A 72,089-nucleotide genomic window follows, 5' to 3' on the forward strand; every position below is an offset into this window, starting at 1 on the left:
GAACAGTCTGTTAGAAGTCTTTAAATCAAACTGAAATAAATAAAAGTTTGTCTTCACAACACACAACTTTTAAATTAGTCTTCACTGTGGGGGATTCTTCCTACGAGACTATGATTTTCTTGTTATAGCTTTCCAAAAACATGAAGAGACATTTTCATATACCATGAAGTAAGCTTTAAAATAAGTAATACTGTTGTATGAATTATCTGTGATCTGTGAATTATAGAAGCATTTAATCCCTTTCCATAAAAAATAAAAATAAAAAAATAAAAGCTACAGTCTTAATGAATGAAGACCTAGATGATAAATCTTAAGATAGGCCAGCAATACTCAAAACACATTATTTACTGACTGGCTGAGCCGAAGCATTATTCTCAAGAGAATGTTTTGCCCTTTTAGTAGAGTTAAATAAGTAGTGGAAATAATATTTAGAACAACCTTTTGCACAGCAGAGCAAGATGACTTTTGCTTGGTAACTATTTAACTAAGCCCAGCTGCTTCCGTCGCTTGGGAGCTGGGTTGCAGGAGGTAGCAGTAGCTTCTCTTTGAAGTAAGGCCAACAGGCCTCATCAGGGACATCTGTGGTACTCAACAAACCCTGAGAATGCTTTGGGCCAGCTTAAACTTTACCCTTATTATAAAGGACCTGAAATAGGAGCTATTTGGGGGTTCCCAGATTAGTTTCCATATTGATAATTAATCCACAAAGGTCAGGCGGGTGGTGTTGCTTGCAATGACCAGTTTTGCTCCATTTGTACCTTCCTGCCATTTTTTACCATATAGTTAGACTCGAAGAGCTCTGGTGCTTGCATCACCTTTCTGTTATTTATACGCAGCATAACTCCACCAGTGAAATCCTGGCCCCAGATGAGGTCCTCTGTGGCTGAGTTGTGACTGTGAAGCTGCCATTGCTGTTTGTTCTGCTGGGACCAAAACTGAAAATCTTTCAGAAAAGACGGACACTGTAACAGGCTCTGTGGCTGAATGTTAGGCAGGAAACCAAAGGATGAAAACAGGGTGCAAGAGAAAAGCTGAAGGCAATGCCCAGGTGGGTATGACAGAGAGAGAATGTAATGTAGCCTGTGGGTGGAGGACAGGTAGTTGATGAAGGACTGTAATATTTTAATAACTTGCTTCAGGCTGACAAAGTGATATTATTATTGTCTTTATTGAGGAAAAATATGAGTGAGTTTTGACTATAAGAAAGGGGTTTGGCTCTTGAACTGCAACTCTCCAGTGTTTGTGTGGGATGCATGTCCTGTGACAATGCTGTCCTTGCACGGGTCTGGTGGTAGCCTACATCCCAGCTGTGAGTGGAAGTGAGCTACCGCCAGCAGGATATCTCAGTGAAAGCACACAATTCTTTGAAGGAAGACTCTAGGTGTCCACCTGGAGAAGGTGTGCTGGTGACCCTGAGTGGAGCTGTTTCATGAAGCCTGAATACACTCAAGAGAAAGGAACGGTTTCAGACATGCTTCCCAAGTCTGTGCCTGAACAGTTATTCTTATTTCCTAGCTCTAGGCAGCTCAATATGTGGGTTTGATTGGTTTGCTGTTCTGACTCACCTAATTCTCCCTCTATAACGATTGCAGCCATCTAATTCTGATTTCTCAGCTAGGAGCTGGTTGCTAAATGCAAGGTACAGAAGTGCTTGACTCAGAGACACCTCCGTCCCGTACTGGATGTGGCCAATGGGAGGAGCAGTCCTAGCCTTCAATCCCTGTGGGGCAGGCCAATAGTTCAGCCATGCAATTCATTTCACAACTGTGTAAAGATCACCCCTGTGGGGCTTATTATAGACTAAAAGCAGAGATTAACCTTAAATTAGCTTGGCAAAATTTGACCATTTAAGCAGCAGTAGGTTTTTTATTGTATTTGGATTTTTGTATCAATCACACATTTCTATGGTTAACTTAGTTATAAAAGCTTTTCAAAAAAAAACCAAAGTCAGATAATCATATAATCATATACTGACTATGATCTGTATGTTTACTATAAATTTTGCAAACCGGAAGGATGAAGACATTTAAAATACTGTGACTAATCTGTTTTACTGAGGAATCCTCTACATTTATGGCATTTCTGCTGGGGATTCTACTGAGAACTTTCCAAGGTTTAACCCCAGTGTAGTATCAGTGAACTCTGGGCCAGCACCATCACACTCTCTGTCGTGGTGAGATTGAACCTTTGCTTTATTTATATTGCCTCTGATAGTGGAATGATGTTTTCCATTGTTAGTTTCTCCATAGAGGGAGAAATGAACCTCCCAGCCTATTTGCATCCACTAGCAATAAAGCCCCATTTTAATGAGAAAATGAATATTTGGACTTTACACTTTAGCCAGCAATGTATCATTTCTGGCAGCTGTGCTTTTTATTCACTCTTACTCTGACTGAAACAGCTTCAATGACAGCATCCAGGATCCTCCCCTTCTGTTCAGCTTTTCCATAGAAGGCAAAATGAAATAGATGTCTCTAAAAATAGGCCAGCACTATTTTGAGTCCTTTCTTTTTCATGGGATCATGCCAATAAACAAAAGAAAAAAACCTCATTGCTACCTTTATCCTTTATGAGCCAAAGCACTCTTTCAGGAATATCAACTATTTCTTCCTACCTGTTTCTTCAAATTCACATTCTTCCTCTTTCCTTTTTATTTATCCTTCTTAGCTTCTTTTATCACACAATAAAAAAATGTTAGCTCTGTTAGATTAGGTTTTTTTTAAAAACAAGAGAATGTTATTTAATGGTTCTACAAGGTTTTAAAGCTAATGGCCCAACTCACAGGTAGTAAAAGAACAGTGATTCATATCTTTCTTTGTAAGCAACATCACCCAAAGGGCATTATGCAACTCTGGTTTTGATAGGGTTTTTCTTTTTTTCCTCCGGCGTAATGACTCCAGAGAGACTGAACATAACAGTGATCAATTGGGCTGCTTTATTTTCCATTCCAGTTTTACACAACAAAGGGATCCGTTGATTTTATTTGTCATTTATTTATGCTTTAAGCAAGCCTGGTTTGGAAAATATTGGCCTGTCCAGTAGGCACTTCTGCTATTGGTGCCTCAGCATAAATATGTTGTTTCCCCTGTCTGAGATTATGAGGCAAGGTTGTCCGTGGTGTTACTGCTCTGAAATAAGCAACAATATTGAGAGCTGTAGCCTTTTCTGGTTAAAGCTAGTGAGAATTTTGTTGCTGGGTGCTGGCTATAATGGGATACAAATCAGGAGTTAACATGTTTGTTGACTTTGAGCCAAATCTAAACCGTGCTGTAATTCTGCACCAGTCCAAAACTGCAGTCTTGAAAAGCCCCAGTTACTTGTGTCTGCTTCCATGTTTGCCTGAAGAGCTCAGACATTTTTCCAGGTGGATGCAGCTGGATCTCTCAGCACCCACAAACAACCACAGTGTGGCTAGGTCTGTCTAATCAAGCCAGGGTGTGGGACCTGGGAAGTCCATGTCCAGCTCTTCCATCCTGTAGATGCTGTTGAGGTGAACTGAAGATCTCTGGGCACGATTCCTTGCCAAAATGAAGTGGTGGTTCCCCTTCCCTTTAAGACATAGCCAAAGAAGAGGGTGGTATGATGGTTTTCTGTCTAGTGGTGGTATTGTTAAATTATCTTTCCAGCAAATAGATGTCCCAGGTTTACACTCTTTCGTCTGAGCAGGAGATTTAAGCCCCTTTTTCAAATATTTCAGGTGAGTGCCCTAATCAGTGAGCTGGCAAACCAACAAAGAGGGCAGTAAAAGCATTATGCTTGAAAGAGGAAAACCTGCCTCTGATGCCTTCTTCCAGGACTGTAACATAAATAAGATGGTGTTTGAATAGCATGAATGCTATTTCTCTGCCCCTGCTCGAAAACAGGATGAGAAAACCTGGCTCAGTTACTCAAAAGAGAGCCAGTAGGTATCTGTTCTTGGAAAACTCCTCCAGGCTGGGTCTCCAAATGGACTGCAGCCTGTGAACGAGGAGCAAGGCATCCTTGCCCCATGGCGGGGCATGTGTGAGACTCTCCCCTTGTAACACAGGGCACAAGCCTCAGCAGTGGTTCCTGTGGGGTAGCTCAAGGCATCTTTCTGCTCTGGGACTCACAGGGTCTTCTCTAAGTCCCATTTCCATAGGGTCTCTGATCACATTGGGAGCCTAGGTACGATTCTCAGTTCTCCATTGATGGCAGAACACTAAAAACTAGGTGTCACAGTGACCAACAATGTAATAGCAGGGCAGAAGGGTGCCTGTAGCTCCCTCTCCAAATAGTTCCACCTACTCACATGTAGCTGCAGAGCCCCCCTCCCCATTGCAGCAACCACATCCTGTCCTACAAAATCCTAAAAGCCAAAACATCCTGACTGATTCTGGCCCTTTGTCCTCTCACACAAAATATACATGGATTTGATAAGCCTTTTGTTTTGTTAAAATTCTGCACATTAGTAGCACAGATCTTATTACCATGTATTGGTCACAATACCCTCTTTATAGCTACAAATACCTCTGGCATAAGTAGCTTCTAATTACCTTTATTCTCCATGGTGAATATGTGAAAGCAGTGACATGTACATTATTAGCATGCAACTGGAGAAGTTTGAAACCAATGTGCTGCTGATTTTTCCCCTCACTCCTTAGGAGGGGTCTTCTAGTTCATAGCAGTCACAAGGTGTGTATTAAATATCTAAAATGGGGACAATTATGAGTATTTTACCAATTATTAAAAAAAAACCCAAAAACAAACAAAAAACCAAAACAACAAACAACTTACTGTTCATTAGCTGAGAAATGAAGCTTTATGTTTCAAGAATGGTACAGTTCATTTAAGATACTGCTGACCCAGATTTGTATTTCTGTACTGAATTGCTTCAAGTGAGTAGTGCACAGTCTATTTATAGGATCATTATTAAATTGGCACTTGCATGGTTTAAATCCCTTTGCACTAGATTCACAAGGGAGACTCAGGCACTCTTGTCACCTAGTGGGTAGCAAGCTTGGGTTAATGTTCACAGAAGTGGTAGTCTGGGGTAGTTTTCCAAAAGGAGTAATGGAATTTGAGATGCAGATAGAGCTTGCTGTAAAATGGAAGCTCATCTGACCTATTTTGGACTGCTACTTTTGGATGAGATGAAATATATCCCTAAGTGCCTCTTTTCCACAATTCATCTTCCATGGCTGGCTTACTGAGGACTGTAGGCTTTCAACATCTGTAGTTAGTTCATGTAAACCCCACCCCAGGGTCCAAATAGGAGCTGGGAAGATCATCACTAAGTATTGTGGTAGTGTTGCAGTGCGGTGTCTCTGATTTGTTCAAGTTGGCAGTAGGCAGTTGTGCCAGGGCATGTTCCAGTGATCATTTCAGTATATGCAGTCTTCTGCCTTCTTTTAAATAATGTAATTGCTACAGCAGTCAGCACTGCAAACATCAAGGTGATCCTTCTGAAACGGTTCTGAAGCCCGCCTCCCTTGGAAATGATGGGAGCTAGGTGCTTAACTTCTCTGAAAAATTCCATGAGTAAAAGATATTTTTAAAAATCTAGCCAAGAGTGTTATTTTCAGACATAAGCTAGGCATCTTGAAAGTTTGCCAACTTGGACTTCGAAGGCAAGATCAAACAAAATCAGACAGCTGACATACATAGATTTGTCAAACTAATTTCGTGGGGCAGTAGTCATGAGCAGTGGAGTTAGGATGGAGTGTACTAGTCCTGGCTTGGTTTTGCTTCCATTCTTCCACCCACTCTACTTTTGGTTGTAAGCTGGCATGTTGTTTGAGGCAGTGGCTGTTTCATGTCCATGCAGTGTGGCATTTGGCATCATGGGGCTCCAGTCTTGATTAAAGTCTTCCCGCTGAATCATCACTTATGCAAGTAATGGTCATACATAAAATACCAGTGTCTGAACAACATATTTGCTATTCTAGCTTTGCCTGTCACTTCAAATGCACTTTTGCTCTTTGTCTTGCTACTCAATGTCACCTTTAGGTTTAAGTGCATTTTTCCTGCAGCTATGCAATGATTTCAATGCATTAACACATTTTCGATATGAAACAGCGCAAGATGCAGATTCAGAATATGTCCCTTAGAAGAAAGTACTGTATAGGTCAATATCATTTTGGAACCATTTTCAAGTGTGTATCTACATCCTTGAGGGAATGAATTAAAATAAATGTCCCCTAACTCTAATGGGACCCTAACTCTACCAAGAAGAGTAGGGTCAGCCTTAACTATCTTGTGCTCCAGTTGAATTTGATTGTGCTGGCTTATACAGTGGAGTAAACAAAAATGTTTTAATTTTTATTATTATTGTTGTTGTTATTATTCATGAAAGTGTTAGAGTTGACAATTCAAAGTAAAAATGCTGCTAAACACACTAACAGCGGACCGAAAGGTTGTTAACATAATGGACATGCACATTTAGACGCAGCCACTTTTTTGCCAAAATTAAATCCTTAGACGCTTTTGTAAGGATGAACAAAAATAGTAATAATAGTAGTATTATTATTCATAATTATTATAATAGCTACATTTTTCAATCATAAAATCCATTTCACCAACATAGAAGAGTTTGCAGAAATATATACATTCAAGGACGTGTTTTTTGAGAGCTAGGAATTTTGAATTGGAACACCTAAGGAAACAAATGTCAGGATAGATAGAAAAAAAACCCTAATCTGCTACAATTCAGCTGCTTCATCATTGGCAAATATGTATTCAGAGATGACAGACATTTGCTCCAACACTATTTTCTCTGACTGGCCAGGCTTTATTTAACATGTCCAAGCATTACTGACTTGGGTAAGGACCTTCTTCCCTGACCTGTGAAGTCTTCCAAGGCCTGAGGTGGGATATCTTTGACATAATTATAAGGGAGCTGGATATCTAATGCAGTTTAGATTCAGCAGAAGTCCAAGGGACAAAAATAGGGGAAACTAGATGCAATTCTTTACAGGAAAAATGCAATACCTCATATACAAGCATGTCCCAGTGCATTCTGAAATTTCAATTACTGAAATTCTGGTGTGAAATGTCTTTGTATTGCTGGGAATCCGAATCTTCTGTCCAACAGCAGTCTCAGAAGAGGGTGCGGAAACAAGCCCAGAGTCTTGTCTTTTCCCCTGGGTGCAGTAATGTTATTGCATGACAACATCTATTTTAAAAATACAGAGAAAAGGACCAAGTCAATACTCCAAAGTAATGTCCATGGGCATGGTTAGAACAACCCTCAAAGGTCAACTCTCTGGCCCACTCAGTTTGGCGCATCTGAAATCCCTTCTCGCACTGGATGTTGTTTCAGGAAATGACAGCAAAAGGCCAGAGTAGGGACTGGGTGAGGCTGTGGCCATTCCAGCAGGGTCTGCTGGCTAAAGCCAGAGCTGCCTGGCAGAGGCCAGATGTGCAGCTGACATGAGCGTCCAATTCAGCCTTCACTGCTGGAGCAATGCCAATGCTAGGCTTTCGGTTTGGGGATTTTTTTCTCTTGAAAAAATTACAATCATCATAAAGATAAAAAGGAGTGTTTGTGTGCCTTTGTGTATGTGTGTGAGTGCATGCAACTACCGAGACTGTTAGAAAGATTAGATACAGAATAAGTAAATGTTGGCCTTTTTAAAATTTCACACTTAATTTAAAGCTATAAATTTCCATTTAAAACATTTTGTTCACTATGTGAACCATAAACAATTTATACGATAATGGGTCCTCTGAAACCAAAACACTGTTCCCGTGAGTAGACCGGCATGGTGATTGTGTGATCTATGTGTATACAAAGTGGTTAACAAAATAAGCACACTTGGTTATCAAAATATTATGCAGAGTTATCTTCTGCAAAAGGCATTCCTATTTTTTTCTTGTTTTGTGTAATGACTTAATACCAAAATATTATTAGATACATCAAAAAACACCCACAGGTACATATTCTGCTAGTCAAGAGTGTGTTAAATGCATTGTGTTGTATTTATGAATAGGAATGATTTTACATAGTTGATGCTAAAAAGATGTTTTCTAAAATACTGTGTCACAAATGAAAAAATGAGGACACACATGATAATTGTAGCTGAATAATTACACTTGTGGCATAAACTTACAAAACCCAGAAAAGTCATAGATAGGACATGCTTTTCACTGCAGAATTTCCTGACTTGTTGGTTTCTATCTCATGCTTAATGCTATCTAAATGCTGTTTCAGCCTGTGAATTGAATTTTCTTTTGATTTGAGCAGATCATATATTCATTTGTTGACACTCTATCTTCATCAATCAATGCATTATGCCAGGCAGCTTCATCTCCTCCTGAAAGATAACCTTGGATTATGTCATGGCTCAATTCTGTACTGCCCCTACAGAGATAATGAATTCGCACATGTAAGAGGATCATTTACCAATGGGGGTGGGATGCTGTTTTGAGCATATCATTTCCATCTGCCACAGGATGATTCCATTTGCAAAAATCAGTCTCCTGGAGGAGGATTTCTTAGCTACAGTAAGCACGCTGTAGGCACAGTGTAGCAGAGTGTGTTGTCTGACAGGAGAGGAAGAAGGGATCACATTGCTGATGCTGTCCCCAGAAAGTCAATGCTGCAGGGATGGGTTTGCATCTCTTCACACTGAGGCTGGAGAAGGAAGCAAGGACGGGGTAAACAAGCCCTTCCTTCTCATAGCAAGGGATTGCAGCTCAGTGGGGCCAAGAGAAGGAACACACCCACATGTCGGGATGGTACGGTGCAAGCACAGGCATAGTTAAGCCACGTCTGAAAAGGTTCAACCCTAACCGTGACAAACTCTGTTAGATGCTGAAGCAGGCACTCCTGTGAGATGACCTCTCTTAAACAGCTTTAGGATTCAGCTTAATGGCTCCCAGAAAAGGATCGAGCCCGTATTTAATTAGTGTGAATAAAATTATGCATTTCATCAGCTGTAAACAACAGTAATCATACATATCACAGTGAAAAATTATGCACTTCAAGCAACTTTACTTGTGTGGAATGAAGTTTGGCAAGAGGGAGCACAGACAGATGCCTAAGAAAGTACTCTGCGGGGGCTCCCAGGGTGGACCAGGAACAGACGCATACCAGTTTGATCACTGCAAGCCTTAGATTGCCACAGGCATCAGTAAACAAGGTACAGTAGATCGTGCATATTACATCAGTTATCATATGTCAGCAAGATGAAATTGCGCACAAGGCAAAAGGAAGCACAGCGATAGCTGAGCAACTTAGGGGCTATGGGTATTTACATCCCCTGCCAAAACTTGCCAGAATTGCATCCCCTCCTGTTCCAGTGTTGTCCCCCGCCTTTAGTCATGAGAGGCAAAAGACAGTGGTGAGTTTGCAAGAGCAGGACAGTATCTTTTTGAGTAGCCTGGGAGCTATTGAGTGGAGTTGCCTGACTTCCAGAGTGGTTGTGTATGTATGTAGCTCAAAAGTCATGGCTTAAGTACAGTTTCAAGGAACTCGCCGAGTCCTGCCATTTCTATCTATTCTCAGTGCTCTGGAAAGAGCAAAGACTCATTCAGCATATTTGAAATCATGAACTTTATTTGCTGTAGAACTGGACCTCCACAGACCTATAGTCTGTTCCCTTGGTGCAACTGGCATCATACTGGCAGTTCCTCTGGCTCCTCTGCTCATGTTGATTATAACAGCAGATTCAGGTGCAGTCCTGGTCCTGCTGACATATACGTGTTCATGCAATGTGAGGAGGACAAGGTGTTTCTCTTTAATGCAAATTACTGATTACAGGCAGACATTTTGTTCAGTATGTTTTCATGTTCATTTTTACAGAAACATGTATATTTTTTTCCTCAAGGTCCACCTTTGCTGTCATATTTTGGTATATTGCATGTCACTGTTCAGTGTACATTGTGTCATAGTGTGATCGTATCTGCTGTCATAAAGGATAAGTTAATATGACAACTTGCGTCCTAATGCAGCTTGACAAGATGAAATTTGCAAAAAACAAACATGATTCCTGCCAATACCCACTGGTCATAATGACTTCAGGTGTACCTCCCTTAATTAATCACTTACTAATGACAGTTTCCTGGTTAGCTGCCAGAAACAGGGCACGGTATAGGTATTGTGTTCTATGTGGCATATTTCAGGCTGGCATACAGACTTACAGAGATATTACCTATATATACCATGCAGTTCTTAACAGGTTATTCTGATTATTTTTCCTGGTTCTTGCAGGTAGGCAAAAATATGAATTCACTGGAACAACTTTTTCTTTTTGAAACACATGAATCAATCTGAATTCTTTGAAACTGCATTATTGTAAAGACTGCTCATAAGTCTTGCAGATATAATTTTTTTAAAATATCTATATTTTATGAAAGATAGTTTAAATTTGCACCTGAGACCATTATAGTTTCTATGAAAAGAGAATGGATAACAAATTGAATGGATGGACTCTCATTAAGCATAAAATTACTCGACAAAAACCATTCTGAATCAATTAATCATAATGTAACAGGACTTTAATTTTCTGGCATTCTCAAAATCAAAAGTAAGTATTTGCATCATTTTTCATCATAACAAATGTGATTACTTTTGTTTACAGCTGATGAAATACATAATTTTAGTCACGGTGATTAAATACTGGCTCCACTTTTTTTTCTGGGAGCCATTAAATTGAATCCTAAGGCTGTCTAAAGAAGGTTGTCTCACAGCAGTGCCCTACCACCCTTTACTCTCCTCCCTACACACTTTCCATGAGCATGTGCAAAAACGATCAGAAAATCCAATTTATATGACATAGCACGATACTGTGAGACATACCTGTAGTTTAAAATAAGATTTGGTTCCAGGTGCATTTCAGGGAAATAGCATCATCCCTTCTATTTATCATGCTTCATCTGTGACTGTTATAAATGGACTTTTTATTTGAATATATTATTTTGTGAATCAGTGTGTTTTGGATTTTGTCCCCAAGTTGTTTGATTTAACATTATCCAAACAAGCCAAATTCTTGACACCTGGATCTGCCAGCTAACAGGTCAGCAGATTATTCAAGGACAGGCAGGTAGATTTCCCATGGAACATTAGTCATGGGATTGGAGGGGGCTGCCTTGACACCAACAAAAGCATTTTACTTACATTGATTTACCTAGCGAGGAATGTTAATTATTAGGATAGGTAGAAAGATGGTTCCTGTTTATTGTCCCATGGAAACAAATGTTTCCAAAGCCCATTTTGAAGATAATTTTCTTCATATTTTTTCAGATTCCAATTAAAGTAAAATTTTGAAATGTAAAATGGAGATAGGAAAGGGTTAAAGAAATAAAACACTAAAGCTAGCAATTAATTTCAAATTATATTTAAAAAAAAAAAGAAAAAAGAAAAAACAGTTCTGGTTTTGACCAGCCTAACTTACAGCAATTACTGTAATAAATAAAATGTAGTGAACAACACAACCCACCCCCTCATACCTGGCACACACACTGCCAAGGCAGCTTAAGGAAACATGAAATGCAGCTCTGAATTCTCTGACCAAAACATTATTCTAGTGCACTAAGCATTTAAAGCCCTCTAAGTTTGGAGAATTCGGGTTGTGAGGCAGTTTTAATGCAAACCACGCGTGGCTTCCCAAGTAAGTGGATCTCTGTATGCCAGCACAGTGATCTGTTTCATTAAAGAAGGCTACCCCTTTTTAGAAGTACAGCATTGTTTTAGAGAAACTTATAAGGACACCAGACCAGTTACATTATTCAGTGTTTGCATACCTCAGGGAATGCGACAGAAACATTATTTACTTACTTAAAGCAATCAGGAAAGGCTATTTTTCTCTTCTAGTATGGCTCATAAAATAATTCAATTTATATATTTAAATCAAATTAATTTTCTCTCTCGCTAACTTCTGTTGACCTATTATGGTGTAACTTGTTTGTTTTCATTTGTTTCCAAATTCTAATATTCCATTTCCCTTTTACTGTTAGTGTGTATGCATAAGGCCAATATTTGGTGCCTTTCAATAGCTCCTTAGTTTATCATAACAGGGGGTCTATTACATCATAGCCAATTTCACTGACTATATTCAATTTACAGAATATACAGGTCATCCAGGCTGGATTAGGCTGGGTTATGACTAACTAGATATATGAACACTTATTTCTCTTTGCCTCTGATGGCTGCTTTAACAGAAACCATATCAAGTCCTCACTAGCCAAATTATAGACTTGGACCTAACTAGACACCAAGATATGCTTTGTACCCCTTATGATACTGCTCTTTGGAGAAATATTTTAGTACCTTTGGAACTGTCCAAAGCAGCAAGAAGATAAAAACTAATGTCCTTTAAGCTTGAGAAAGTATGAAAGAGTGCTGATGTGTACAGTAGGTTAAAATTAACCCAGGTACTTACAATGCTCTTCCATCAGCACAAAGTTCTTGATTTAGAAGGCCTTGAGGTAGATGGTTAATCACTTGCTGAATCAGGGTCAGAATGCTTATGCAGAAACCTTTACTAATTTGGCAGAGCAAAAGTTCAGGGGAAATATGTCACTAGCCTTGAAATGTGTCTGAAACCTTTAACAAAATGAATAGGGTAATTCCTGTATCAGTGGGAGGTACCACATTTTTATGCCTGTGGCCCACAGGTTATCAGTGAGCTTTTAAAAACATTCACATGCTGCTCCTCCACCTTTAATTCTTCCAAAGCAGGACTGTTTGTGGGAGGATAATATAGGGAGCTTACCTGCAGGATAGGCAGGTGTGGATTTAAAAGGCGTAGAGTGATTAGCTGCTGTTCATCATTAGCTGCTTACTGCAGCTCTCAAGCAGTCTCCAGACTGCCAGGTTTGGGGGGAAGGGGGAGCTAGGGGATTAAAAAGCCTTCTCACCATCGTTGCTGTAGATCCCAAGACCTACTGTGTCAGGGCTGTCCTGGGCAGTCTTAGTCTTCTGGGTGGTTGGCCCCAACTGAGTATCCTCCATAGCCGGTTAGGTGCCAGCAGAGCCTTCATCCAAGGCATCAGTTTCCACTCTGAAGGAAGCAGCTTGGCCTCTCCTTGGGGCACGAGCCAGCCCAGGTGTGGGGTGACTGATAGGCTTTTGTTTCCATGAGAGCTCACAAGGAGCCAGCAGCAATGGTAGGGGAGAGGGAAAGGCTCTCACCCCAGGCAGCCTGGGCTTTCCCACTTGGCCAAGAGCTCTCTTCCTGCGTGGGGAAGCCCATCAAGCTGATGGACCATGGCAGGTTATCCAAGAGCTTGCTTTCAAGGAACAGTAAATTTAAAGGAATGTGGGTTTTCTGAATGAACAGTTGTATATATCAGTGCAGCACTTCTCGGCAGGTAAGTGACACAGTAAGTGAGAGAAACGTGCTAGAACGTGTCAGAAAGAAAGACCCGGTATACACACGTCTCCTACTAGCTCCCATTACCAGTCAAGAGGTCACAGTGCTGCTCCACATCATCTTGATGAGGAAGAAGGAGCAAAGGAAGGCAGGGGAGACTGGATCAAGTGCAACTCTGACCCTGCTTCAGTCAATAGGAGTTTGGTTGCAGAGTCCAAGGAGACTTTCTTCCCTAGGGAGGCTGGCTAGGTCATGCTCACTGTTCAGGGGATAGCTCAGGATCCAATGGGGTCTTATACTGATTAGCAGAAGATTTAATTTCACCCTGATTAAGAGAGAGCAGATGAAGAAGGATGCTGAATAATCCTACGGGCACATATCAACTCTTAGGCAAACATTCCTTTTAATCTACTGTGGTGAACAACCCATGCCCTCAATTTTGACTCCCTTGACATTTTTTTCTGAAGCGCTCTTCTCCATAAAGCTCCCAGGCTCTTGTTTTTTATAGTGACATTGTCCCAAGTGCAGACAGAAAACAACCTTGCTGCTGTTATTCATTGGAATCTATTTATTTATACCATCCAACCACCTTTGTTTTCTTTTGTACATTTCATACAAAAATATCCTGTAAATATACTCTTAGTAATGACCAACTTGATTTTTAGGAATGCACGTCATAAATGTTAGTCATAAAAAAAAATTACTGCTTTGCTACTTCTAAATAACTGTGCATATTTTAATACATTGAGTCATATACAAATGTAATTAAAAGATATATTATCTTCCTCTTGCTGGGAATATCACTCAGAAATAAGAAGGATAACATTTGCCTCTTGTGAATAACTGTTCAAAAGATTAATCCATGTCAAGTGTTGGCTTTTCTCGTGTTGCCCGCAAGAACCTGAACTCTAACACAGGATGGCATCCATGTGTGTTTACACATTTCCCATTCCCTAGTACAGCCACTGCCATGAGAAAATTCCTGAAATATGTCTGAGCTAGCATACATGTGACAGCCGCTTCCAAGAGTTATAAAGGTATGTACTAGTTTAAGGAATACTTTATTAGCCATAGAGCTACTTTTTGAAAAGTGAAAGAACCCACAGCATACAAAAAGATGTGGACAGCTGCTGTTCTCACACAACATTAACTTTTACATAGATGTGGAGACTTTAAAGATTTCTATCAAAGATTTTAGAACATTTTGTTGGAAGTGGGCTCATAGATAGATTCAAGAGTTCATATATTATATGTGAGTATAATCAGAACAATGCCACAGAGACATATTTTCTAATTAAAGTATACATAATGTAAGGCAAAAAAAAAAACCCCAACAGATTGCACAATAGGCTTTTGAAATAATTTTGTCAAAGTCCCTTTGACTTTTAAAGCTTATCATCATGCTGATTTGTAAAGAGCAGTAGTTAGGTCCAAATTAGCACCCTTGTGTCTTTATTAGATGATACAGGTACAATTCCCGCATGTCTTAATAAAACTGTAGGAGGAGGACTTCCAACCTAGTCCATGAGAGCTACTGAAAAGTTCCAGAACATTTGGAAAAACATTCCTAATTTCTTCCATTTACAGTCATTTCTTTATTTTTCCTTTTCTGTTATCAGAAGCATAAGACTAAGGAACATGTCAAAGTAATAAATACACACCAATTTATAACACCAGAAACATTAACATTCATAGAATCATAGAATCATAGAATCATAGAATCGTTAAGGTTGGAAAGGACCTCCGAGATCACTGAGTCCACCCTGTTAACCTAACTGCCTGGTCCACCTCTAAACCATGTCCCTAAGCACCACATCCACATGTTTTTTGAATACTTCCAGGGACTGTGATTGTACCACTTCCCTGGGCAGTCTGTTCCAATACCTAACCACTCTCTCCGTGAACAAATTCTTCCTAATATCCAACCTAAATCTCCCCTGGCACAACTTGAGCCCATTTCCTCTTGTCCTGTCACTTGTTACTTGGGAGAAGAGACCAACCCCCACCTCGCTACAGCCTCCTTTCAGGTAGTTGTAGAGAGCAAGAAGGTCTCCCCTCAGCCTCCTCTTCTCCAGGCTAAACAACTTCAGCTCCCTCAGCCGCTCCTCATAAGACTTGTGCCCTAGATCCTTCACCAGCTTTGTTACCCTTCTTTGGACACGCTCCAGCACCTCGATGTCCTTCTTGTAGTGAGGGGCCCAAAACTGAACACAGTACTCGAGGTGCAGCCTCACCAGTGCCGAGTACAGGGGTACTATCACCTCCCCGGTCCTGCTGGCCACACTATTCCTGATCCAAGCCAGGATGCCATTGGCCCTCTTGGCCACCTGAGCACACTGCTGGCTCATGTTCATCCGGCTGTCAACCAGCACCCCCAGGTCCTTTTTAGCCAGGCAGTTCTCCAGCCACTCTTCCCCAAGCCTGTAGCATTGCATGGGGTGTTGCATTCACTGGCTCCATGCAGGAAATCTCACTCAGGCAGATGTTTGAGTTGTTTGGTAGAGTGTTTTTCTGATTGTTGTTTTTTCTTCCTCTTCAGCTTTTCCCTTTACCAATAGACTTTTTTCTTCATTGCTTTCTTACTGAACTCCCTCCTAGATTTTTCACGCAATACCTTGGCCATATTCAAGATGCCAGATCATCTGGAGAGTTACACCTGGAAGGGGAACAAATCTCACCTCAACTTAAAGCAGACAGAAAAACACACCTTCATCTAAGTTTCTCTCAGACCCTTTTGGGCATAAACCAGTGTGACTCCATAGTGGATGCCATCATTACACTTCTCTCCTGGTGTTTTCCAGGTGGGGAAAGAATGTGAATAAGGTCCTTCAGGGAAGTTTCTTCTCAGCTAGACAAGGGAAATAGGTACACTAGCAGTATAAAACATTGCTGTGTCACCCACATTGTGCATCCCATGCTCAGGACCAAACCAAATACATCTCGGGGCTTAAGGGAGACTTTCAGCTGGATAGATTGAGGGCCTTCAGCAGGATCGAGTGCACCCTCAGCAAGTTTGCAGATGACACCAAGCTGAGTGGTGCAGTTGACACACCTGAGGGACAGGATGCCATCCAGAGGGACCTGGACAAGCTGGAGAAATGGGCCTGTGTTCACCTCATGAGGTTCAACAAGGACAAGAGCAAGGTCCTGCACCTGGGTTGGGGCAATACCCGGTATCAGTACAGGCTGGGGGATGAAGGCATTGAGAGCAGCCCTGCCGAAACGGACTTGGGCGTACTGCTAGATGAAAAGCTGGACATGAGCTGGCAATGTGCTCTCACAGCCCAGAAAGCCATCTGTATCCTGGGCTGCATCAAAAGAAGCATGGCCAGCAGGGCGAGGGAGGTGATTCTGCCCCTCTACTCTGCTCTGGTGAGACCCCACCTAGAATACTGCATCCAGCTCTGGAGGCCTCAGCACAGGAAGGACGTGGACCTGTTGGAGCAGGTCCAGAGGAGGGCCACAAAAATGATAAGAGGGATGGAATAACTCTCCTATGAAGAAAGGCTGAAAGAGCTGGGGTTGTTCAGCCTGGAGAAGAGAAGGCTGAGGGAAGACCTTATTGCAGCCTTCCGGTACTTAAATGGGGCCTACAAGAAAGATGGAGATAGTCTTTTTAGCAAGGCTGGCTGCAACAGGACAAGAGTGATGGTTTTAAACTAAAGGAGGGTAGATTTAGAGTAAACACAAGAAAAAAATTTTTCACTATGAGGATGGAGAAACACTGGAATGGGTTGCTCAGAGAGGGGGTAGATGCCCCATCCTTGGAAACATTCAAGGACAGGCTAGATGGGGCTCTGAGCAACCTGATCTAGTTGAAGATGTTCCTGCCCATTGCAGGGAGGATGGACTAGATGACCTTTAAAGGTTCCTTCCATCCCAAAGCATTCTATGATTCTATGATTCTCTAGCACAATTTCACGAGTATTTGCAGGTTAAGTAAAGCTCTTTATTAGGGTCCTCTGCCCTGTTTACTTCTCCTAAGCTAGCAAAGCACGTTTGCAAAGACAAGTTGCTGCTGGTTGGAGCACTGACGCCAGCAAGGGGTGGAGCAGCTGCCATGGTTGTGCAAGGCTCTGGGCCGTGCCAGCGACAGCAGGGAGCAAGGTCACCCACTGTTCAGCAGGGGCGAGCCTGGGGTCTAGGCCAGCTCCACCAGCCAGGAGCTGCAGCCCACAGCAGGATCTCGTTTCTGTGCTATGGGTCGGTTCAGCCATCATCTTCTACCCCCTTCTCTTTTTTTAATTTAATACAGAGGGTGACATTTGGCTGAAAGTCAATAGTTTTTACCATTGATTTCAATGTGGCAAGAATTTCACCCAAACCCTTCGTGCCTCACTGAGGACAATAACACAAAGAACACTATGTTGGAACAGAGAAAGGCATCATGTTTGCCAGCAGATTTGTTTATTGTGTTTGGGGGCTTCATGACATAGTTGCCCACCCACTTCTTTACTAAATGTTAGTTCGGCTTTTGAAAGTTTTATAAGCTACAATATAATAATAATTAAAAGTTTGTATGCAATTTCCAAAGCTGGTTTTCATTCCTTAGGGAGTATTAATTCTGGTTTAATTTGGTTTTCATCTTCATTGTGCAACAAAACACAGTTTGGTTTTAAAAGGAGGATCAAACTGATACTGAAATATATGTACATGTGTTGGCAAGGATTTCTTGAGGAGGGCTGCAGCCCATGAACTTGGACTTCAAACAACAAATGTGCACAGCTCACATGAACTTGAAGTTGCCCTTTTATTTGTGACATCCATAAACATTTATGATGCTTTGTTTTTAATCCCAGTAAGTCTATGTTGTTACTCTGGGTCTTCTAGTAGTATCTATTTATATTGTGAAATCATGACAACTGTGTTGTCTTCCCGTAAAGCCAAAGGTTAAGGGTCTGCTACAGCAAATACTAACACATGTGAATAACTTCACTCATATGAATAATCAGACTGATTTTAACAGGGAGGTGTTTTTAGGGTCAGGCTCCCAGTATTTTGACATACTTCCTGAAATGTTTTGTGGATAGGAGTCATTGACTTTCATATGGTGGTAAAATGCTCTGAACACACAAAAAACTCTCCTCCAAAAGATAGGAATATGTTTGTGTTATCAAGGTTTAACAGTTACAATTTTACTTGTTAGCTTTCTTTTCCTGGATACAAGTACTGTTGGAAGAGCACTTAGAAGAGATCAAATAGAATTAGTGTTAACGATTCCTATAAGTCAGTGTATATAATATTCCTCTCCCCTCCCCCATGAGCCCATGTGTAACCACATGTTTAGAGATCTCAGGGTATTTTTTTGCCTTCATCTTATGGGAAAGAATGATGGAATTAATTCCTGTTACAACAGTGGTGTATTGCATTTTATAAATTATATTGTGTACAGATCATTGCTATGATGAAATAGACAAATGTATATAAGAGAACACTCTTTTTAATCATAAGAACTGTAAAAATTCATGCTTTCTACAATAAATATTATTCTATTTTTAAAGCTATACCTAGCTGTAGTGCATGTGCTGTGAAAGTAAATAAAAGAGAAACACAAAATTCCAAATATACAAAACATACATAAACTTGAAGGTATTCAGAATAAGCAGCTTGCCTTATAAAAAGAATTTCCTAGTTGTCTGTTGAGATACTATAAGGATCCTTGGAAAGGTTTTTATGAATATACTAATCCAGTTTTTCCTGTTGTTTGCACAGATTCCAGCTGTGTTAGAATGCAATTCTTGCAAAAACTTGTCTCAGAAAAAAGTGTCAGTAACAAATTGGCTTTCTGCTCTTTATTGGAATATATGCAAGGGTTTGCCATGTTGCATTCTGAACCTTATTCTCCAAATATACATACTCTATGCCTGTGACTTAACTCCTACTGTTAAATTAGGGAGAAGCTTTACATATGTTTTTATTCTTCCTATAAAGGTGGAAAAGTTGGAAGAGCTGGAATGCAGATGAAAATCTGTGAACGTCAGTATCTTTTAGATTTGTAAACATATATTTTCTTCATATTACCTTGGTAAAATATCCTGCTTGAAACATTTCCTTAAGTAATAATGCCACAAAACTCGCAAAGGACCTGCAGTCTAGGTGTCATAACCTTCCTGATAGTAAAAGGAACATATTTTCCATTAACATGGAGTCATGTGCATGGTCTGTCCAGTGATACACAATGTCATTTAAGACATTCCATCATTCCCTGCTTGAGCACTCTTCTCTAATCTGATGAGGTACCCAGGGAAGAAACAATGATAGCCAAGGTATTAAAATGTAATCAAGATATGCAAATTCACATCTAAATGTGATTTGCTTGGAAAGAGAAACTAATCTAGGCATGGTCAAATAAACAGTGTGTAATATGGATAATTAATCACCAAATTAGCAGCTGTAGTCCCATGAGAAGATTATGCAAATGAAAAAGGCCCCCATCTACAGTCACAATTAGAGTACTTAATACCAAACTCTAAACACAACACAGCCCCTGGGAGCACCATAAAACAAGCAAGTCAAACTTAGTGGGTCATCCTCCAAATTTCACAGACAGATTTTTTAAGTAAGTATTTTTCCTGATTTACAGAAACTGATTTATTTTCCCACCAACATACCAGGCTCATTGAACAACCTGCAACCTTGAAATGCCACTAATGTTGCTTTACACAAGACTAAACTTCCATTCATACAGTCTAAATCAACAGTTAAAAGAGGTAGGGACTAGAGGGTAAATCCTCAGCCCTGCGGCTCAGTCCACATAACAGGGATGGATACTGCAGAGGTATGTTAAGTGTCTTCTGTGCATGTAGAAGTTGTCTCCAGAAACTTCAGTTACTGCTTTGCACTTGCATTTCAATAACAGATCAGGCAAGTCTTTTTTTTTTTTTTTCCTGAACATGGTATTTTTCCCATATTTCTAATATTTCCTGAAAATTTTTGTTCTATCATTTCTAAAAATCTAATCAAGACCTTTACTTTCCACTGGTTAATCCAAGCCAATGAGACCAAGGATGCCTCATGTGGACTAGGTTGGGGTATGGTACTACCTGGCCATGACACCACAAGGTCTCCCCTGAGGCTGTGCATTGCACTAAAACCATGGCCCAACCTGGAATACATAAAACATTGTCCAACTAGGAAACCTGAGTTATAGGTTAACAGAGCTATTCAGCATTTGAAGCACAGCTTCCTTGAGACACCTCAGTGGCTCAGATATATTCAGCTTAACACTGACTCAATGCAGAGTGAAATATGTTTACTTTTCTGAATACAAATTTTAGACTTTTTTAATGAAAAATTGTAATATACTGACTCTTGTCTTCATTTATGATGAAAGCAATTGTTCAAATATCAAAATTGGTAAGGGGCTTGAATTTCCATCTCCTTATGAACTCCACATTGCTAGTTCCATGGGAATGACCTTTGTACAATGCAGGCAAGAAATTCCTCAATGCATCCTCAGCCAAGAAAAGCAAAGCTTCTCACTTTGAGTCTCTGGGTACCTGTTGACAAACACAGCATTGTGACAACCTAGCTCAAGGTAGACCTGTCCTAAACTGTTGCTGGGAGTAAATAGTTGAGTTTGTAAGAAACAGGTGTTTGCTGTTATTCTGAAATGTTTGCGTTGGTCTTCTGATGCTCCAGACCACAATTGGCTTTTAGTTGCTCTGTGTATGTTCAGAATAAATTGCACTCCTTTTATTTCATTTAAAGTTTTAATTCCTTCTTGTGAAGCTATTTGTGCACCCTTTTGGTAAGATTTTCAATAACTTCTTTAAACAGCTACGTAACACTTGTGTTTTAAGGCTCTTAAAGCTGCACAGTAACACTTGCTTTCAGTGTAGAATAGCCTATCCTTCTCCCAGGCACCTGACACACTGCATGCAATAGTTTTATGTTGCGTTATCAGTGCAATGAGGTACATGCCTCTTGCAAACTATAGCATAAGCTTTCTTGCTAATGTAGATTTTGTCTTTGGACCCGAGTAAATGTGAATCAGGAATAACCTCAAAGGGGAAGCCCCAGTCACACTATAAGATCAGGACTGCAGAAACTACAATGTAAATTTTTGTCTTCCTGATGTTTAGCCGCAACTGAGAGGTCATTTCTCATCAGTTCCAGTCACATGAATCCCTACTTTCATGATGTCATTGAGCCCGCACCAAAGCTTCCAACATTGCCTTGTATGTTTTACAAGTGCAGCACCAAAATATAGTCAAGGTTTCCACATGCTGTGTCAAGCAAAGTATTCTGGAAAAAGATGGGTGTGCAACTTGTCTCCTGTATGTTATGCAGAAATTGCAGAAAATCAGAACACAGAGAAAAGGAAGTGTGGGACTGCAGCTGGCAAATTTCTTGAGCTTTCCTGAGCTTAAAGCCAGGATGTGTTTTTAGATGCCAACCAAGATGTAAGACAAACAGACAAGAAATTAAGCAGTCAGCTTCATCTCTGGAAGGTCATCGGGCTTGGGCTGGACCGTCCCTGGGGGTTAAAGTACAGATGGCTGATGGCTATGGGCTTGAGGACTATTAACAAACGTATTTCTTAAAAGGCCATGAACAACTGTGAATCAGACTGGAAGAGTACGGCAAGGTTGAGGAGCCCCGTTTGTGAGCAGCTCCACTGAAGTTGCAAAAGCTATTTGCTCAGTAAGGTTATCACCCTTTGTGGGTAAGGTATGATGCAAATCCATTTCCCCTGAAATGGAAAATTCAGGCACTACTGGACCTGCAGATTTATAAGGCAATGGAAACCAGTCACAACCAAATTGTAACCCAAAGTGTTTCCTGGCCTGTACCAGCCCTGCTGAGTTTCCTCTTATCTGGATAACTCTTCCTATCTTGCGACAAACTATTGGGCTCACAACTGCATGCTGTCCATGGCTGATTTTTGAAACTAGTAATTTCACAGAGGTAGTGCCAGGGAGTCCTGACAGAAGCACTCCTTCAATCATCCATCTAATATGACAGTCCACACTGCAGTTAATCAAGCAATGCCCTTTTCTCATTTAGCATGCCCAATGTTGCTGCAACTGTTACATGTCAGCAATTACACTCTTAACTACATAAGTATACACTAATTATACGATGGGCCAAGTTCTGCTCTCTGTTACAACTGATCTAAATCTGGAAGAATCCTTTTTGTAAGTGAGCCTACCCTACCACTGAGAAAGAGAACCATTAATATGTTGGTTATACAAACACCAGCAATTGATCAAACAGAATTATTACCTTTTATGTAACTGTTTGTTATAGTTCAGCAGAACGTCATTCCAAATGAAATAAGAAACCTGCAATAAGGACACAAGGGAACAGGCAAAGTAGATTAACTGGTAAGACAGTGATATTGTCAGCATTTTCTTAAGTTATTATTAGGAAGATAATGTCATCCAGCACATCTGAGCAGTGTTTTGAGGGAAAATGACTCTCTCCAGGGAAACATTTTAATTAAGATAAAATTGTTAGATTGCTCTGAAATTCTTGGATTGACAGTCTTTGTCACAGTATTATTTTTCTACTAATAGCGTATACAAGTTAAAAAAAAAAAGTCAAGCAATAATTAGTTATGTGAAGAATATACTACCTTGCCAAAAGTGCATAAGTAGGAGTTAGTTGTTTAGTTTATATTTTGTATATCAGCAATGCCAGCAGGAATGGGAACACACCTTTCCAAACAGCCTGATTACTGAATCTGATTACTAATGCCCGTTGAGCATTTTTATCCTTCCAGTACTCGCATTTTACAATAATAAAGCATCAATGCTGATAGGAAAAGATTGGACCTGATGTAATATCTGGAAACTAATTTAATCGGAAATTGGATAGTGACAAAGTGATGATGATTTATTTTTAATGGCAGATGCCTCATTAGTTATAATTTATTTAGATGACCTTCCCAGTCCTATGGTATTTTCTTCTGAGGTATTTTCCTCCTCTCTGCACCCCACCCCCTCCAAAATCCTGTACGCTCCAAAATGAGCAGAAGTAAATACTGCTGATCAGGTGCCTGATCCTGCAGACCTTTACTCCTGTTGGACAGATCCATTAATTTCCATGGTACTGCTCATGTATGGAATGAGCACAAGGCAGGCCCCTGCATCATTATTACAAATCTCTACATATCCCTCATAGGATGCTTATTAGCAAGTATCCTGAGGCAAGAAAAGAAATTTTGTTCTTTTTGTTTCATTTGTTTTCACTTGACTTACTTGGATTTTCAGATTGGTGGTGAAAGTGACATTTTGTTTTGCCTGAAATGCATTGAATAATCTCCCTGGCTCTCACAGGAATTAAGAATGCCATGCTTGAGTCATTTTTTAAACTGCACAGCTTTTGATATTTTTGTATTTCTTCTTCCAAAGAAATCAAGTTAATGATTGGTTGTTTAAACTGAGAGTCTATAAAAACAGCCCAGAGAGTAATACCTGGTCTCCATTAAGCGAGAAGAAAAACAAGAACAACAACAAAAATCTAGCAGCTTTGTTTCAGGAGCAGGGCTAGCAGTCTCATAGGTAAGCAGAGGCAGAAAGGGTTGGCTTCTCTTCACTGATGTCCCAACTCTCTCCAGAGATACGAATCCCAGCCACTGCAATTCAGAGAAGTAGCAGCTTCCAGTGTCAAACTACATGGGGTTCTTTACAATCCACTTTTCAAAATAAGTGTAGTTTTAATGGTGTCTTTCACTATTTTTCCCCATCTACTGGTCTATGCTGTTAAGGGAGTTAGTGAATTGAAGTGTGATTGATTTTCTTGGGTTCCTTATACTGATTTCAGAGAGATCTCTGAGAGTAGGAATTCTTACTATATCAGCCCTTGCATTTTTTTCAAAACTGTGTTTTATGTTTAGTAACTCAAACAATTTTGCAGCCTTCCTTGAGCAAGCCAGCATTAAAGTAAGTCCTCTGAAATTCAGTTGAGTTCTTGTTTGGATTGCAAACATAGTCAAAGCAAACAATTTTTAACCTGTATGAGGGTATCTCCCATCTTAGCAGACAGCTCTTTTTGCATAAGCCCCAAATTTTATTTTTGCTTTTTCTTGTTGGTGTTGTTTTTATCAAACAACTCATTTTTCAATTTTCATTGCCAGTTACTTATAGATATATTTAATTGAACATTTTCAAACCTCACTAAGAATAGAAACCAGTTGTCACAGCATTACAGAGGGACTTATTTCCCACCATGTTAACTTAATACAACCTACTTTGTGTTCCTGGTCCCAGGGTTAGAATTCCGATGACTGCCCCAAATCACTGCAGGCTGCAGCAAACATCTCGCCACAGCTTTAGGTCTGGCAGCTCAAGGCTTCCCTGGCTTCACGTAGTCCCCAGTGAGCACAACTGGTCACTCAGCACAGCAGCCAGTGCAATATTAAACATGTAGCTTACTGGTGTGCTGCTGGCTATTGACACTGATGTACCTTAACCTTCTAATCCGGAGTGCTAGCTGGGTTTAGAGACAATCTTAGTACTTCTGTATGAGAAAAGTAGGCACAGCCTGGAGCTAGGTGATGAGAAGAATGACGTGTCTTAAATCTTGTCTCCTCTAGTGCACTTAGCTCCTTGCTAAATGCTTCAGCAAAGTGATTCTATCTATTTAAGCTGGTCTCCCAGATCTGCCCCTGAAAGTAGGATCCTAAATTCTTCCTTTAAAAAAATGAAATAGAGGTGGTGTTTTCTCAAATCAATTCTTGCAGGTTAAATTTATGCAGTGGGGGCAGGAAGCCAGGATCCCTTTTGTCCGCTCCTTATACACCAGGTTGTAGAGCTGTGTTCTCTCTCACACTCACAGTTTCAACAGATATAATCTCCCTTCCCCATATCCTAATGCTTTGAGCAGGAGAAATAGTTAGAATAACAGAGAACCTAACTCAGATTTTCCTCTACCTTGGTAAATGTTTGAGCCATTATAGGAAGGAACAGCACACTCTAGGCCTATTAAGAAAATGACAAGTGCATTTTGTATGGGGCCTTGATGGCCTCAGAATGAGGTCTCGGAGCAATCTGAGTCAAATTCCTGAAATCACATTAAAAAGACTTTGTCTTTGGATTTTGACTTAGGTAGGGTACAAGATGCTGGCTGCTCTCCAAATGTTTTTGACCGAGTGTCAAAACTTGCATGTCTTTCATTGAAATGTTTTCTTTCGAAAGTTTAGTTTTCAGTGTTTGGCTTAGCAGACAGCTCATCAGATCTTGCCAAAGAAACACGACCCTTTCCAAGAGTCTGAAAAAAAAAAAAATTCTAGAAAAATCATTACTTGGAGATATTTATGTCTTCAAAGCCCTACAGAGAAGGAATTTTTTAGTTCAAGGTGTCTGAGAACACAGACTTACCTCTTTTAAGAATATTTGTGCCTATATTTATTTGGCTAAACCTGAGTTTCAGATTCCTTTTTTCCTGTGGAACCATTGATGATTGCATCTCTTACTTTCCCTGAGGTACTTGTTCAACAGGTTTCACTGATAATCAGCAGTCCTTTTTTTCTCTGTGATTGCCTGGGGTTGTCTGCTTCACAGCTCAGGACTCACCTTTGCCACTGAAGAAACACCCATGAGCAGCAAAATGGAAGTGCATCTCCCAAGCAGGAGCAGCACTTGCTTAGAGCAGAGCTGTGTGGACCTTCTGCAGGGGCAGCAGGCTTGCCTATGCCCTGTCCCCCACAGATGGCGTACCTCAAGGTCTCTTGCTGCAAAGCAAGTGACATAGCACTCATGAAAGAACGACTCAGCAGGAACAGTTCCTGTCTTTCTTGAATAGACCTAGCCAACTTATTGAGAGTGCTGCAGAAAAGATCTCCTGGTTTCTCTATATGGATTGCTCTGGCCTTTTTTCTTAGCTACTGTTTCTTACAACCTGTTGCACAAACAGTAGTTCCAAACAGAACTCCAGTCCTTGCAGTTTTTCCGTTGCAATAGAAACAAAGAAATGCTTAATATCATTTTGTTATTTTGAGATCCAAGGTGTTGAAAGCACAATGCATATGGGAAAAAGATCATTCCAATGTGCATTTCTTCCAAGGACTTCATGTTAAAACCTGAAACCAAACATGAACTATCCTCTGGTAATTTAATAATAGATTTACAGTCTGAAAATATTGAAAATATTCTTACCATTCTTTATCACTACAGAAAATGGAGCAACATAATATATTTATGAAACAAAGGAAAATGAAATGTCTGACAGCGCTGGATGTAGCTGAAAAAATCCATCAGTATAATATAAAACCAACCATGTCAGACTTGAAAGCCAAATTGGTTTGCAGAGCATGCTGAACATTAACTATTAACACTTTTTTTTTCTACCTAGAACCACTTTTCTTGCAAATGGCAAAACCATTAGTGAGCTGCCAAACTATATTTTCCACTTAATTTCAATGTCGAAGAATCTGGACATGACAAAATTTGGGTTATCAATGGAATATGAGGAAAAAAAGAACTCAAGGTTCTCATGCCATTTTTTCTCTCTACGAACTCCATAATCTTGTCTAATTTGAATAATTACAAGCTTCACAAGGCTGACAACATTCACACAGGTAAATTACTGTGTTATCTGCTGCATCTGTGATCAGTTGAAGCCTTAAAGACACACAACTGAACATCAACTTTTTGTCCATTCCCCCCTTCTGTAAATCACTGAGTTGTGTAGTTCTATGCAAATATAATATTGGGGAAAATAGTTGTGATGAAAAAGAACCAGGGATATCTCCAACCATGAGTTAAAATTTCATACACACAAGATTTGGTAAGAGATCTACTTGACAATCTCTTCCAACTTGAACTTTATTTTAAAAGGTAGAGCATTTTTTTAACATGTCTTTATTTTTTGCTAGCTTTTAGGAGTCTTGTCTGCAGTTAATTCATCTCCCTCTCTCTCACAGTGTGGCTGTGTGGATATAATTGCTTATCTTACGAAGTCATCAAGCAGTTCTTTCTATCCTTTCAGCTGGATGTATTAGAAAGCTCGATTTATTATATCAAAATATAACATCTTTCCATCCTCCAAAGATCCTTGAACAGAAAACAGAATTCAGCAGCCAAAAAACAGTATTCAAGATGAGTTTTGATGGTGGGGAATAAAAAAACCAGCCTCGTATTTCCTGGAACTCAAACTGATTTGATGATTATGTTAATCTTTTGTATTACAGTAGTAGCTAAAAGACATGATCACATTTTAGGTCTTTTTGTGCTGAATACTAGAACAATATAAGTAAGGATAGGAACCTGAGGAATTTGCACCATACACAAGAAATGTCTCATTGAGTGGAAGAATGCATCTGCAAAGCTCTGGGCAGAAATGCTGATGTTTGCGTGGATGTTTTCTCAAAACAAGTTAGCAACCTATTGAATCATCTCTAAAACTTCCTGGAAACAGTGGGAGGACTCCCACTGACTTCAGTAGGCTGTGGCTTTCACTTCTATATTTGCATATGCAAGTTTCACTCAAACAAAGCAAACCCATAGAGACCACCACTTACCTCAGAGGTCCCTGCTGAATGCATGTTGTTTAGCAGAGTGGGCCCAGCAGCAATTTTGTCATACTCTGAATCCCCAGAAGGAGACCTCAGTTCCAGCTGCAGCTACACACTACATTGAGCAATGGGTCACAGCGTGGGACTGGCTCCTTGGCTCTCTTTAAAGGAATTTAAATGGTTGTGGGAGGACTTCCCACATCCAAGGATACTAGCCAGAAAAGGTCAAGTTACAAGTACTACCAGATCTGCCAGGGTCCTGTAATGTTTGTCCAATTGTTTTTTGCCAGTTCTCACATATTGTTTTATTATATCCTGCAGAAAAGCCAATTGGGTCTGGGAGGTTGAATTGGGAAAGGGAAAAATCTTATCTACAAATTCTTCTTCTGGAACTTTTCATGTGACGTTATTTTTGGGAAGGAAAGTTTGACTCTGAGCAGGCTGTGGGAAGAAAACCACTGATTTCTGGGATTTCTATAGCTTCTGCAGGAAGCCAGAAGCACCTACAGAAAGGGTCTGTCCCCCGAGTTAGGGCAGGGACATAACACAATGCTAACAAAACATGTATATTCCGGGCTGGCCAGTTCATCCTCCCCATGCCCTAGCAGATGTCAACCAAACACCCTTCCAGTTTTGGGAAATATTTGAAGATGAGGTAGTTGTTTTCATTTTAGACCTTATTCAAAAGCCTTACAGATGCTTTCCATCTCTCTAAAGGAGTAATGATTGTAAAGGAAAGCCTTATATTCACTTCAAGAGATGTAGGTCCAAGCATAGGGCAGGATTTTATTTCTAGATCCAGGCGTTCATGTTAATTTCAGTTCTTTGTGTCTAAATCATCTCAGGTAGCAATGACTTTGGCAGGGAACATGATACCTCAGATCAACCAGTCTGGAGGTGGACTTTCTGTAGCTTTTACTTAAAATTAGTCCATCAAGAACACCAGAAGTGTTTTCAGCATCTAATGTGCTAGGAAGGATTAACTGTTCTTAAACAGAAAACTCAGATATACTAGGCAGGAAGGACAGAATAAAAGAGAAGGGATGACGGTCAATTCTCTCTCTGCCCAACATGTCCCAGGAGAGAGACAGTGTTTTTCCCTCAAACCTCAGGCCAGGAATTTTCAGTAGCTTCCTGCACTGCAATAGCCACTATTTTTCTCCTTCAAATCACAAGAGAAATCTTATTTTTACTTTCCTGGGAGGCTTGGCAAGGTGTTTCCTTCTTTGCCTGTGTCACCCTGCACCACAAATAATTCCTCCAGCCTCAGGACACTCAGGTGCAGATTCCCCTGCTTTTAGGCAGCTATTTGTGAACCAGGACAGCAAGAAAAAGCAAATGGAAGATCTTCTTTTGCCTGCCATAGGGCACTGCACGCTGTCCACAGCAATACATGCTGAACAAACCAATATAAGGGATACAATCAAGACAGATGTATGGAAATGCTTTTTTACTTTTTTTTTTTTTTTGAGTGTGAAAGAATGAGGTGTCTGGAAATGAAAAGGACAATGTTTCATTTATTATTTCTATTATTTCTTTTTATCATTTATATTATGATACTTGAATACCAGGAATAGAAAGTATCACTGACTGCTTGATCCATTCTTATCCCCTTCTTTATCATGCATGACTAGCTGTTGCTGGAGGTATAGAGTACTGGTTTTGGCAGTCATTTTGTCTCATCGAGTGTGGACACTCATATTCATTGCCAGCATAGTAACTTCCCACTCTTCAGGTCAATGTATGAACATTCAAGGAGCAAATGTCCCTTCCCAATACAAGTTTCTATGGTAGTAAGATAAAGCAATAGAGCAATTGCTAATTAGAATCACAGAAAGGACCCCTGGAGGTCATCTGGTCCAGCCCCTCACTCAGAGAAGGGCTTTGTCATTAGGCTGGATTGCTCAGGGCCTTGTCCTTGCAACTTAAAACTATTGTACCACTGCAGGATTTTCCACTTCACTTTCTTTCCTCGTCAGATTGAAGAGACATGTAGATCAAGTCTCTGGAAATTTATTTGGGGGATATGTTAAGAGCATGATTGGGATGGTCTTGCACTTGCTAGAGGATGTAAAAGTACTTCCATATTCCCTTCCTCTCACAGTTTGGTCAACAGCTTTCAGACACTCACTGTCCCGTTCACTGTGGTCAACATGTGGGACAAGAGTGGGTATAGACATGGAAAAAAGAAAATCAGTTTACAAATTGTTATACTTTTGTGTTCAAATTCCTCTTCCATTCTTGCAGTCTTCCTGATTTGCCATATGGGCAGTTTTAAGTGGAAATGTAGTCTTTTTAAGCCTTTCTTCAGATAGGTTTACCTGGAATTTATTCCATCTTTCTATGGATGGCATTTTCATTTAAGTTTTTTTACCAATGCTAACTTTCCTGCCAAAGTCCTCTGTGTTTATAGCAACTGCTCCCATTCAAGATTGGCAAGGATCTGATTCACTGTTTTTTATGATTTAAGTCAACTGTGTTTTGTCTCTATCTTTCTGTTATGCTGGAGTCAGTAGGAATACATGGGGGGTGTGTCTTATGACAACCATCATAAACATACACCCCCAGAGTGACCTTCGCATTCTGATTTTTGTTTTATTTTTTAATTTTCTGTAGAATCAGGTTCAGAGATCTCCAAAATCCAACTGAGGTTATGCAAGCGGTGAGGCAAACTGGACATAAAATTGATGTAGTATAGCACTTTCCAACTTCAAAGCACTTGACAAATTCTAAAATCTCTGCTTTTGGCACATCAAACATCAGGAATGCTGGAAAAGAGTTGTACCACTTGAGTGGTAGCAGATGGTAATGTTAAGTTTGCAGATCATACTGAGCTAGCAGTGAGCCTGGTGCCAGAAACACAGTGAAAGCAATACAGATCCAGCAGAGACAGTTCTGTTACCAGCTCAGCAGATGAGTCATTGTGTGACCAAGAGAGTGACCCATGGGATGATTTCAATTACTCGTGTCCCAGTTCTTCTAAAACAAACAAACAAAAACCTTAGGAATGAGAATAATTTATAGCAACCCATCAAAGCCAACTGAGTTATTTGCATGTTAAATTTTTAACTATCAGCATGTACATCTTCTGGATCAAAACTATGTGCTTTCATTTTTGGAAGTGGCAGCTAATTGTGATGTGGTTTTTTTTTCAGAGCATGAATCTCTAAGGAGACAACGATCTAAACAGTTGAGTCCCAATCTCCATCTCTTCCTCATATATGTGAGGGCATCTGCCTTTAGCCTTTGATTGCTTCAACTTTCCATCCATATATGTATCACAGACCTAGACTTGTTAGCTTCCTTTAAGAATACCAAATAAAGCATTAACCTGAGAGTTGCAACCATTAGTTTTAAGGCACACTGTTGTGGTTTAACCCGGTAGGCAGCTAAACACCACACAGCTGTTCACTCACTCCCCCCCAGTAGGATGCGGGGAGAGAATTGGAAAAAAAGGTAAAACTCATGCATTGAGATAAAGACAATTTAATAGGACAGAAAAGGAAGGGAAAATAATAATAATGATAAAAGAATATACAAAACAAGTGATGCATAATGCGGCTGCTCACCACCTGCTGACCAATGCCCAGCCAGTTCCCGAGCAGTGGCCACGCTGCTCCCCAGCCAACTCCCCCCAAGATGTTTTGTTCAGCATGATGTCATATGGTGTGGAATATCCCTTTGGCCAGTTTGGGTCAGCTGTCCTGACTGTGTCCCCTCCCAGGTAATTGTGCACCTCCAGCCTCCTTGCTGGCAGGGTAGTATGAGAAGTTGAAAAGTCCTTGGCTTAGCATAAGCACTGCTCAGCAACAACTAAAACATCAGTGTGTTATCAACATTATTCTCATCCTAAATCCAAAACACAGTACTATACCAACTACTAGGAAGAAAACTAAGTCTATACCAGCCAAAACCAGGACACATGCACAAGATGTTTCACTAAAATCAGGAGGACTTTCCTTGGAACAGTTCAAAGGCAGGGTTTTATCCCATGTGAGATGTTGCTTGCCAGAGACTTTAATACTGCTAATTTATAGATGCTTCTATTGTTCTACAATGATTTTACTAGTAGCTAGGTGGATATATCAAGTGCTTGTCTTTTTCCTAAGAGGAAATTGTAAACTGGGATTGCAGAAATACTGCAGTGAGCTCTCTGTGTGAACTAGAGGTTAGAGAATTCTCATAATCCAGTACTAAGAAGATGTATATCAGAATAATTTTGAAATCCACAGAAATGTAACCTCTAGAAAACATTTTGTAAGTCTGTAAGTATGGAAACACCCATGGACTCTTTGCTTTGCTATTCTTAAGCAGGAACATGTGACAGGTGTATACCACAAAAAGATACCAATGAAATAAAAACCACACTGAAGGGTGTAAATTGGTCTATGGCATCTTCTAGGCCCATCATTTGTTCATTCTGTAGGTATTTCCAAAGACAGCACAAGGGAAGAAGACAGAACAGTTCCAAGGCAGAAATACATTTTTGTAGGGCAGTTTATTCAAAGAGAGGGAGTGGGAAAAGGTATTAGTCAACTTCACCATGTTAGTAGCTCAGAGCATCCAGAATAATATAAAAGATCTTCAAAAAAGCTGAGGTTCAAACTGGAAATGAAGGATAAAACAGTATATTTATTTCTGTATTGCTCAGAACTGCTTTGGTTTTAAAGGTCACAGTCGACCAACACTCATGCATATATAGCCTTTCTGTTCACTTCACTGGAGGCTGTAAGCTAGTAATGTAACTGGAGAGAAAATTTGGTAATAAAAATCCAATTTATTTCTCAATGATGTATGCCATTTGTATACCTCAACATATTAGTCATCCAAGCAGCGAAATGACAATGCAGCTACAAAGTAAGTTGATCAGAGGGAGATTTCCAAAAGTGTTGCACAAAAGTGTGCAGGCATTTGAGCCTGCATATGCAGAGCACCAGATTTTAGTCTTGCAGCCCTGCATTTCAACACTCATATTTGTATATATGCATAAGCAAATCAGCCTCTGCATCAACATGAGTCAGACATGCATAGGCTTAACAGACACTGTTGCAATTCGATCATAGGTATTCCAGCTTTCATGCTGTGTATGGTAACAAAACAGCCTCCTTTTGTTGCAGGTATTGGAAGGAAAATATAAAATATGTACAGGTAAACTCCTTGACTTGAATGGTGCATTATGCTTTCCTAAAAAAAGTGAGACATCTGTAACTGTTATCAATGGTATACATACAGAAAGGTGTTTCAGACTGACTTCTTTCTAGATAGTATCTTGATTTTTGCAATGTGAGAAATAGGAATATTGCAGAAATTCCAATTAAATACACTGTACATCTGCTGAGCAGCAATGTGGCCAGCAGCTATTGAGTCAGGAAAAAAAAAAAATCCCAGAGGAATAAACAAAAAATCTTACCAATTGATTTTTAAATTTGCCCTTGCTTCAGAACTATTGCTTGACTAGCACCCCAGACAATATTATAATGACTTCCATTTGAAACTGCTCCAGACTTTTGAGTATTAGATGCATTCACTGCAGAAATGGGTTAGTGTGCAGAACACAGATGAGAGGTTAAAGGTTGTGATAATTTATCATATGGCTACTACCATTGTGGATTGAAACTGAAAGACATGTTTGCACAAATTTCCTTTTATGGTGAAACCTCTGAATTCCATCAAGTACGGCATGTAATTTCTGTGCCTCTCCTTAGTGAACATGAACCATAGTATCTATTTCCAGTACTATTTTAATATTGTCACAAGTACTAAAGCAATATAGTTGTGGAAAACAAACCAACTAACCAATGGAAGCATAGAGTGCTCAGAGTCAAGACTCAATTCTCAAGAAATTTAAAAACATAAAAAAAATTTAAAAACATAAGCACCCAAACAATCAGAAATCTGCTTCTATAATGATGATGTAAGCTGTAAAAACATTGGTATGCTCCTCTTGTAGCAACTTTTCATCTTATCAGTGACTACAAACGAGGAATTTTGCTCTTACTCCTGCAGAAATTCTGTAAGTATTGACCACTTTAAGCCATATATTGTTTAAAGGAAAACAATATATTGCATAAAAATATAATAAAACAACAAATGTCTTAATCTGGTTAACGTAAGCTGAATCAACAGTACTATTTGCAAAGAAAATTGGAATTGACTGAACAGTTGGAACACCATGATGTTGGTACTGCAAAGCATTTCTTTAGCAGAACCACAGACTTCAGTTAAAGCCAGTAAAATAAAAGGAAGATTGTTACCAAAAAGGTCTATAAAAAGTCAGGCAATATGAACTTCATCATTTTGGCAGGTGAGTGGAAAGGAGAGAAGCTCAGGCATAAGCATGCTGAACATATTTGAAGGAATGTTGACCTGAAAAAGCAGAAACAGGAAAAATCTTGTGTCTGCTTTCTTGAAAAAAACTGTACTGGATGCTTTAAACCACCTTGGATGTTCTGCAGTCCTATAAAATGAGAACTTAATATATGTTTTCTTTCTTTTCTTGGAGATCATATTTAAAATTACTGGCTTCTATTCCTCCAGCCCTGTGTCTTATACGGTATTTATATTTGTTGTCTTTTTTTCCAATGCCTTTGAATCTCATCTATGTGAGCTCTCAAAGATAATACCTAGTTATTGAAATGCTGTTTTGGTGATTTTCTGAAGTGAATTTCATCAGGATCTTCACTCTGAAAAATCTAATTATCCCAAACATTATTTCTTTCATCGTTTTGGCCTGTATGAGGATAACTGTTCTTTTTGAGATTTGGAATAAACCCATGTAACATTCCACGAAACATTTGTATTTAAACCTGCATATAGTTCACAGTTTGATTCTCTGGCAACCACAGCTTTGTCTTCTACAAACTCCCCAATGCTTATTAGTTTACTTGTTTATATTAAAGTCATCCCTGTTGGTAATATGCTCTGACACAGGATTCTGATTAAATAATACTACCCTTGATTTTTCTTATTGCCTTGCTTAAATTGATGGTCACAGCTAAGCGTTACTGTAACGGCTTACAGAAATGCTTCATTATGAAGACTGAAAAAAGTAGCATTAAATACCTCACCCTTCCCTTGATCATAAGTTTTTTGTCCTCCTTCCTCTTTCAGTGGTGGGCCTACATTTTCTCTTATCATTTTTGCATTTGTGGAACTTTGATTTTCCTTTTTATTTCCACTGCTTATTGTGACTCATTTTGCAGCTTGCCGCTCATTCACTTTATTTCCATGCATTCCCATTCACAAGGAGAACGGACCAATGGGTCATGTTTGTCTTCACTGCTTCAGAAGATAGGAGGTTGGCCATTTTTTAGTGGTTTGTATTTTACAATGAGATAATAAAAGCAAAGTAGTTGTTTTACAGTTCAATCTAAATGGGCACTAACTCTACAGTTATCAGAGAGTTAGCTAGACAGGATTAGTTCTGTAACGGTGCCCATAACTGTCTTTATTTATTCTGCCTCATGGTAATAGTCTATTGCTCCCAACAGGATTTTACAATAACATAGGAAAAGTTTGTGAGCTCTCTTACAGCAAAAATATTTGTTTTGATGATGACCAGAAATCCTGTGCTCCCCAGAGGGACCTTGCTGATCTCCAGCAGATATGATTCTTTTGTTGCTCTGTCTTTGTTTCCATGTTGGATGGTTTAAGACTGATGCTGTCAGATTGCTTTGGTCTCAGTGCTGGTCCAAAATGTGCAGACGAGCAGAGCTTTTCTCATTCCTGCTTGCCCATGCCCTGCACATGCTGGAGTGAAGTTACCTCAGGTGGGCATGAGAAATATGGAGTGTCCATATTGTGGTATTAAGAGGTTGCCTTTGAGAAAAAATCTTGAGGCCTTATTGCTGAAAGGAAGATATTTATTGAAGTTAAATTGGATAAGGTAGTGAAATCTGCAATCAAGACGAACACATTTTGCACATATATTAAAAAGCAGTATATGCCTTAGACATATATACATACAATACTCACTCCAGTACTTTCAAACATTTCCTGAAAGTTGTGTGCTTAGAGTTTGAAAAACAGAAGTGTAAGTCAGATTCTAATAGCAATGAAAACATAAAAAAGCTAATCATAAAAGAATGGTTACCCTATCAAAATAGAGAATCTTCTTGTTACATGTTATTGCCAAGTCTAAAATTCACAACTTGGAATTGAATTCGATGCTCAGTCTCAAGCAGAAATGAATTCCCTGGTAAAATATTAATCTTCAGTGAATAGTGTGCTACCAACCAAATAGAAATCTGGGGAAAAGAAACCCAGTAACAACTGGCATAATAGCCATATGTAGGTCAGGAACTGGAAATGCTGAGATTGTGTGTTACATTTGGTCTGTTCTAATAATCCCTGTGTTCTCAGACATGAAATTCATCTAAATTCTTTTTCCAAAATAATGAATTTGACTTAAAATAGAAGAATGTCTATGTGGGAGAAGGCTTCTAAAAATAGAACTAATAATATTTCAACACATTTATTTATCAGAAATGTTAGTTGTGACTTTTGGGGGTGCTAGTTGTTAAAAATATTCATTAATTAAAGAAGTCTCTTTTTCTGCAATCCATCTGCTGTTCTTTTTCAGTCTGCCAATGAATTCATGGTACAGAAACAGTGATATCACAGGTATTTCTTTGCCAAGAGATGATACCCTCAAAATTAGATATTATGGCATCACTGAGAAGTTCAGTCAGTGAGAAAGATGTTTATTCCTGTAATTTGGGTGTTTTCCCACATTTTCCTACTTATTTCTTTAAAAGCAAGCAGAACATTAAACTTTTCCATAGGCACCCACAAATGTTTTACATTGTATGTACATAGAAATCCCCTTAAAATTGTGACCACTTAGATGAAACTTTGGAAGGAAAAGTATTACATGCTGGAATCTGATCTGAAAAGAACTTGTATATCTGCATCACATTCATGTGTAATTATGTGGGTTTACACTATCTGTTAAATTGATCTGCTATTAATGCAAACTGTCAAGCATTAGTGTCACAGGGATACTTTATAAACAAGAAAGTTAAGAGGTGGTGCCAAAGTCTCATTTTGCTTATTTGGGGTAGATCTATTGGCTTTAACCCTATTTCAGCAGTGAAACGGTAACAGAATTTGGCTCACAAGTTCCACTCTGTTGCCTGTGCAAGCCATGTTGGACCTCACAAAGAAAACAACAATGATGAAAGCTGCTGATTTTAGAGTCCAAGTAAGGCAGCCTGCATGGAGTAACTGCCATTCAAGGGTAGCTTCTAATAGTCAAAATATGTTTGGTGAACAGGAGCAGCAGAAGCCAGCTTGCAAAGCATGAGGAGAGATGTCTGTTGAGCAGGTCTCATTGCTCCTTTCCATATACTTTGTAAGGATTAGGTCCCCTGAGATTTTTCAAGATAATATTTTGTTTATTTTAAAGATGTTACTGTGAAGTCTGTTACACGCCCTTTTTCATCTGACAGCATGAAGATAAATTTTAATGGTGTATCTGAGACTGGTTTTCTTCAACTTCATGAACATGGCATATATCATATGAATATGTGGAGTTGCCTCCTCTTCTTGTTCTTAGGTCATTTCTATTGATGGTAAGAAACAGGCAGAAAAGTCAAGATCAGCTGCAAGGAAGAGTTAAAGGGTTGAAATATTTATTATGCTTAGCTCCTTAAATTATAAAGCAGGAACATTTATATCTCAGTGCTTCTTTTTTGCTTGTTTTGTTTTTAATTGTGGAGGCTTTTTGCACCTAAGTAAGTGCTTTTTTGATTGACTTAAGAAGCATCTTCTTTCCTGAGCAGGCTAACTGGTTTTTACTGATGAGTAATTCACATAAAAAGTTAATTAAGCCTTTGACCTGATGTTCCAGTTGCTTCTTGGCACAGGAGGAGTCTAGGCCACTTAGTTTCCTAGGAAACTAACAAGAAAGTCCCTGCTACTGTTCCAAAGAAATTAAATTTCCTTGGTTTTGTACTGCAAAATATTGTGCTATGGTAGCCATATTATTTTCTGATGCTTATGCCTTTCACACAAGTGGGAAGAGAAATTTCTCTTTGCCTCTTTCTCTTGGGAGTTTATAGTTAGTGCTCAGAGGCAAGATAGGACTTTACACTTCTAAGCTTTACGTAACAGTCAAAGAAATGCTGCATGATTTTCTTGGTTGTATGGATAATGCAACTTGCTATGCTTTTCTTTACAATGTGCCTCTACCCATTGAAATAGATATCTGGTATTTTACTGAGTAAGTCAATGACATAGTTGAGTCAGTAGACATTAGTAAGACTTCATATTCAAATCATTCAAACAGTTCACTTTTTAAAACGTGTGTAAGGTAGCATTTTCTGAGGCAGAATTATTCTGTGCTGCATTTCTGTGAACCTCTGAGAAGGTTACTCTGAAGTATCTCATGCTTTAGGTGAATGCTAAAGGAACTCAGCAGGTTAATAACAAAAGTAGATCAGTGTATTTTCTGTGAACTTGCTGGATCAAAACCTCAGTTGTAGCAGACAGCACCATTGAATTCTGTAGATGCCTTCAGTTTACACTAGATGAATTTAGTGTTCTAGTGTCACAACAACAGAAGGAAGCTTTTCTGAGTATCAGATCAATGGAATAATTAATACTTTTTATCTGATGAGAGTAAAATTAGAACAATTAAAATAGATTCTATTCTGCATTTCTTTTTAATGCCAGTCAACTGGTTAGAGATCATGGCTCACCACAAAAATAAAATGTGGATTCAAAGTTGTCATGTCTTTAAGATAGTAATCTAGCTTAATTTTTTCACCAAGTCTGTCTTCAACTGGTCATACCATGTAGCTTTAAATAGCTACTATTCATCAGCTGAATCTTCTTGTACAGCTGCATGTCCCTTAATTAGTTCAGGTTTATATGAAGTATATATGCATGTAGTCATAAGGAAAAGCTGTACTACATGGAGAAGTAAGGCAATTGCCAGTAAAATGCATTTTAAAACCATTGCATTTTAATGAGTTTCCAATTACAGGAACAAATCAGAAGAATTGGCATCAGTGAATACTGCTCATATGGACTTTGATCTCTTCCAGCAGATCACGTTTCTTTGATTAAAGGACGTAAGAGAAGACTTTACATCTGGCTCTGATGAAATAATTAGCCAAAGCTTTATTGACTCAAATGGGCCAGGATTTCATGTGTTAATGTCAGAAAGAAAAGAACTAGTCCTCTTGAAGAACTGATGCATTTACTTTATAGTTATAGGAATATACATTTCCTACTACAATTCTAAACAATTCATCATCAGAATAGTATTCAGTTAAAAGTTTGTGTTAGGAGGAAGAGCTATCCATATTTGCTGTGTTTAGCCCTATTTGTAATAGGCTGACTCTTTAATTTAACAGATTAGATGACATGTATAAAGTCTTTTTACTTGTACAAAGTCTTTGATCAGTTATAGACAGGTATATAACACGGAAGACCTCTGTCTTTCTACGCACACTAGAAAAAAGGAGCTGCTCAATGATCTCTTCCACGATTCATGACTTCAAGCAGTACTACAATGAAACAGACTGTGCATCTGTGTGGAAACTTTGCCTCAATTTCTTGAGATTGCAGCAGTACTTGAAAGAGAGGTGGTAGGAAGGGAATCTTTAGGTTGCTAGTTTTCATGAGAGGTGATTTATCTTGCATGTAACTGTACTGATGGTCTTAGGCAATTGGCTCATGTTTTTATATATAAGTGAACAGGACACAAGGAACAGGACAAGTGCTGGCATCTGAATTTACGGTTTGTGTTCTCAGACATTTTCTTTCTTCTGTGAAAGTGTCTCCCTGTTCCCTCCTCTGCTGTAAACTGTGTTGGCTCCTAAAATAACTTTAAAATAAGCAGGATTATTGTAGTTTTTATCTACTGGTTTAAATATATCATTCTGGGAACTATATTCATGTGATTTACCACCACCATGAAATCTAGGATCTTATGAAATCTCTGCTCATTTTTTCTTGTATTGTTTAAAGTACTCTCAGTATATTCTGTTTAATGATAATATAATTTGAGGGGAAAAGAGACCTCACAAGTGCATGTATTCTTTAGCCAGTGGTCTACATTACCTTTTCTTTGCTAATTGCATGTAAAATCTGCAGATGCTCTGATTTTTAATCTTGTAATATCGTTAGTGTTACTATGTATTTCTTCCCCTCCACCCTGAGCACCCAATTGGAATTTTATATTCTAAAGCTTCATATTCCCGTATTTATATTTTGTGTTTTATATGGAGATAAGTGGGGGTGGGATGTTTTCTCTTGGTGCTGAGCCCTGCAGCCCCAAACTCAAGGTTTCTCTGTTTCTGCTGCCATCTAACCTCAAGTTGAAGCTGGAATATGCAGCAAGATTTAAAAGCTTCTTCTTCTTCTATTTCTCAAACACACAAACATCTTCAGTGAAGTTGTTAAAAAAAAAAACAACACAGTTCTTCAGCTGTTGTTAAAACATCATTGTCTGTTCATGCCAGAAATAAGAGAAGTGTAGAAAGACGTGTAAAGGACTATTCCTCAAAATCCTCTTAAAGATTTGTAAAAGTGTTTCAGGAACTGATCCTTAATACTTACACAATATGTATGATAAGCATTAATGAAAACTTTCCCAAGCCTCTATTTCTTCCAAAATGAAAGTGTTGAGTAAGCATTGATTTCATTTTTGTAAAGCAAGTTATCATTATGGAAGTATGTTGAAAAAAAATGCTGCAGCTATTACCTTTTATGAAAAATGTATAGCAATAGTTGGTGATATGTTCTTTCACAAAAGGCTTAGTTTTTTAGACATTTGTAATTTTATTATTAACTTAAATAAACCAGAATTTAGAGGGTTGAGGGGTTTTTTCTTTCATTCCGTTTATTTTTCTCTTCCAATTGCATTAACAGCTTCCAAGTTCTGGGGTACAAGGATAATAGAATGTGAATTTTGGCAAGAAATGAAACAATAGTAAATATAGTTTGGACTCAGTACGAGTGATGTTGTTTAATGTCAACAGTGACTAAAACTGCCTTCCAAGTGACTGAGGCTTTGTAGGTCTGTTCTCCTTAAATTAATTTCTGCTTCTCGAAGGCCATTAATTTAAATTGCATGTCATATAACTAGTGACTCCTCCTTCTAGCTCACATCACCATTTCCAGAGTAACCTGATGATACATATTGTGGATGGATTCACATTTCAGGGCTATTTTCTATTAATTTCATTTCATTGTGCCTGGCCTACCCCTTTTACAACCAAAGAATCTTAAAAGTTTTAATACTACTAAATTTAAAATAAGAGACTGGTAGTTTAATTTTAGCCTCTGTGAGTAGTCTTGGTTTTGAGCACCCCATACTACAGAGCTACACTGAGTATATTTCACCTTCCATGTAAGCTGGCGCTGGTGAAATAAGATACCTAGTATTTGAAAGGTCAGTTAAATACAGTAAGTCCAGTATATACAAATACAATAACTATTGCCTTCTGATTTCCCTGTTTCCATGTTTGTATAAAGATTGTGGGAGATGGGAGAAGGAGGGAAAGTCAGAGCTCAGGAACAGTAACTATAAAGAAGAAAAGAAATAGTACAGAGGTCGTCTGCTGTTAGTGAGGTGCAGAAAGTTAAGATTTCATACTCTCTTAGGCAATGCAGTTCCAGAGGTGAAGGGTTGCAGAAGGCTCAGATCTGCTTTGAGTCCTCCTCTGTTCTCAGGAGGCTTGTACAGAAACACAAGCCCAGTGTTTCACATTTATTTGGTTAAGCCTCCCTTATTGTCAGAGATGAACTTGAGATGAAATCCTGGCCTGAGTGAAGTCAGTGAAATAATTTCTGGCAACTGCGTGGAACAGAGTGACACAGTATATGCAGCATACCCCTCCCTGCTACTTTTCTCCTTTTATCTTCAGCACTATCAAAACGTAAATATTTCCTTCTTTTTAATGAGCGTAACTTCCTGGTACAAGTTGTATTTGTGCAAAAACAATCTATAACAAAATGTAACACGTAGGTTCAAAGACAAAGGTCTCAAAGAGTATCTATTACTAGATGTGGAAATATATTGTTACCTTAATGAATCTTTACTTGAATGACAGGAAAAAACCTTATGTGGTGGTCCATCTAACCTACCGAGCTTCCTTGTTTAAATTTGCACAAAAGCAGCTTAAATTTGCTAGGGATTTGGATCAGAAATCTCCTGAAGGCTAAAGCCTCCATATATTATTGGCATAAAAGAAAGGGAAGAGGACATGCTAATGATGGTTGGAAGGCATATTGGAATATTGAAAGTGTGAGATATCACATTTCCCTAAATCCCACCTCCTGTTGGGATTGGAAATAGAAGTGATCTGTTTCAATAGGTGGTATATTTAACTGTCCTGTCTCTTAGGCAAAGCAGCCTGCTCTCTGCAGCTGCCACACTAATAACTGGAGCATGCTTCGACCAAAAAGCCTTTTCCCTCAGATAAGAATGTATTTGCTTTGAGTGTGACACTACTGCTTAGAGGGAAAATCTATTGCTGAGGTTACTTTGAAGGCAATAAATCTGTGAATCACCTGAAATGTCCCCATCTTCGTGATATCTGGGTCAGGGTTTTCCAATGCTGTGCCTACCTGCAGAAAAGTTCGAGGGTTTTTTTGGTTGTTTTTTGTCTTGTCATGGCCACAGTTCGCTTTAAACATGCTGGCAAAGTTCAGATTAAAGTTATTCTCCACTCCAATGGTTTCATTATGCATGTGCTGGTACTATGCTCTGATGTAATATCTGAAGTCTAACACATATATTCTAGTGAAATTAAGCTATGATTCCTGTATTAGTCAAAACATTAGGAAAGAATTAAAGTTTTAAGTTCCCAGGGGGGATCAGAGAATAACATGTTAGGCCACTCACTGCCTGTCACTATCTGATATGCTAAGGATTAGGGAAAACTCGAAATTCAAGCTTTTCCAGGTAAGACAGGCTACTTTGTGAAACAGTGGCTTCTTTCTTTCTGTGAAAAATGAATTGACTACATTGCCTTAATCTCAGGCAGATGAAAGGCTATTGTACACAGCCCCCACAAATTCAGTAGAATAAGGACAAAATGTGATATTTCCCATCCACTTAACTGAACAGGAGTCAGAGGAGAGAGTTTAAAATCAATAGATTGCAACCGTTTCACTCATGTATCATCTTCTGCCTTGTTTTACTTTGTCTTCCTGTTTTGGTTAGCTGACCTGCAGGAACACAATCTCTGTTTTTCTCTTTTTCTTTAAATCTAAAAAAGGAAACCCTGCAATAACCTGTCATCACCCCATGAAATTACCCCTTTTTCTTTCTAACTAAAATAACACTGAGCAGTGATAATATGTGACTGCTGTCCTGCCAAAAGGCAATGCTGGAGACTGAAGTGGGCATAAAGCAGAAATTCTCAATGAAGAAAAAAATCAAGTAGGGCTGGAAGAGACATCGAAGTTCTCTATTCCATCCACGTGATCTGTGGCAAGATCATCTATATCTAAAGTATTTTCATCCCCAGTAACAAAGAATCTACAATTTTGGCAGGCTACACTGTCTTTAGTGCAAATGGGTTCAGTGGATCTAAGTAATCAACAGCCACATCCCTATTAACCCTGTTAGCCCTATTAGTCTGAGCACTGATCAGCTGAAACATTATTTGTAGCAAATGGGCCCAGGAAGATATTGAAAACATGTCAAATGACCCATCCTTGGCCAAAACACCCCAATCATTCTTGGGAAGAGCATACCCTGCATTTCCACCATTCCTGCTCTATGGACAGAGGACACAGTTTAATTTGCTCTGCCATGTCTTCTTGCAAACACCTGCCTTTCCACTGTTCTCCATGTTGAAATATAACATCCCTGCCTCAGGTCTCGTTCGCTACTGCTGCTAGGCTGGAGCTGGCATTATGTTGATTCACCATTTATGTTGTGACTCCTAGTTGATGAAGTTCCTACTTTACAGGCCTTGATGCATGGCAATAAATCTGTGTGGGTTTGCCTGTCTGCAGTCCTACAGTGTTTTATGCGAAGTGTTTTATCTCAGAAGAAACCTCAGCCTTTTTCCTTTCCTTTCACCCATGACATGAAGATTATACACCTGCATGGAAATTAATGCTTCATTGGCATAAAGATGACTCTATTTCCCTTGGGAATTAAGCTCTTAGGAAAGACAATTGCAAAAAAGAGTTGCTCATTTTAATCCCAACGAATGACCTGCGGTATCTAGGAAGCCTGGAAGAACTCCGTCCTATTGTAAACCTGGATTTTCAAAATCAAAAATTTTCAAAATATCATTGTTGTTTTAACTTTGTTCTGCTGAAATCAGCAGTAAAGGTCATAGTAACCGGAGTGCGGACAGAGCTAAGCAAATCCTGATGACTCCTGGAAATCCCATGTGCAACCGTTACCACCCTGGAACAATAATGGATAGACACCAACCACAAAACAATGGGTTGGGAAGGAGGACACTTTTGGGACTGGAGGCCAGAACTTAGGACACTTTTCTCTTCCGGCACAAAAAAAAAAAAAAAAAGTTCTTAGCATCTCTAGCAGTAAAATCTTCCCTGTAAGCAAAATACAGAAGTACATATTCAGGCAGAAGGCTCTCTGAGTTCAGCTGAGATCTGATTCATTGCAAACTGATTATGAACTTTAGGATTTTACCAGTTGATCCTGATCAGCCTGCTTAGGTACTACATAGAGCTGCACTATTGGGAAGTTTGAATGCCAAGTAGAAAGGCAAATATTCCTCTCTCTGATGCAGTTAATTTCGCATGCCTGCAAGTTTACATGTAGCCATTTACTTTGACTAGTTTTATAATTAAATCCCAGACACACCAATATTCTCCAAAAGAGCTAATATCTTGTATGCAGCCTGTTGCACCCAATATCTTTGTATTTCCCTCACATTATAATCTCTCTAATTTGGATCGCTTTCCAAGGGTCTATGCTATGGTATGTGCAACCTGTTTGTTTTCTGCTGAGGTTTGTTAAGGGCAGCACTTGGCTTATTTGCCTGGCAATATTTTTGCCCCTGTATCTCTAACAAAAAATATGCTTGTGTATGTGGCAAAAGAAGTAAATAGAGTCCCCTGCTTTCCCTGTTCCTGTTTGAATGATATGCACCTGATACATAGGATTTATGGCAGCAAGTGAAGAAATTCTCTGATAGAGGATTGTCAAATATTGGCAGTGCAGGACTGTTTTATAGGGAAGAAAAAAATCCCTGGGTGCAAATAAATCTTATGTGTTGAACTATTCATACTTTCTTTGCAACTTCCATTAACATTTTTCTGTTGCCCAAGGTTTCCCTGGTAAGCTTTTTACTTCTTTGCCTTTAAAATTTTTTGCTTAGTTGTTCTTGAAGCATACTTTTTTCTTAGGGGGAATTAATTCCTTCTATGGTTCCATTACAAATTCAAATCAGTTATTTTATGCTAGTTTGCCTTATTTTATGCTAAATTGCGTATCTTAATTGTGATTGCATAGTCAGTCATTTTAAATTGAATTGGGTGCTTTGCTCACTGCCAGGGTTACCAGGCTTCACAAACTCTGAGATTTGTGGCAGAAAGCTTTCTATACAGTCGGGTAGGCTCAGGTTCAGGTCTTGGTAGGGTTTATGCTCACATCAGAATACACTGATTGCCCGAATATGTTGGCTTTTAGCCTAGTTGTTCCACACAGAGGAACTCAGGCCCTTGACAACTCAGAAACTCATAAAATAGGAAATGGAAAACAAACAGATTGTCATATAAATACAATGCCAAGAAAGAACCTGAAACAGCAGTGTCTCCACTTCTGCACAAATGGTAGAAGAAATCTAGGAAAGAGGATGTATGGCTTCCGGTGAAAGCACTGGTCAGAGAAAACTTGGTTGGGGGAAGGCAATCAACAGGACAGTATATTAAGAAAGTTGGAAGGAACTGTGCCAGTGGCAGCTTAGTACTATGTGCTAAGGAGAGCTTAAAGTCAAATCAAATTAACACCCTAGCTGTTTCGATGGAGTCTGTATGGGTTCATCTGTGTGGAACACCAAATCTGTATGGATTGAAATCCGGGACCTCAGCAGGGAGAATATAGTGCTGGGTCTATATCATTGACAGGCCAATCAAGGCAGCAGCACTGACTGCAGAGACAGATCAGGTCAGAAAACACAATTTATTTATTGGATTACTTCAATTACCCCCATCCTAACTGGGCAAATGTCATGGGGGAGCATGAAGCAGAGCTGAAATGTTTAGGTGCTCTCTGTGACTGCTGATTGAGTGCACAAGAGCAAGTAGCATCCTTAACTTGATGCCAAGATATGTCCAGGATCAGGTTCAAAAATCTGGTTTTGGAAGTGCTGCTCTGTAACAGTGGGCATGAGGTTCATACATCACTATCCCAATGGGGCTGTCCACAGATCCACCACAGCCACACTCAACTTCAAAGACAACCATGTCAAGATGAGCAATTTTGTTTAAAAGCAATGAAAAGGGACAACTAAAAGATTAAATCTTACCGGGCAGCACTAGAAGGACATGGCACTGTTCAAAAGTGAAACAGAGACGTACTTGAAAGGGAGATCTAGGGCTTCTTCCACAGAGGGAACAGCTAAGGACCTTTCACAGGTAGCTTAAAGGAGAAGTGATGGAGTCAACCAAAGCAGGTGTAGCACTGATAGGGTGGAGGGAGGTTGACTATTCATCATCTCTCCCAATCAAGAACTACCGACAGTCAAATGGATCTAGCAGCAACCAGGTTCAAAACAAACAAAAGGATGTGGCTCTTCAGACAACAGAGAGCCACTCTGTCAACTTCCTAGCCAAAGGGTTTTGTGGGTGCAAAAATTTTAACACAGTTCAAGGGAAGACCAGTCTTGGAAAACAGAGATTTTGTGGGTTACCAAACATACAAATCATAGTAGGCTCGGGAAATCTCCTTAGCTGAAAGTGACTGGAGATGGGAAAACTGTTAAGAAATATCATATAAGCTTGCTCTATTCTTAGTCTTCCCTAGGCATCTGTTTATGGTTACTACTTTTTTTTCCCCAGATACAACATTTATTGTGCCAGGGAAAACATTACTTAGTTCAGGGAGGCTCAAGGGAGGACCAGCAAGTTGCAGGGAGTTTATCCTGCCCTATTTTCATAGGGGATGGTTATTATTAGAGACAGAATGCTGGGTTAGATGAAAGAGTTCACAGGGTCTGCACTGCCCCAAACCAGCACGGCAATCTATTTTCCAAGCCCATAGGGAAACCGCTTGCAAATGAGTTTAACCCTGTGAATACAAGAAAGCAGTTAAACTGAGTCACCTGCCTCTGTGGATGCTAGCTGAGACCTGGCCACAGCTGTCAGAGGCACTTTGGGGTGCCTGGGAGCCCTAGTCAGCCCTTCACTCATCAAGCCCAGGTTCTTGAGACCCAAATGACAGGAAAGTTGGAGAAATGGGCAAGGCAATAGGAGTGATGAAATCCTCACATTTTTACAGGAAAAAAAGTGTCCTTTTGATGAGTCCATGGTTGTTGTGGGAGAGAAAAGCAGGAGAGAATTGCCAACCAGCTGTACTTTAGTCACGGGGCAGACTTTCAGAAAGCAGAATTTCTGCAGCTTCAGCAAAGTGTGAATCACACAGTGCCAGTCTCTGAATTCAGGGCAATAACATCAAAGACGGTGGTGGTCCCTCAAGAATATTTATTGAACTGGAGTAAGAAATACGAAGACTGCTTTGTGCTGTGTTTCAAACCAATTCATATCAGTATTGCTGTTTAAAACAAAAATTATGTATAGATTCCATTACATTTGCCTTGAATTTACAGATATATCAGCATCTATTGTCTTACAGGCCTGCCTGCCTTTGAATAGAAGTGAGCTTGATAATACAGATAGCCCCAGTCTTGTTCTTTGCCTGTAGTATTTTTCACTAACCATATAAATATAGTCAGCATTAATTTGCATGCAACCTAAGAATCTTAGCATGTTTTTAAAAAGGATGAAATCAATAATGTTCTGTAGAAATTAAATTTTTTTGTTAGGGATTGAGGGCATCAGCGTCCATGATATAGTGTTTTATATTCATCTTTAAAATTCTAAAGAAGATTATAATTTTCTATTAAGCTTGATAAGAGAGTCCAAAAGTCCATAGAAAAGCTCTTTCTGCTTTTAAATTGAAACCTGTTGTGGTTTTCTGCAAGGGATTATTTTACTCAGTTTTCAAATAGAAGACCACACGCTAATTTGCTTTCTCAAAAACCCATCTCACATTGCATGGCCCAATGAAACAAACACTGAAAATAAGTACCTACTGCTTGTATATTTTACTTAACTGTTTTGTAAGAAAGCAGCCTGCATAAAAGCTTGACCTTTTGAATTATTTCAAAGACTCAATGGACAAGTTGTATCTGATATTTATGTACAACTAAGAGCTTGCTTCTTTGGTAAGTGAATCATCATTAAAAGTTACAGAAGCATTCAGCAATGAGATTCGGCATGTTCCCTTGCTAATTATGTCATGAATATAATTATCAAACTTAGTGAATGCTCACATTTACATACCCCTTTATAAGAAGGAAAACATCAGTGTCTGGCCTTACTTCATAATGTTATCTGTAGGGCTCTATTTTTTTGTTCAATGCTGCATTAAGTAAAAAGACCAATTATTATACATAATGCATGGCAATAATTGAACCTCTCAAGAAAAATACTTCTTAATTACTGTACGCCTGAACTGGAGAGAAGATAAAGAAAACAAAGCTCTAAATCTGCTTTATGGTACTTTCATCACATGAAAGGAGATCCCTATAAAGACTATGACCAAAAGCTCCTCTGTAGTCTTTATAATCCTAGCCTTCTTGGAGGCACTGGTAAAACTCACTATAAACTCAGTTACATTCCTGCCAAAATTGTGTGCCAGCAAATATGAGATTGAGTTGGTAATGGACAAAGTTACACTGGTTTTGCTTATCTGTGTTTTTAAAGTGCACTGAGTACACAAAAGAAAAAATGCTATCTTTTCCCTCGATTCCAAAGAAAAAACACATTTAGTTTTCAATATATTTTCATATGGCACATTAGGACTAATCAAAATGCCACGGAAGTAAATGGAAGTGATTTCACTAACTTCAGAGAATTTGAACTGTTTGTGGTTTGAAATCACTAATGTAAATGTTGAAAAAATTTCCAGCCATGAAAAATAACATGATGCAACAAAATGGATGTAGAGTGAAAAGACAAATTTGTAAGGTCCAGATTCTCTCCCAGTTACTCACACTAATTAGAACTTTATTGTTGAATAGACACATTCATTTCTTTGAGACTACTCAAGCTGTTTACAGCCCCTCAGCAATAAGGCAGCAGAATCTCCAAATAAAATTAGCCTGGAGAAAAGAACCTGCATTTTTGCTTTTATCTAATTAAGTTTCCACAAACATATGAACAGCACTGTTTTCAGGGATATCGGCAGGAAGAGAGACTCTGAGGAATAATCATTTGGCTGGGCTGTCCTGTGACGATTTTACATAGGCAAATTTTGCACTATATGGATGAATGTATGAATAACATCTATTTTGATTCAACAGCAGTTCTTTCCAGGACGGAAAGGTGCATTCATGGCTAAAGTACTAGATTTTTTCCTCCAACTTTCATCAAATTCCATTCAACAGAAAAATTGAAATACTTGTTTGTTACTGAGGCAAATGCTGTTCTTTAGAGATATGCATTTGTAGTGAACTAAGTATTTTTTTTCAAATTCTTAAATTCAACATTTTATTTCAAAATCATCTAAGTGCAATATTTACTATTAAAAAAAATGTAAGGAAACATTTTCTGTCTGAAGGAAGTTGTAAAATTCAATCCACCTCAATCTCACTAAAATAACAACAAAAAAGAAAAATGCAGCCAAGGATTTTTACTGCTGCTTATTTCACACAGCTAACTTGAAAGCACTTTACGCTAGAATCCCAGAGGACTAGATAGGATTTAAGAGACTTAGTTCTGCTTTCGAAATTTGGCTCACAAACACCTCTTTCCCCACTGCCACTGAGGCTTGCTTAAAAATGTGTGTTTCTGCAGGGATGTGTACAGAGTCTGAAGGGATTTTTAGTGATCCATAAGCTAGCTCTGGGAGAGCTTGTACATCAGCTTGGGCTAATGCTGTGCTGTGAAGAGGCACCACGAGATGGGGAGCTCTACCATGGCACCCCCCCGCCCTCAACAGGGTTTGGTAGTTCAAGCACACTATGCGCAGGCACAGCCACACTGCTCCCACTTGGGCTCCGGTGGTTGTCAGCCTGCGGACCTCACCATCATGCTGAATGGGGTAGAGTGAACTAGGTGACATTTTGTGGGTGGTGATGAAGAGCCTGTGCCAGAACACATAGGAAGACTTCCTTAGGTCACTAGAGAAAAATTAATATGTAAGTGAGCAAGGACCAGTAAGAGAAAGAGCTCTCTGTATCCCATGTTGATAGATGCAAGTGCCAATGGACTTCATGAACAATAGCTGATTTGAAGCAGGGTGTCCCAGCCTCTCACCAGCCCATTTGCCCTTAGATCTACCCTTTCCAAAAGACCTCTGTGTTCTGTATGTTGTAAGTTTTCCATTCTTATTCTAACCAGTATTCCATCTACTCAATCTCTTTTGAGCATTTCCTACAAATAAATGCTGATGGCTGCTGAAGAAAGATCTCTTAAATGTTCGTGGAACTATGCGTTGCTGCAGGGTGAGCTACAGAAACCTTCATCACTGTGGAAAGTGCATGCGTACTTATTCTGTTTCCTTAGAGGTTTGGGCAATCCTGTTTGTAGGCATTTGCATTGGTTTCTTGCAGATGCAACAGTTCTGTCCATAGGATACATGCTGTCATATCTTCCACACCAAGTGCATTCTGCTTCTTGCAACATCAGTCTGGTTGTGCTTCTCAGATTTTCTCTTAATGTCTTCAGTGCCTTGTTACTGCATGTTTCTGTAAGTTTGTGGTTTAGTAATACAGACCATCACAGAATTGTCTTCTTTTATCTCCAGAGCTTTCATTCTTCTCTGGTTCTGCTGTGTGGCCTCCCAATCGCCATTGTTTCTTCAAAGTTGAAATCAGAGTCTCTGAAGACTCTTTTTCCCAAGACTTAGATCTCAAGTTACAAACCGAGATCTGAAATTACACAACACATTTCTCTAATAGGTTACAGAGGTTTTAGCAATGCATTTTAGTTTTTTTTCATATGCAACTGATAACATTCAAAACACCATTCTTTAAAGGAATTAAACCACAACAGGAGTGTTATATTTTCATGAATTTATTATCATAAGCACAAATTTTTCCTGGCCAAGCAGATCTTTTTCAGGAAAAAAAAAAAAAAAAACCACAACTTCACGTTTTTGTTCCTTCACTTTTTCTCACCATCTTCATTTCTTCTCAGTTTTTACTCCTCCTGCTTCTACTCCTGCTTGTACTTACTCATCTTTCTTAACAGCACCTAGCTGATAGTATGTCATGTTCTTAGGTGGGATTTAAGAGATGTTTAAACTAGAGCCAATACCCAACATGACTCTTTACTGTATCAAAAAGGAATTGAGAAGAGAAGTAATAAAAACTCTTGTCCCACTTATCAGTGCCAGCACCAATGGACTTTCCCAACAGCTGCTGGTTTGAGGCAAACTCTTCTCATCTTGCATAAGGCCTACGAGGCTGGCAAACTTTTTTTTTCTGAATTTTCCTGAGTAAGTTTCCTAAAGACCTGGTTCTCTCCTAGCCTTGGCAGTGCTGAGCAGCCCAGGAGCTAAGGACTTTTGTGATTTATAGACTACATGTACTTCTACCTAAAGGACGCAGTTCAGTACTCATTTTCAGAGCATGTCTAGCAGAACACACCTGCACCAATACACACTTCTTGGATTACGCTGAGAAAATGAGAAATGAACAAAAAAAGCCCCAAAAGCCACCCTAACTTTCCTCATATTGACCAAATTAGGATTCCTTTTCTGTGTCACATAACATTTGTCTCTTTTTATAGAACAGTGACAATTATATGGCTTTTCCTTTGTCTCGTCCTGGCTAGTCTATGGTGATTTGCAACAAAAGTGATGTTTATGTATTCATTTTCACTCTGAGAACAGACTTCTGCTATGTCTGAGAGAAATGTTTAAACTACTTTTGGTTTGTTATTTGTGCTATTGTTTCTTTTGTTGCCTGTGTTGTCCTTTATCTGTCACACCAGTTCACCACTTTAGTTGTTTATTATTCTTTAGTCTTTTTTTTCCCCCGACCACATATGATTTCATCTCTGATGGCTTATTTTACCACAACGTTTCTCTGTAACAGCTACATGTAAAAAGCATATTTTCTATAGTCATCTTAAAACTTCTTTCATAATTTAAAAAGCTAAAAGTTTTGTTTTGATTTTAGTTTATATAATTTATATGTCTTCCTTTTTTTAGTAATGTAAATAAATCCAATAAAAAGGTAGCAATAAGGTCATTTGTTGATTCAAGTGTTAAAAATGCCTGTAACCAAAATGTTAAAACATCACATCATTTGGTTTAAGGCACCGAACTTTTATGATACAGATCTGCAAAGTCAGACCACTTAGTAGGAAAAATCTTGTGTTTGCTGAAACACATAATATATATATATTATATAATATATTCATGTGTATATACTCTGTTTATATATATGTATTTGTATGTATATGCTGAAACATTCAGTCTGTGTATGTGCATATGCATATGTCTGTGTGTATATTCTCATGCTGGGTGAGCATATTTTGGCAAATTTTGAATCTCTTTGAAAAACATAGGATGCAGTTCATGTACATAAATCCACCATCTGAGATGTGTGTTTTATCTGATTTTAGCAAAAAAACAGACTCTGAACTGCACGTTGTTTTTCTTAGAAGGAATTCATTTTCTAGTAGTTTTCTTGTCTTCAAAACACAGGCTCCTATTCATGTTATACACATTTGAATTTAGTTCAACTCTGGAAAAAATGGCTGAAATAAAGGCATTTTCTGCTTTATTTGAAATAAGTTTTTTTACAGCCACAGATTTCTAGGGTATACACTCATGCCCACACACTCCCACGTTTTTTCTTGTTTTTTTAATAATAGTATAACTGCACACAAAAAACACATAACCATAAATATATAGGAAAGAAATATGTCTTTCTATTACAAGCAGTTGGACTTTCCACATAAAAAACAGTTTGGAAATATTACTCGGCTGCATTTGAAATGTATTGATTAAATTACGTATGTCAACACATTCTGAGGAATATATGCAAGTTGCCAAATGCTTGTTTTGTTACTAGAAAACCTCATTAGCAGAGGAATAAAATAGCTCATAAGTGAATCTCATTATTTGTCTGTCTCCTTCTGCCATGCCAATAACATTTAGATTTGCAAATAACATATTCTGATGTGAGGCACGCAGCAGGTGTGTGTGTGATGGGACTACTTCTGTTGGATGTTGATTACTCTCTGTGTAATGTGAAAAGCTTCCTATTCCCGCAGCTTTATGCAATATATCAATGGTAATGGATTCATAATCATTATCAAGCTTGATAGAGGCTTGACTACCATGACAGATGTCTTCTCAATTTTCCTGTTGCATATGTTCTTTTCCCTCTGGAACAATGCTTACATAAAATTCCAGTATTAATGTATCTCTTTTATGTTGTTTTGTATCAGTCGTTGACTGCAGTGATCAATCTTTTAATTCATATGAAAGGTAATTACAACCAAATGCCAAACACATCAGCAGAAATTCAGCAACTGTCAAGCAAACCATAGTGACCAGAATTATTGGTCTGTGCTAAAGATAGCGCAGGGATGTTATTGCACATTTATGCACCTGAATAGTGTTTCCACTGGCAACAATAATACTTATCTAGTACTTTGTCTTAGCAAAAGGCAATAAGTAAATCTGTTCTTTTTCATGCTTATCATGAGATTAATGCAAATGAATGTGCAGTAGTGCTGACCAAGTGCTGTCCCACCTTTACCACAGTAAATTTCTTAAAATATATAAAACAACAAAAGAGCTCAATGGTGCTCTAAGTGTTTCAAGGAAAAGAAAATAAAGTAATTGCCATGTTTTCTTTTGACAACAATGTTTTTCTTCCCTGAAACATTTATTTCCATGTATTTCCTGTGTTGATCATTTGATACTGAATTTCCAGAAGACTGCTGTGATCAAAAAACAGATATATTCTACTTAAAGGAGGTTCTTTCAATTCCTGAGCTTGCTGGTTTTCCCCTTTCTTCATTTTGGGTTCTGTCCTTTATGGTGCAGCTACATAGATCCTAGAGAGCTTCCTCAGGCGTTCAGTGCACCCAGCTCAGCTTACAGTGTCAATGCCCCCAGACACCAATGTGTGCTCGTCATATGCCCACATACACTTTTTCCCCAAATTATTCACTACTTGTTTAGCTGTAGACTTTTTTTACTGTAACAAACAGCTCTCCTCTGATGAGAACCTCCTGTGACCTGTGAGGAGTATGGACTTTTCTGCTATTCCTGCTCTCTTGGATCATGCTACAGAAAGCCTCTCCTCCTTAGGACAAAAAGGGGCTTTTTGTTAACATCAGTGTATTTTAAACCATCAGAAAAGTAATGGGAGACAGAGGCCAGTGGGTTCAGCTTTCATAATAAAGGCCATTGTCTTTTTTTCAGTGTTATAAATTACTTGCAAAGAGCTATCTTTTCTATGTGAACTCATGTGTGTCTGTTATTTTTGTACAATAATAAAATCACAGGAAAGTAGGATCCCAAGAGGTTATCATCTATGGCATTCCTCTGCTACAAGGCAGGATCAGCTATACATATTCTAGCATATAGTGATCTAACTATTTAAAAACTGCTGCTGCTGGCATATCCACAGCCTCCTTGGTCATCACTTACAGTATTTCATAATCTTTCCATGTAAGGCTTTCTAATGTCTAACTGTAGCAATTCCTGCTGCAATTTAAACTCATCCTTTCCTATTTTTTACCAATCCTGTACATGGATAAATGATTATTCTCTTCCTCTTGGCAAAAATGTTTACATGCTTAGTCTGGTCTTGTCTCCTATTCCCCGCCTAGCTCCAGTCTTCTCTCCTTTAGGCTACAAAGAACCAATTATTTCAATAAAAGCACTGAATGAAATTAAATCTGGTTTCTAAGGTTTTCTATAGAATACTTTTTTCCTTTTATGCCCATAAATATTTCCATAAGTAACTGATTTCCAGTTATGCATATGCAGATAGGTTTGCACCTTCTTCACATTAGTTTCTTCAAGACTGAGTTCCTGGCTTGCTCAGGAGCATGCGTTTAAAACAACTGCCTTCAAATATTTGTTTGACTGATTGTTCCAGGATTTTCCCTGGGAACTGAAATCAAGCTGATTAGTCTTTAATTTTTTGATTCCTTTTTAAAGTTATACAGTGTATTTGTCCTTACCTAATCTTTCAACACATCATTCACTAGAGTTTTTCAAAGACAGTAGCTTTGCGATTGCTTCAGAAAGTGCTTCAAATGTCCTAAAATGAAGCTGATCTGGCCCAACTAATTTGAAAACTCCTAAATTATATGCGGACTCCTTAACCTGCTTTTTCCTTATTCTTCCTTTCATTTCTCTCTATCTATCTACTTTAGGCACCACGTCACTGAATTTTTAAATGGGAAATTTAGACCATACAGCATAACAGACTCTGTTTCTTGTTTCTAGATCATATGTACAAACCAAGATACATGCCAAGAGAATTCCCAAACCAGGTAGGGAGCTGTCTAGTGTATATAAATACCTCTAGGGCTAGTCAGTCCTGGCAGAGTCAGATGTGGTTCACAGGCTGGGGATTACTTGGGTTCTAAGCACCTGAACTCCAGTTCAGGCACGATTTAAGCAGACTTAATCCCTATACTTGCTTTCTTCAGAAAGTCAATTTTTCATTAAGAAAAAAAAAAAAAAAAAAGAAAAGAAATGGAAAACAATTTTACCAGTCATCTGCACATAGGTGTCTCCTTTTTAGAAACTGTAGTCATTCTAGGGACTGGCTAGATAAAACTAAAGTGAAAAATTATGACAACTCTGCACTTGGAATGAATACAGTGTGTTTACTGCTGGTGAGTGTTTTAATAGCATTAATTCAAATACGCTGATATTTTCAGATAACTTCAGAACTGGAGAGGCTATAAACACTCAGGGAGGCTGGGCTTTGAAGTGAACATGGCCCTGAGGATTTTCAGGTAAGTAGGTGAGGTTTGCTATCAACAAATGCTAAGTCTCACAGGCAATGAGGGGAAATAAACAAGGTACAAAAGGAGAAGATAGAAAAATAACAATGAAGCGGTATCCATTTTGTGAAATCAAATTTGTTTTCCGTTTTGCACCTTTTCTAAGGTTGCTTTTTCAGACCACATGGAGCTGTGACCAACATGTATTGTTTTCCATCGATTCAAGGGAGCTCAGACTGTCAAAGAACTGGGGACAAAGTGAATTTCCTGCTGGACCTGGGCTTGACTTCAGACAGGGAAAAGGAGATTCGGACATGGGTTTCAGCTCACAGAGACCCAGCTCACACTCAGGGAAGCTGTTGCAGAACAGAAGTAGAAGGGGCGGGGGCCAAGGTGCAGCAGCCAGGTCTAGCAGAGATCTGTCAGAAGAACGTCCAATCCTGGCAGCTGAACCTTCTGCCTGGTGCTCGTTGAGCAGTCATAGCCCACCTGGAGCCACCTGAATTGTGCTACAGGTCTGCTGCCACTTTATCCTCCTCACCCCTGTTCTTTAGTTATCTTCAGAAAAGTTTGAGAATGAAACTGGGAAATACCTATGTGGGAACTTCTCTTTTAAGATCTAACCTATGAAAACACTTGATTTACCAAGTATAATAAAAATAGTATGTCTATAAACTCAAGTCAAGATCAAAATCTCTTTGTTCTTGCTACTATTGAAAGTACAATGGGTCAAATTCAACCTAGAAGCAACCCTAAAAGCTGGCCTGGCATAGTATTCTTTTACATATTGAACTGGGATTTGTAAAATGCAATTGTGCCAACACTAGCAGGTTAGGAAGCAGTAGACTGAGTGCCTCTCAGGCTGGACCTATTGAACATGCGTGACAGACCTGATGGGCAGTTGCCTTCCAGACCAGACTCCTGGGCTACCAGAGGCGGATCTGTCACTTGAGGAAGTGGCAAATTATTTTCAAAGTTAATTCAAGTTGCTTAAAGAACTATACAGAGGCGGCAAGGAGGCTTTCCTTCCCCATAACAAGAACCCATCACAAGAGGGACTGTGCATCTGCATGGCTTTCCTCGCCCTGCCTCCTCAGATAGGCAAAGTGGCTCTTTACAGGAGGAGGGTTGGTGACTTCCCCTCCAGTGGTGACAAACTGACTGCTCAAGCACAAACAACAATGCTCTCCACCCCTGGGAATGGCTGAATTCCAGAAAGGAGATTTGAGTTTGTACCACCCATGAGTATGTGCATATGTATATACACACAGGGCTGCAGGTTGTGACACAGTTTTCGTTTAGTTAATGAAATTACAAGCCACACAGTTAATTAAAGAAATATACTAAAAAAACATAAAATTAATTTCAATGAATTATTCCCCTCACCCATAAAAAGATCATGCTTTTCATTAATAAAATCAGACTTTAGTTCCTGCTCAACTGTAAGAGGGCGTGTGCTATTCATTTTAGATTTTATTTTGTCTCTTCATGTTTCATAATCAGTAATTCATACTTCATTAAGGAATCGCTGCCGTATTCAAAAGAAGGCTGGTGAGATAGACCAGACTTTAATGTTTGAATTGAGAAACTAGTTTGTTTCGTGATTTAATCTAAAATAAGACTGGAAAAAAATGTATCAAGCACAACTGTCAAGCCATCACAGACCTTCCAGTTTTGCCTGCTATCAGGGACAAAAGATGATCAGTGAACTTTTCTACAATGCATCTAAATTAAACTGTAATTAAATTACTGGTTTTAGAATGAGGGAAAATCTAGAATGATCTAATGGTTAAGAGCCTGTCATACATATTGGAAATATATAAGTGCAGGCTTCCCTGAAGTCACGTCACTATTAATTGAGAATGTAACTCTGGGCACTGGGTGCCCCATTGCTTCTTTGTTTCTGATTAGCAGCTCCAACAGCTCTCTATACTTAGGGCCCCAAAGCCAGATGACATTTTAAAAAGTAGAGAAAGAAATAAGATGCTATGCCATAATTCCACTAAACAGTTTCAACAAGCCCACAAGTGATGCTTTCGTACCTTTCTAAGATCAGAGATTTTAGATTTAAAATGGTAGATTTGTTATCACAAGTCATTTAGGATTTATTTAAAAAAAAAAAAAAAAGAAAAAGAAAGAAAAAGAAAGGCTTTTGGCGTTACAATGCTCAGTTCTACAATGCTTGAAAATTAGGTGCTGGCTTTAGGTTGAAATTCATGATGCTGCATCTAGTGCCTAGGGGTGTAGTTCCATATTGCAATATCTCTGCTGGCAAAGCTGGTTTGAGAGGTTCCCATCCTGAGGGTTTTGTTCCCACCACCACCCTCCTGAGTCTTCCTTCTTCTCAGTTGTGTTGATTAAGCTGTTTGTGAAGCCATGCCACAAAACAGTATGAGCGATTAAGCGGTAGCACAGCCCTACAGAGAGCTGCACATGGACAGCTGCGGGGTTGGGCGGGCAGGATTAAGGGAAGGTGGGACCTTCTTTAACCAGGATTGACCCTAGCAACAGTGGGAGGGGACACTACACAACAAGTGACAAACACATGTCGGGGGGAGAAATTAATGTAGGATTTCAGGGTAAGGAACATTTTTTTTTTTTTTTTCTCAGAGCCTTATTTTGGAGAGGTCAGTTCCCTGATGTGGTTCACAGCACAGCAAGAGTGGTAAGGGCTTGGGTGAGCAAAGAGTACACCCTGATGTGTACAGAGGAATCCCATAAGCAAATAATGCTGACGTTGTTTTGTATGGGGAAACCGCAGGGTAAGCTCCCTGTGGGAAGCGGGTGGTGAAGACGACTGCCTGAGGCAAACCACCAGGAACCAGCAGCATCACCCTGCAGCCCACCATCAGGACACGTGGCAGGGAGAGCCCACGGCTCATCCTGCATCCGGGTCTTCTGCTCTCTGCAAGTCACCGAGGGCAGCAGTATAGAGGATTGCTCTCCCGAACTCAGTTGCCCAAATCCTGCCTGTGTCATGTTTAGTGCGGGGGAGAGGGTTGGGTCTAGTTATTACCAATCTTTTGAGATATTGCCTCACTGACACAAGCTGTAAAAGTGGTTTTCTAATACAATAGGTGGGTGTTCGTATTATTATGGTGCTTAATCACAGTTTACATGACAGTTTATTGCACTTGAAACTATTATCTCAGATCCATAATTTAAAAGTGCCATATGTTTAGAATGATTAAATTAGCATTTCATTAAGGCAAGGGATAAGGTGTGAGGGGTTTTTTTTCGTATTTATTTGTCATTTAAAATTTAATTTGGTAAAAAAATGAAGCACTACTCAAAAAAAAAACCCTACAAACATCTATTACAAGCTAACTTTAAACTTTAGACCTTTATTCTTCAAACACCTCACCACGGCAAAAATAAAAGGCATCAAGCTCTTTCTCCTCATCTATCCATGCAGCCACCCCCTAGAAGAAAACAAATCTACCAAAAATTCAAACATAAGAGCTTATAAATATGTAAGTCAAAATTTCCAACAAATACAACCTAAGTGAACCTAAAAGCCAATAAAGGTCAAATAAAATGTAAGAAAATTTTAATTTACATTTAGGAACCAGGATGCTGGCATCTGAAAAATAAAATTTAAAACCCTCAGCCTGTTACACTAAAGTTTTATCAAATACCCTGGAGAATGGAGATTATCTTTCTAATTGCTATTTAAAGAAAGTGATGAATCAGGCAATTTAATTGATTTTTAGATTTGTAGCACCTCTGTGTTTCTCTGGGAGCATCCAGAAACTTGGCACTTTTCTTTACCAGTCAGGTAGAATAGCAAGATACAGATATAGGTGTCACCCTGATTTTTGGAACACCTTTTTGTATGTATGACTCTATTTTCTTTTTGAGGCACAGGATGTGATCTTCTCATCAATGAAAACTGGACGATCCTTCACGATGGAGGTTGCCAGGAGATTTCTCTTTTGCCGAGGACCTCTGTGGAAACAGCATCACGTCATATTTCACCACAGTTTTACTGAAAACTTTCAGTACAGAGGTGATATATTCTGACTCATAGAATAAGCAATGTACATGGTGGCACAGTGGCTGCTTCTTCAGGATCAGTCTCACAGGACAGAGTCTCACAAGCAGCTGGAAATATCAGCCTTGTACTTATTTTCAGGATTTGCTAATGATCTTGGAAAGGTCTGAAACCAGATGATTCTTATGTCCCACAACTCAGCAAGCCAGTTCTGCTCAGCAAAATACTCATGTACACACTTACCTTTATATATATATATATATATAAATATATATATATAAAACACAGGATCTTTGCCTTTCCAAGTCATGGTGCTTCTTCCTAGATTCACTGAATCAAGACCTAGGGGAGGATGGAAGACGAGCTAAACCAGCAAGACCTGAATTTTGAATTTTCCAGGGTTAAATCTTGCAACCAAAATTCTTTAAATAATTTTGGCACCCGTGCATATGGATTATCTCCATATGCACCAAATTTCAGCATGACTGCTTTTAGATTGAAGTCCCTGGGCTTCTTTCAAAGAGCTTCTGACTTGCATTGCAGTTTAATATTTTCTTGCATTAATTCATTGAACATCTTTAAGCTATTTAAATCCAGATTAGTTTTCTCTTGATCCTTAATTATATCCTTTTAACATAAATTTCCATCTGTTCTTCTTTAAAGTTTCCAACATTGTATCTTGGGAAAGAAATATAACAAAATGCAGGCTATTTCCTTAATAATTAAATAAAATAAAATACAACCCCACTTTATAAAATGTATCCTTTTCCCAGGTTCAGAGGAGTTACATTTCCTCCATTCTTGAGAGCTTAACAAATGGAAAGCCAAGGCTTTCGTGATATTTATGAGACTCCAGTTTCGACAACAGATGAACAGGGCTTTTTCTCACACTCCTGGCTTTAGACACATAAGCCCTTTTTTCAGCTGGACCTAAACCCAAAAAGAAACAGTGTCTAAATACAGTCAGCAGAATCTGCTAAGATTGATCTTAGTTTTTGTCATGCATGCTTCTAGCTTCCCTTTTGAATATATCTCCACAAAATAGGTTTAACTTGTAAGAAAAATAGGAATCTGGAAGCTAATAATTCTTTTCACACTATGGGCACCAAACCACTTCTTTTCTTTTCTGACTGCTATAAGCCCCCAACAAAGTGGTAAAGTGGATCTGACAGACTACACATTTATTTATGTAAGTTAAATTAAAGCAACGAGGTTTAGGTCTTTCATTGACAAAGGTGAGATAATATTGCCTTCCATGAAAAATATCTTGAAAGATACATTTAAAGATCTTGTTCTTCTGCATTTTCCATTTAATTTTTAAAAATTAAATTAAAATCATAGAATCATAGAATCACAGAATGGTTTTGTTTGAAAGGGTCCTTTAAAGGTCATCTAGTCCAACCCCGCTGCAAGGAGGAGGGACATCTTCAACTAGATTAGGTTGCTCAGAGCCCTGTCCAACCTGACCTTGAATGTTTCCAAGGATGGGGAATCTACCACCTCTCTGGGAAACCTGTGCCAGTGTTTCATCATCCTCATCATAAAAAATTTCTTCCTTATGTCTAGTCTGAATCTACCCTCCTTTAGTTTAGAACCATTACCCCTTGTCCTATCATTACAGGCACTACTAAAAAGTCTGTCCCTGTCTTTCTTATAAGCCTCCTTTCAGTATTGAAAGGCTGCAATAAGGTCTCCCTGGAGCCTTCTCTTCTCCAGGCTAAATAACCCCAGCTCCCTTAGCCTTTCCTCACAGGAGAGGTGTTGCAGCCCTCTGACCATTTTTATGGCCCTCTTCTGGACCCGCTCCAACAAGTCCATGTCCTTCCTGTAGTGAGGCCTCCAGAGCTGGACACAGTGATTCAGGTGGGGTCTCATCATCACCCAAGAGAGGTGGAGAATCACCTCCCTCAGCCTACTGGCCAAGCTTCTTTTATAATACAGTAATTTCCTACATGACATGGTTCTAAGAAAAATTGTAAGAGCTGAAGAGGGAGTAATCAATGCAGAAATTCTTAAGGGCAAATCTACACGTAGAAATGCTCGGGGGCAAACCTACATGCTGCAACATAATTCAGTTCAGTCTCACATTAGATTAAATGAGCTTTGATTGAACATTATACTGACTTAATGTATTGACTTAGTATTGGAGTGAACATAGTGGGGAAAATATTCAGGACCTCTGCACTGTTGTCTGCTATAGACTGGCAGGTTATGGAGGGCATAGAGCTATGGTACTGAGCAGCATCAGCTTCCTCACTCATTTCAGTGAGGTATTAATTCAGCTGCCCACTGATAATGATCAAGGATTAACATTTCCAGCTGTTGTAACCTAGAGGGCATGGCATCACTCTGCACAGTTTACAGTGGGCGAAGTCTCATTTTGCTGCCAAGTAGGGAATGTTTTGGAGAGGTGCTCATCTATTGTTCCCCTTCCAGGAGACACACACAGAAAGTCTAGAGCCCAGGAATAGATTAAGGGTCTGCAGGCTACTGTAACTGATGTCTTATTTATTATGTCTATAAGAATTCATATTTCCATGGTAATAGGCAAACTCAGAAAAAAATAGTAGTCCTCATATTTCCCAAACTTCTAACACAAAATTTGGAAGGCAACAGAATTCCAGAAGAAGAACTATTGAATCTTACTTAAACTGAAAATAATGATAATTAGTATTTTTCCATCTACCGTGCTTGTCAGGCACATTGTTCTATCTGAAGTACAGACTACAGCATTTAAATAATAGCTTGTCCAATTCCAAAAATACATGTAGACTATTTTAAATATTTGGCAGAAACCCAGGCAAAACTCATGTGGAAATACTATGTCCAATCATGAAATTGCATTTCCTGCCAATCCATGATGCAAGTCATTTATTTACTGGTGACTTGATTTTTTTTAGTTCCATTCTGAGACATAGGAAATAACTGTAAACAAACCCTCCATACCTCTGTATGCTTGGTGTTCATATCAAAGTTAGGTCTGAAAGCACAGCAGATGCAATTCTACTAAAGTTCGTGCTGTTACAAGGCTCTAAGTCAAAGGGTATGGTGTTTGGCTCACAAGTTAGGGAGATATAGGTCAGTACATTTACAGCTCAGAGTAAAATAGAAAGTATTTTGTAACGGTCTTTGAAAACCTACAGAATGTGATGCATAATTAAAAGCAGAAAATACACATGATAGATCAGCTGATGTAAATAAGCATTTCTCAGAGAAGCTAAGTTGCATGCCCTAAGATTTCTGGCTTTGCTTTTATTTTTAAATTGAGCTGTCACATGAATCCTTCCTCAAACATCCTCAAGTGTTTGAAAAACTATCTCACTGTGTGATGGTCACCTTCATGAAACTCTCCTATGCTTTGAAGTTTACAAAAACCTGATGACGAGTACAGCATGGACTATGGCTGTACTGCCATACAGTACCAGTATGCTGGTATTGTGTAATAAAGCAGGATATATGGATACTCAATGTAAATCATCTGGTAAAAGCAAGGAATAGTGAGGTGATAAAGGTTGCTGACAGCAAAGTTATTCAGGATAATCAAATCTACAGTGAGCTGTGAAGAGCTGCAGAAAGCTTTCACATTACTGGAGAGACAGGGTGATAAAATTGCAAATGAAATTCAATGTTGATAAAAGCCAAGTGCTGAGGAAAAAATAACCCTAACTCTACATTTTCTAGTGGTACTCTACCTCTACTTCACTGATACCAGCTGTCATTTTTTCAGAGATGATCTAATTGATACATATTTAACTAAACTCTGAGCAATTGGTCTGTGCTTGTCTTTAGCTTTGAAAGCTGCTGTTTTTCTTTCAGATCTGAATACCTTATGTGCCCAAGAGCCTGGTTTTTATTTTTCAAACTCTACCAGTTGTTTAATGAAAGATATTAGTTCTGCTTACAAATCTCATCCCACTTAACTGCATGTACATAACGAGCTCTTCTCATTATATCCCTTGAAGACATCCTTGTTTTGTCTAGACCCAATCAAGAGCCACTAACGAACTTCATACATTAATGATATGTACATGTTCGCATAAAATATGGCTGTAAATCTGCATGTTTATATAAAATATCAAGTCTGGTGTACTGGAAAGATTCACACACCAATTTATGAAGCGGGTTCCCAGCTGAAAAGAACTTTTTACCCTCCACAAGTCAAGAATTTAAGTGTTCAGCTGAGAGGAGGAGATATTCTGGAGAAGGAGGGCAGTTAATAGCGCAGCAAAAGACAGAACAAATTATCCCTTGAATAAGCCACAGATAATGGGTGTTTCTGCAGGACACAAATTCACAATACATTGCTCCAGAACATCCTAAGAATAAAAATACACAGTGCCATGTCAGCTGCACAAGCCACTTGAAGGGCTGGTAGTAAAGGGAGTGTCTATGGAAAAAAGTCTTCCGTGTGCCAAAAAAGCTCTCCAGCCTCCAGCGATATAGTGGGGAGTATAATTGAACCCAAATAGTCCCAGAGAAGCTTATGACAACTCTAAATTTTATTTTACCACGTTCAGGAAAGTGATGTTAACATCATTGTGAATAGTTCTCGGAAAGTGCCAGCTCAGTGCTCAGCAGCAGTCAGAAAGGCAAATAAAATATTATGAACTATTGGGAAAGGAGCAGAGGACAGAACAGAGAGCATTGTTAGGCCACTGTATAAATATCTGATGTGCCCACAGCTTGAAAACTACATGCAGTTCTGCTTATCTCATCTTTGATGGAACTACTTAAGTACAGGGAAGGTTGTCCAGGATGATGAGGGATGTGGAACAGCTACCATTTAGGAGTAATAAGAACTCACTGGAGAAATGTCTGAGGGAGATAAGGGTGCACCATAGACAAATCCATGGAGGACAGATTAAACATGGAAGTCTGGATACAGCCTCCAGTGTGAGAAATCCTTAAATCGCTAATTGCTGGAAGCAGGAAGGATCTTACTACACTCACCTTGGTTCACTCCTTTCCTAAGAAGACACTGCAGGTGAATGCTGGAAATGGGCTCCAAGGCCAGGATTGCACCTTGACATGGTGCAGTTGAGCTTTTCCTGTGCTAGCATGGACCCACACCAGTACGTTCGGGCACAGAGGAGAGGGACAGGTTTTCTCTCATTTATTGGGGGAAAGTTTGAACTCTACAGTGCTGGAGACGGTTTCTGGATCTATTCCCAGGGTGCTCTGAAAAAGAAGGTCCAAGCCAGAGAGCGCTTGGTCAAAGATCATGTGCATTTAGTGCGTCACTCTGGTTGGTCAAGTCTTCTTTGTGTGTGGGTTTAGGACAAGTTTTGTTCCTCCCAGCTTTTCCAACTACAAAAGACTCTCTCATGTCCCTTGGACAAAGTTTTAGTGCCTTGGTAGGAGATCTTACCACATTACTGAAGGTTAATTACCATAGCAGGACTCCAGGAATGAAATGAGTCCTAGAAACAGACCAGCCCAGCTGCAATAACCACTGCCCTAGGAGTGGCCCAAGAATGAAGAGGCACAAGAAAACTTTGATGATTCCTAGGAAACCAGCAAGCCTTGTTAGCTAACCAGAAGAAATATCACTTAGCAGATGTCTATTTCAAGTGTTGAATGTTCCTGAGAGGAAGCAATGTTTCTTCTTCACATTAGCTCCAACAAAGTGCTAGTCTTCACTACAGTCATTATTAATGTATGCTCTTTGTGCTTCCCAAGAGTGTGGTGGTGGGGAGAATGATTTATATATGCATTTCCTCCCGCTTTGTGGACTAATATTCCTGGTACACAGGAATAATAAATTAGCACCTGACCAAAAAAAAGAAAGAAGTTAAGTATACATTGTCTCAGAAATATTGACACTGAATTTTACCGTCGGGTAATATAGATGAGCCACATGAAAGAGTAGTAATATACATAAACATTTGAGCTCTGTGATTTACACTGTCCCGCTGGAGGTGTTTGAAATGAAACACTAAAAAAAAAATAAAAAAGAAAAATGCAGCAGTAATTAAAGCTTCCAAATGTTGGAGGTTTATTGGTTGAACACGATAAAGAGTTCATTCATAAAACTCCTGGCACTCACAAAACAGTCAAACTATATTCTGTGAAATTATTTTACATTTTACACATTTCTTGTTATATTTTTCCCAGGATGTTTGTGTTTTTCTCTTTGCTCTCTGAGGGAAAGTGGGCCACTCAAGTTATATGATATAGGTACGCTAGAAGTATGGATGCAGGGCTAACTTGCTCTCTACTCACATCGCTGCTGCAATCTGGCCCATATAAGGTGCAGACTGTGAATCCTAGCAGAAACTTAGTTTTGCTTTGTCTGCTCACAGTGGTGTGCTCCCCAGAACACTGAGACTTTAATGTATTTTACTTTTCGAAGCTTGCTGTTCTTTTTTTTCTCTTCCAAGGTAGAATTACAATGAACTAATGCCCTGACATTTTAAATTAGGAAATGGAATAGTTTAAACAGTACAAAATGCTTAGTCTATGCTAACGTATTTAGAAGGGTCACATTTGCCTTTGCTTAGTCTCTCACACTCACACGCACATATCCACACACATCTTGCAAGGACTCAGGAGGAAAATAAAATATTTTTAATTGTATTAGCAGACAGCAGGAACAATCTCATGTCTTTCAGACAGAGGTAAGCTCCATGGGCTAACTGAGATTGAATGGAAGAGAGCTGCCCTTTGTTATGTCTACACAGACATACCTTCAAGCAAGCTCAAAGTCTGCCTTGGCATGCAACCAGCCACTTGAGGGTTGCATCCAAACCTTTGCTCTTTTCCCATTAGAGCCAGCCGACTGGTGGGCAATTTCTGTTGTTGGCAGGGGCAGCTCTGGGGGAGGGAGATGTCAGTCACCATCCCAGCCTGGCACACATCCTGCCAGTCCATGACCAACAGTGCAGCTCTGGAGAGTGAACAAGTGGCTTCTGCGCCATCCTGCCCTGGACTATCTGCTGGGGCTCAAGGGGAGGTGGAAGGGCTCCAGCCTGGACTTGGACCTGGGCACTGCCCATGTGGCAGGAGATGGCGTGTGTTACACATTGTCTGCTCTGGCTCAGTCCTCTGGGAGCGTAACAGCTGAGGAGCGTGAGTTTTAGAGACTTTTCCATTTTGACACAGGCCATGCTAAGAGCTCTTGCAGAGGTCCATGTGAACTAAGCCATCCTGTCTTCTGCCCGTGCTTCTTCCAAAGTCAAATTCCCTTCAGAATTTTAAATAACTCGAGATTGCATCCTGGTCTGAACCTTCTGCAGTGAAACAACAGCAGAAAACTTTTGATGGGAACCACAGGGCCACCGCTCTCAGGATTGAACCTACGGTGCCTGGTCAGAGGCATACCACTAAAGATTCATTTGCATAAAGTAAAGTTCTTGCTCAAATTTAGAAAATTTAGGTAAATTGTAATTCTCAACCTACTGACTTCAAGCAATTAAGCTTTAGAACTTAAATTAACTATTTCTGATTAAACATGATCCATTTTTATAGCTGTGCCAAGTATTTGTTCCAAAGTAAGTATACTGGAATATTCTGAAAACTAATGGACAGTTAAGAATCTTGTTGCTACTTAAAAGACAATTTTTCTCATTTTCACCTTCACATTTAAGAACTCAGTATATCCCCTTTAAAACAATTTCTTTGGTCAAATTACCCCAAATTAACCAAATTTACTGGTTTTGACTTCTAAGAAGGATTCCTTAAAAATTCTTATTTGACAGATTTTTATCTGTTATTGTTTTAATAAAAGAACAGGTAGTTATATCATTCCATCTCTTTTTCTGTTGTTATGACAAAATTATTCTATATGGCTATGGTTTGATCACAGGTGCAGTCTCATCATAAGACTCATACAAGTTTTTTCTGGAAAAGTATAAATTTTAATTTTGAGCAGCATGGCAGTTTTCTTTTGCATCAACACCTTCTTACTTGTATCCAGAAGAACACAATAATCGCCTTCGCCAGATTAAAAAAGAATTTCTGACTTTTATACTTTTTGTGTATTGCAACTTTCCCTCCTCTCCGCAAATGTGCTACAGGACACACTGTGAGTCTTGAAAACTTTGATTCAAATGTCTATAAAGGAACCATGTTTAGAAAGAAAAACTCTCCAAAACAAATTGTTTTGGGGGGGCTAAATCAAATACCCATGGAGGTTCATGAGAACAACTATTGTGGAGTTCAATAGGCTTTGAGTCATGGGGCACAGGCCACTGGTACATGAATGAATAAATGGGGAGGTGAGGAAATTCATTGAATACATCTTTCTAGAGCAGGCTGAGGTTTGCTTTCAGATGTACCAGCCAGCTGGAATACCACGAAAGAGCCCTCAGGTTTTGCTCACACCCAGCATTTTAGGAGACACCACCCTCAGTTGTTATTAAATATACAGTCCCATGGAAGAAGCTTTTAAATGCAAGAAGCCGATTAACAGGCAGATTGTGACATTTAGCTACAGGCCTAAAACAGTGACTGTGCCCTTCTCAGGATAGCTCCAGACAGATGATGCCTGAGGTGGTGCAGTCCCTTCCCCACGGTTTCAAGCCCTGTAGTATGGATGAACTGGTAATCTTCATGGCATCTGGCTGTGCTTTTTCCCACCCAGATTTCCAAATAAATCAGAATTTAATGCATTTTTTGCTTTTTCTTGGCTCTTATTTGGACATTAACACCCAAAGTAAGGATTTGAGGAATACGCACTTTATTAATTCATTTTGCCTGACACAGAGGACTTTCCCCAGGTGTGTGCTGTAATGCTTCTACTGCTATGTTGAATGGGACGGCAGACGGGAGGAAGGAGTTTGTCTTTTCCATTATCAGCTTCCTCCACCTTGAGCTAAAACCACAGGAGCTGATGGGAGAAATCCTTAGAGCTGTCATTAGGAGAATGATGAGAGTTATTAAATCTGATGATTGTCCACTCAAATGAACCACTCCTGGAGACAGTACCTGCAATTGACTGAAGCTTCGAGGGAGGGATGAGCAATAGGGTGTTTTGGGGGAGACTATAATCTTTTGATTAGACTAATTAGGAATCCCCTAAAAAGGAGACAAGCTGTCAGACTGCTCTTTTTAGAGAGCAGGTGGAAAGATATGGAAAAAATTACCAGATTGGATCAAGAGATGAAAAAAATATTCTTCCAGAAAATAACATATGTGCTAGAGAGAGAATGTTTGTTTCCTTACAGTCTTAATCACAAGGAATAAAAGACTATTGGAAAACCAGAGGTAGAGAAAAGACTAACGTTTTAACATTTTTCTTCAAAGTTACATATGGGATCCTTGATAAAGTCTGTAGTCTGCTTCAACTGTAATGTTGGATCCCTGGACCCAGAATAACCATCACAAGAGAGCTGTGGGAAAGAGTGCTCTGAAGTTGAGAAGATTTTTGTGAGGAGGGTCAGATCTGTTTCTAGGAGCCAAAGGCAGGTGACAGTTTATTAAAAGTCCTAAAAGAACCCTGGAAACAAGCAAAGGAAACTAAAGAACCTTAAAACTAAAGAAAAGCCAGAGAAAGGGACAGAGCTGCAGCATACTCAAGTCAAAAAAAGTTTGAAGGTGCATGGGCCCCATGTGGTGGAGACCTCAACTCAGTATTGTCCAGCTGAGGATTTCTAGCTTTTGTTTCCAAATGAAGTCTTTGCAGTTCTGTTCTTGTTTCTGACTTGCTGTTCATGTAGATTTACGGATATTTCTTGATCTCTATAATTAGCATAGCAAAGCACATGAATGTTCCCATTTAGAGCAATGAGTCTATTTGCATGTTTAAATGCTTTATTTGACAGGGTTTATGAACGCAGTCCAGCAGCACTCAGTGAGGACAATGAAAGTCTTTCCCCTGACATGAATGGAGAGTGGTTTGGGTCTGGTAAAGGTAACTATTTATGCTTGCCAGGCTGTTATGGGAAATAAGCACTGTCCTTTTATGAGAAGGAAGTACAATTATACCAAGAAACCATGTCCCTCAGGCTTTCAACATTCTTCCCAATGAATGAAGCCTTATAATTACCACCCCTACCTGTGAGAGCTTGCTAATATTGCATGGGTAAGACTCAGAGTTTAATCTCTCTCTTTCAAAAAAGCAATAACAACAAACAAACCCCTGTGCGCAGCCTGTGGTTTAGAAATGATGCTGTGTTCCTGACACTGTTACCTTACATGCAAATATTTTTCTCTCCTTTGCTGTATGTTTTTTTTTCTTGGTTTGCTCAGCTGGTAACATGAATATGTAGGTGATCTAACACAAATGGCTCAGCTATCCCTGTAGGCATGTCTCACCACAACTTCTTAGGTAAAAGGATCAGAAGGGGATAAAAACCAAAGGATTTACTCCTCAAGAGGCACATTGCTTCTACCTGGGAAGACTGAGTAGCGGACTGAGAATCTTTCGTAGTGCTCAACCATGCCACCCTTCTGTCCAGTTGCTTTGGGCACAAAATATTTTCCCTCACTGTCTGAAACAGGTGCTGTAGCAACTATGAGGTCCTTTCAGAAGAGCTGCTATTGTGAATAACATATTTGCACAAACATGTAAGATATAGAATAAGGTTAATTATTGTATCCTTATTAGAACTATATAGATGTTATGATTCTAGTCTTCCCTTCTGTTCATGGGTTCCAGAGTATTGGGCTAATGGTACTTTGGTGACATAGGTGCTTAATTTTCTGCACCGCCACACCCACACCTCAGCGTCATGAGCAAATTTCCCAGGTAGGGAGGCACATTTGGGAAGTTTGGCCAAACTCAACTCATTCTGGTGAGCTTGCTTGTTTTTGCAAACTAGGATTAGCTATCATTTTATGAACCAATCCAGAAAAAAGCCACAAATATGTGAGAGGTCCTGTTGACTTAAACTATAATTGCCTTGAAATCTCCAGTTGTTTTTCTCACTTACTGACAGAGAACTACTACGCACATGCCTTCTAGTGTCACCAAATTAGACCTTCAAACATACTTCAGTAAAATTTGCCAGGAAAAGAGCTTTGTTGGTTTCCAAGTGAAAAGAACACAGCACCTGATGGCTCTTGACTCCATCTCCACTTTCAGCATAAATCTTCCCCAAGGTGCAAGGGGAAACTGCATTTTCTTTTCCTATTTTGTCTTTGCCAGTGACATTTCAGTTTTCTGCAGCAGTAAGGTGAGTGTGGTGTGAAGGTACAGGATACAAGGCTGGAGGTAGACATTGGGTTTCCAGAAGGACCAGCAGGAGTGAGGTGGGGATCAGCATATATTTTGATGTCCACAACAATAACTGGACCTGCAAGGGCAATTACTCCTGTGCTACCCATCATAATCTTTTACTCAGAAGCTGCAAGGAGGCAGGAGGCATGGCTGCAGCAGCCAATGCTGCCAGTGCAGCCAAACCCAAAGCCATCAAGTGCAGGGAAAGGACATGGTCACTGCTTTCAATGACTGTCACCTTTACCTGTTCTGTCCCTGACTTGTCCCACATTCATCCAGGAAAGTGGATTAACACAACTGTGCAGCATTTGCCATTTAGTTCCTGCAGGACTAGTTCAGTAAACCACATTAATTTATCAGAAGAGAGAATCAACAAATGTTCTTATATGTCTCTATGTAGCAACTACAAAAATTGTTATCGGTACCTCTATGTTGTGATGAGAAGAGAAAAACACCGAGAGGAATCTAACAACCCTAAATTTTAAAAATAATTTGAATAGTATAGAGGATGAGGTCTAGATTCAAATAATCACCAAAGTAAAATGCAGAATACCTGCTGGTCGGGAAGGACTGTGTTCTCTGGGGCAGGAATTTTGTGCAAAATTAAGTGTGCAGCAATGATTGCCATAGGCATAATTTAGTATTGCATTAAACATTAAACATTAAATTACTATAAACCCTAGCTGTCACTTTTTGACCTAACAGTGCTTGACCTTGTAACCTTAAAATTTTTAGAATTTCTTTCTGTTTCTCTACTACTGACCTGGAAAGGCCATTTGTTCTGGAAAAAGGAATTGCAAAAGCATTACAAATTGTCAAGTTATTTTTCAGAAAAATGTTTTTCATACTATGGGACTTAACTTAAATGCCCATTGCTTTCCATTGTTCTGCCCACACTGCAGTTTAAAATTAAAAAAAAAGTCACAAAATAGATCGTAGGGATAATTTATCTTCCTCCTAGATAAGTGTCCTGTCATAGATTTATTTTCCTCTGTTGGATAGGTTTTTCCCCTCTTTGCAAGGTTACTAACACCAACTCAATTT

This window comes from Nipponia nippon, unplaced genomic scaffold (assembly GCF_047370975.1).
Source record: "Nipponia nippon isolate SJK-2023a ecotype South Korea unplaced genomic scaffold, ASM4737097v1 scaffold_3, whole genome shotgun sequence".
Taxonomy (NCBI): Eukaryota; Metazoa; Chordata; class Aves; order Pelecaniformes; family Threskiornithidae; genus Nipponia; species Nipponia nippon.